General features: G+C 34.7%; 2 protein-coding genes across 2 annotated transcripts in view; both read right to left on the reverse strand.

Moving 5' to 3' along the window:
- Positions 1 to 20,789: 20,789 nt before the first annotated feature.
- On the reverse strand, positions 20,790 to 56,747 carry LOC137933427 (putative inorganic phosphate cotransporter). Its single transcript, XM_068777379.1, has 11 exons — positions 56,548 to 56,747; positions 39,198 to 39,322; positions 30,286 to 30,465; positions 28,465 to 28,603; positions 27,078 to 27,295; positions 25,025 to 25,174; positions 24,433 to 24,565; positions 22,510 to 22,634; positions 22,112 to 22,231; positions 21,287 to 21,428; positions 20,790 to 20,827 (listed from the first exon to the last, which is right to left on the reverse strand). The coding sequence occupies exons 1-11, from the start codon at positions 56,585 to 56,587 to the stop codon at positions 20,790 to 20,792; spliced, it is 1,410 nt and encodes a 469-aa protein (XP_068633480.1). The 5' UTR covers positions 56,588 to 56,747.
- An 11,880-nt stretch (positions 56,748 to 68,627) lies between these two features.
- Positions 68,628 to 72,089, reverse strand: part of LOC137933382 (putative inorganic phosphate cotransporter) — a 22,303-nt gene continuing 18,841 nt past the window's right edge. Inside the window, exons 9-10 of the mRNA XM_068777326.1 lie at positions 71,546 to 71,665; positions 68,628 to 68,819 (exon numbers count right to left, since the gene is read on the reverse strand). Coding sequence (XP_068633427.1) covers positions 68,634 to 68,819; positions 71,546 to 71,665 — 306 coding nt within the window. The 3' untranslated portion in view covers positions 68,628 to 68,633. The remainder of the gene's footprint in view (positions 68,820 to 71,545; positions 71,666 to 72,089) is intronic.

Below are 72,089 nucleotides of genomic sequence, written 5' to 3' on the forward strand. Positions count from 1 at the left end.
TACTGAGTATCATTATCCTTTTTGGAAGGTTACGTTAGGTTACGCCATTTGTATTAAGTTTTTTCAAGTTATTATTGCTTGTAGGTAGGTGTGCCTGGCTGTTCGAAGGCTTTAAAAATCCGTTTTTTATATAAAGCGGAAAGGCGAGTGAACACTCTAAGTTCCATTAGCATCGATTTATTGATTCTACGCTACGAGCGGTCATCGGATTTCAAACGCGTAAACGGTACAGCTGTTCATAAGGTCCAAGTTTCATCCTGGTGTAAGAATATGGACAAGTTTTCCTCATTATCATTTTTCAAGGCATTTATCTCCCCAAAGATATCTATGGGGTATATACCACAATCGCCATACTTGTGAGACAGGTTAGCGATCGCAGTGTGCTACTGTAGTAGGCAAAGGACGCTACTGTCCATCCTCTGGAATTTTGTTCGTGAGCTATCTTAAATAAATAATGCAAAAAGTGTGAATGATATAAGACTGTATCCCGGGAACCGAACCCGTACGATCGCAAGTCAGTTCTAGACTACCGCTGCTTAATCCAAGGATCACTGCTTCCCTAACTACTTCTTCTTCTTAAATTTCAATTTTCTGTCATCTAATTATGCTAAGAGAGGTACAAGACGAATTTATTAATTAAAGAAGTATTGATCTTCAATTGATGCAATTAAATTATTTAGTGAAATAAATTTTACTATCGTAGGCTTACATAAATGCGTGCACAGTTTTCCTTAACGTACTTTAATTTAAGGAAAAAAAGGGTACGGTATTACAGCACACTCTCGTGTAATGACTCTGATTTATCATGTAATAAATTTGCGAAGTTCATAAACTAAAGCCTCTTAAAATCTTTTTTTACGAGACCACCGTTTTTGGAGGACTGTCGTTCTCCCCGCCTCGTGTGGGGTAGAGACGTTACAAATTCGTGTAAAATGAGTTGTTCAATTTTATACTCTACATTCTCTTGCTTTCTTCACACTATCTTCTATTCATTTCTTTTACGCTTTACATGATCCCATTCTTTGATTGGAGATCTTTTTTCTATCATTTCCTTTTTTCCTTCATCTAGATTCCAAGATAACAGTTTTAATAAACACCTATTATCGTGTCGAGTATTTTTAAGTAATTGTAATGCTTTGGAATGAAACTCCCTAATATTGTATTAAAATATTATAAAAAACGTGTTTTTTAAATGCTTTTCTCAAATTATGACGCATTTGGATCCCTAAAAGCCTCAAGTTGAGGTTGATTATAATATTATAAGAGATATCAATCTAATTCTAGTTTGTGTTAAATTGCGTTCTTCTGATATTCTTCTTACGCCATTTACAGTGACCTCGTATAAACCATGGTCACTGCAAATGATGCTTTCTATATAATAAAATGACCAAATAAAAAAATAAATACGTTAGACAGGGTTCCTTACGAGAATAAAGAAAACGGGAATATAAATTAGATGATAGCTATAGATAAAACTTATAACATGGGATTTCATAAATATATATTTATGTTAGGGCAATAAAATGTATTATATATGCCTGTGATATCCTTCAACTTAAAATAAAGCGAGGATTCGAACTTGCCCTGACCTTAAAAGAGCTAAAACAAACTTGTATAGGTTTGTGTTGTTTTCACTTTCACAAATGTTTTTAATATAGTAGTAAGAACAATTTGTGTCCAACATGTAAAGTCACTTAAATTAATATTGTGAACCACATTGATATACAGGATGATTTGTTATAGTTGTTTAAGCTGTAAAGGGGTGAATGTAAACCATATTTATCTGCAAAAATCTTTAAAGTTTTCTCACCTATTTTTTTTATTACAACGCGACAGACTAATAATTTGTGGCAGTACAATGTATGTAATAAAAAAAATATTTTAAAATTTAGTAATCCGTGTTTGGGAAATTCTCTTACTATATTATCATTTAGTTATTTATTATTTACTATTGATTTTGTAATATGTATCATAAATATATTGACAGCGAATGAGCTAGATATTCATCCCTTTTTACACCTAAAGTCAATCAGGCTGTATACGTTTGACATAATTTCATATAAATCAGTCCTTAGTTATTGAAATAACAGACAGTGTATAAACATTAACGAAATTATAGGTAACGAGTCGACAATAAAGACTCGCGTCCGGGAGCGCGGTGATTTATTCAAATTTAGTAAAATTCTACGGCACGAGAGGAAATCTAATTTGACAAGCAGCGGGAACAATCGGCAAAACACAGTTACAATATTTTGTTGTACATATGTCATTTAATGTTAAATATGTTATTTCCATTCTAGATATTTTATTACCTCAGGAAAATCAGGAAAAATTAATAAAATAAAAATACACTGTTTGAGAATATATGTCCAAAAGGACATTTCCGATTGTCGCAGAAAGTGTAAGCAAAAAATAACGTGTACTTCACACTCGACTTCATCGAATTTGCAAATGTTAATAGGCAGCATGTACCCTTTTAAAACAGGATCCCTGATAAACAAGGAAGAAACCTACTTTGGATAAAAATAAAAAAATGTCAAACAACATTTCTGTTCTTTGAGTTAGTTTACTGTAAATGTCTTCTTTCTTATCTATTCTTCTTAAGGCTACTTCAAAGTTTATTAAACATACAATTAGGTATTTTTTTCCATCGGATAACAAGACACGCAGAATTAAGACATCCGTTGAAATCCCTTCCACCCGCGCTAAGCGTTTTGCTAACAGATTTATAGTGAAAACAGTCAAGTAGTAGAAGAACTCACCGGCGCCGTTGTTTCTAGGTAGCTATAACCTAGGAGGTTTCAAGACAAGATTTAATAGGTTTCATCTAGACAAGACAATTTCCCTTGTGTATATATAGATATGTGGGATGCTCAATAGAAAAACACTCGAATTTTCATTTGAAACTTTAATTAATACAGCCAATTAAAAACCCTTCTCCTAACCACACAACAATTGTCATCTGTCAATCTCAATCATTCCATCTTCCTATCCTAATGTTGCCTTTTTCTCCTAATGATACATGTATGTAGATACATATAATATAAAAAATATTAGCTTCATATTCTACATTTTTATAATCGTTTCTATATATTTATTATTTTTATTACGAAATTGTGATAAAGTTGTATTTATAGACACACTATGATGGTTCAGATATTCCTTGGTTTATTTAACATTTTGTGTTTAATTCCAATATTTTTGTTATTACAGCTGGTAGACCTAAATAAATATTATATGTTATATCCGGCATTGCTATTGTGATGTAACCTAATTAACCGATTGTGAACGCGATATTTTACGAGGATTTGCATAACAGGATAAATTAATAAATAAAAAAATTAATAAATTAAAAACGCTGACAATACAAAAGTTCTGTTGAGTTACAAAGAGGATCTGATTTCAATTTTCGAAACCTCTCACATTTTAAATCCTAAAAGTATAAATATTCTTCACGAGCAACTGCCCGATAGAGTTCATATTGTCAAAAGTGACAGGACTGTCGCAGACAAATATAAAAGTAAATAAAACCGCCATTTTGGCGGCTATCAACCGTTGCAGACTGACACGTACATGCCTTTTGTTTGATTCAATTCACGTCAAATATATCAAAGCTAAAGTTTTATGTTTGAATTTACACTGTAGTTTGAGTGGAGAGAGAGAAGTGTAGTTTTGTTTTGTATCTATCCATTCTCTATGTTCATTTGTAGTTACATGAATTGTTACAGACATTTTTGAGTTTTGCGTTTAACACCACACTTAGCGATTTATTATAATTAATTTTAATTTATATCTCATGGCTATCAGTGTGGTAATAGAAAAACCTGTTTTATTATGTTTTCTCATAAACCCTACTAGATGGCGCTTGGCGGTAAGCCTTTTAGACGTGGTACTGATTTACCGACGTTTTGCTCACTTTAAGTCCAATATATATGCGTGGTAATTGGTGCTCTAAAAAATAATTATGTATCACAAAATTGTGTTTTTGTTTTTTGGACCTTGAAGCTCAGCCTACCGTCATCTGCAATATTATTTTTAAGTGTTGTTAGGCAGTATAAATAACGATAAATTCCGTTAGAAACTAACTAAAAACTCGGCGATTTACCAATCCGTTGAAATAGTGGTATTTACAGTCACATAGACGGGCTAGATAACACCCAAGTGGCGTAGAACAATCAGAACTCTCTATTCCTACACCAATTCGCAAGCCCTGTGTCTGATGAAACTGTAACAGACCTGCAAGGTTAACAGTTTCGACATCTAACTGAAACCAGAGGGACTACATACCACATGTAGTGACATTAGCCGAGGCTTCACCGGGAGCCAAAGAGCTTTGCTATCTTGAAAGATATCTTAGACTAGGCGGCCCCTGTGCGCTGCCATCTTGACCCCGCGGAATCTGGACCCCTTGGACAGCAGTGAAAGTGCAGTTCCAAAAAGGCACAAGTGATAATTGTCACTTCGACCTTGGAAACGTTTAGATATTTCAAGACGATGTATCTCTGTCAGGAAAACCTAAAAAAGGTTCTATATGTGATATAAGTAGTGTCAGAGTTGACTTCTCTCTTTTTAAAAACACACCCAATGCTATTTCTCGAACAGAAAGATGAATTACCGGAGAAAACATTACAAGTGTAAGAAGTATTCCAATTTCAAAATTGAAATACGAACACCGAAACATTTAATCCGCTTTTTGGGAGCGCGTGACGTCATCAATCATGCCGCCCGGCAAGCGGACACGTGAGGATATTAATTTCATTGTATTTTTGCGAGAGAAACCCCCGGATAATGCTGGCTTGAAATATTACGAGCAACATCACCTAAATATTAATGACGGAGCCGCGCAGCTCCGACTGGGATTAATGGAGGTCGCGCCCGAGGAGATTGCGAGCTTCCGCGCGGACCAGTGCACCAGAGCACCGAGCGGGGAATGGTGGAGAAACTGTATTAATGTATTAATATTTCTCGACTTCAATCATTCAGAAGAAACGGATCATTTGACAAAGATCGTGTTTATATAAAGCAAAACATAATCAAATGGTAATTTATTAGTTTTACCTTAGGTCGTATCTTGACTTAATGAAACTTCAAATCTAAATTGTTTAAATCAAGGTACTTCGCAAAGAGAGAGAGTCTTAACGAACGTAGCACCGTAGCATATATGTGTGATCTACAATGAATTTTAAGTAAGGTGAATTGACGTTTCCACCTTGTAAAAATTTAGACTGTAATTAAAGACAGTAGAATTTGGATAGCATATAATCTAACCTAATTTATTTAGGCCAGAAACTGCCAGCGACTGCCAGTAATTGAAATTTAATTATTTTTTGGTACCTACACATATGTACATAACAATAATTACGGTTGATTCTTGCTAACAGCAGCTGTTAAAATAACTGTGTCGCGGCTAATAACGCCTACCTTCCGAAAAGAATAAGAAATGAGAAGCGTAGAGAAATAAAAATGTATGAGAATGTTATATCTGAGTGTGTTTGTTAATGATGTGTTGATTTTATGTCTTTCTTTCTCCCTCAAGGATATCTATGGTCCTTCCATAGATGTCATTGGGGGAGATGGATAAATAAAGTTAATCATAGATATAGTCAAGGTTGTGTATAGTGCCAATCTTTGAGGGATGCCATTTCCTTGCTATGGGCGTCTATCGACTGACAATATTGTAATTTGAACGTTTCAGCCAAAAGACCTCCGCTGAAAGGCACAGGTATCCAATAACCAAAGTTGTTCTCCGATATTAGGAAAACAAAGTGAAGGATTTCTCCATAGGAATTCCCCTGACAATATAGTCGTCTCAAACAAGACGGTATCGCGCATACATTGAATCAACGAATTTGCAAACCAAATTTTCTGATTGCATAGTTTCATAAAACTCGGCTGACGATTCGTCAATCCCTTTTTGCGATTAATACACCTCAATTATTTTTGTGGACTCTTGTTAAATAGTGTCTCTTTTTCTTTTTAGCCGATAGACGCTCACTGCGAGGCATGAGTCTGCATCAATGATCGCCACGACGACCAGGCCTGCGCTGCCCGCATTTACATTAACTACGTCGTGGGCCCGCCCAGTGCAGTAGTCTACTGCCCGCCCACGCCACGTTTACCGGCTCGTGGTCACCTTTCGAGAACCTTTCCTCCGCCAGCCGGTTTCGGCTGTACGAGCGATACGAATCTCCTCATTTCTGATTTGATCTCGCAGCGAAACTCCGAGCACGCGCTCTCCATTTTCCTCTGGGTGACCTTGAGCGTTCTTATGAGACCCGGCTTAAGCGATCACGTATCGGATCCGTATGTCATCACCGCCAACATACATTAGTCAAAGAACCTCGTCTTCAAACATTGGTATATTTTGGACGAGAAGAAATTTCGTAGCTTCTCGAACGCTGTCCATCTAAGTTGTATATCCCGTCAATGAATGGTACACCTTAGGTTTACTGTATGTCTATCCACTTGATTGCAGACTTCTTTATTCTAATAGTTTATTAACATCATCATCATTTCAGCAATAGAACGCCCAAAGCTTCAAAAAGGGTCAGTTGAAAGCGGCTTGCATTCTGCGTCTGCCAACGACCTTAACAAAGTGGTTTGTCCACTTCGTGGGTGCAAGTCTTATACCTCGTCTGCCGGTCCTTGGTATCTACTCAAAAACTTATTTCCCAGGGGCTACATACAGAGGATATTTTTATATAATTTAGTAATATAGTTATTTACATCTTTAATATAAAACATTGAGTGATATTTATACAAATTCCTTTTCAAAAAACTAAAGGACTGAATAAAAAGCTAAACTTCGCTCGGTGCTCGAACAAAAGAGGGTCTGTTTATGTTGAGGGGTATTGTTACATAATTGGACCCTTAAGTGTAACACGTGGAGACAATAGCACGAATGCGGAGCAAACCTTGTTAATATCAGGCCGGGGATTCTTGTATTTTATGAGTTAAAAGCAGTATAATCTCTTTACTACCGTCATTTATTTGACTGGTTTTGTTGCAATAATAATAATTCAGAAAAAGGAAACGAACAACTCGGTTTACCAATATTTTTACAATTGTGTAAATTATACACAGACAGAAGAACTTTGATCTAAAGGTAATCGATGTTCGAACTTTAAATAGATTTATAAATCCTGTAAAAAATATCTGATGTAGACCATAGTTTTCGGGATTTAAAACCATAATCATATGAATTGTATAAAAATATATCTTTATAATCTGTGGCTAGAACACGTGATTCGATTGTACAATATTTGAACAGTAAATTCATAAAATGGATATGCTTTCTTTGGTAATTACAAATGGCGGATATTTATTTAAACTTTAAACTGATTTATATTACGAGCTACCTCGATGACATGTTTATACAAATTCTCACGTTGATTAATTTACGAATAATATTTAAATTTCCCGTATCCTGTAGGCATGTGTACATTGAACAGGATGATTCGAAATAGACGGGAACGCTTTAAATTTGTGAATGCATATCACATATGTCAACTAAAAGCTTTTTAAACGGTTTTATTTAGTTCGACCCGTACGGAATTTATTTGTTTGGGTCAAAATTAGAAATTGAAATTTAAGCACCTTCCCCTTGTCAGATTGATTTGAAATTTAGTACACACATTTAATTTAGATGACAATACAATATAATAAAATCAATAACATTATAAATCTAAGATGGCCGCCGATTCAAAATGGCGGATTACATATTTTTTCCTTAACCCCCTCAATATGGGTATCAAATGAAAGGGCTACACTAGTAAAACACGATGATTATGTCAAAATTTAAAATTCAAGATGGACGCCGTTCCAATATGGCGGACTAGGTACATATTTTTCCGCAACCACCACAATATGGGTATCAAAAAACCGTTTAACTTAAAAGTTTTTAGATGTATGTATAATCTTTTACACCTATTTTCAATAAATCTGCATAGTCATTATTTAAAAAAAAACTTGTTTATATACTTAATAATACTATAGTAAGAAATGTGAATAAAATCAATCTAGATAAGGTTGAAACTGAATTAAGATAAAAGATTAAATTCATTTATTTGATGTACAAACTTTTAACAGAATTTAATTCTTTTATATAAAAATCTTATTTAATTTTTCACTCCACACCGCTTCGCCATATGTTATAGTTGTGTAGAAGAAGCAGGAAGAAACTCCACAACAACACATGTTGTAATAAAGTTTAAAACAGATTTATCCATACACATTATATCAAATATATCCTAAATGTAATGAATATAACCAGGCGACATCACTGAAATCTTATTTTTTAAATATTAGTTTATTTTTCAACAACGTTTTCCGTAAATTAATTTTTAATATGCTTCTTGAATTTTGTTAATGGTAGTCCAAAAATATTTTGCGGCGTTTTATTTAAAAAATCTGATATAGTTTATTATAAATTAATTAGACATTTTTCGCAGCCGAAACTTTTCACAGTTCCTTGTGACATGTATATACGCTACAGATGTTCCCTATTTTTTAAATTTATTATAATTGTTGTAAATGTACATGATATTATCATAAATATATTGTGAGGCTATTGCAAGAATGTTGACAATTTTCTTTAGGAGCACGGATGGTTCTCTTTTGTAAAACAAATATATATGTAAGAAAAGGACCAATATTTAGCCACTTCCGTACATGCAGTGGTAGTCGTGCAACAAAGTGCACCGCCCACCAGCCCGCTGATAAATGCGTATGCGGCAAACAATGCGATCACACAACCGCCACTGCCAAATTACTCAACACGTGTTTTACCCCTTCACGGGGCATCTTCAGGAGATATGTTACACAGATTAGTGCCAAACACAGAGTCCCTATACACACACAATACTGTGTTTGGCACTAATCGGTGCGAAAGTGGCGAAATATAGTCCTTTTCTTACTTAGGATGGACTTCCGCAAGGTAACGTCTGATTCCATTAAATAAACAAATATATATTAATGATTTCCACTAGGTGAAACGACGACACAGGTTACTGGATGCGTGCGCTAGACTGGTTTGTCTGATTACCAGGCCTTTGCCTTGCAGTGGTCGTCTGTAGGCTTCTTTAATAAATCATAACACTCCCTTAGTGTGTTCACCGCTTTAAGAAACGCAAGGAATTATTTCAAAGCGCTGAGCAAGACGTCGTTACAGATAAGAGCATCGCTTACTCTCGCGACTCAGCTTACTCGGAAAACAAATAACGAAACAAACTTTTGTGTATAGACGCGCCGAATTATATAACCGTGTAAATACACTGGGGAAGTCTAAAATGTTAATAACATATTAATTCGTTTACATTCATAATTATTTATGTTTATTTATTCATTCATTATGTTACCCAACTTTGTTCATTTATTTTGACCACTTTCAAATGTCACTAGAAGAATACCAGAACAGTCCAATTTGATAGAAACTAGAATCAGATTGAACTGCGCGATATTAATCTTCAACTTAATTTAAAGCAGAGTTCCCCAAACTTGTTCGTGTCGTAGACCCCTTGCCATGTTTTTCCGTGTTGGGTAGACCCCCTACTTACTTGATATTGATTTCCTGTAAATTTCTAACTGTAGTGAAGTTTAGTGTATGTTCAAAATGTATTGCGACCACATAGCGAATACCAACATCCTACAACTTACACAATTTTATAAACATATATAATAAACTTTTTGCTTCATTGGTACGTTTATAAATAATGTAAATGTTTTGATATTATAAGATAGTATGATGTAAGTAAATAGGTACTATCAGTGTATGTGTTGAGATCCACTATCGTGGACCCCCATTTTCATTTCATGGACCCCCAAATTTTTTTTCGATCACGTAGACCCCTTGCAGGTTCTCATAGACCCCTAGGGGTCGATATAGACCACTTTGGGAATCACTGGTTTAAAGCTGCTACTAAAGTGGAAGCCTATGTTTAACAGAAGGCGTCTATGAATCAATATGATGATGGCAGTGATGAGTAATCTTTATTGAACATCTAGAATACCTCGGCCATGAACACTATTAACGATGATTATCTTATCATCATGTCTCACCACAAATGTTCTCAATAGATCAATAACCAACGAATCCAGCACATCATCAACCCTACTAACCTTTCTATACAAGTGCCCGCGCCGCTGTCGCGAGCAAAAGATATACAGTAGCAATGTGTCTCAATAAATATCACAAACTGCCTCCACAAACAATTTGGGAGTTTAATTCGGAGACGGGCGCCCTCCCCCTCCTCGTTCCTCGCCCCCTCTGTCATCCACTCACACTTTTATACGAGGTACGTGTCATTGAATAATATTTGCTTTATGTCTGCGAGACATACACGCGCGCCCCGCGCCCTCTTTCAAGACGTCTTAAAAATGTTTGCCGTTTTTAGGCGTGCAGCATTTATGGTTTATAGCTCTGATATGTTAAACTTTTTAAACGGTATATTCATCATCTGTCAGTTCTTTTGCAGGAAGCTGTTTGTATAGATTAAACAAGAAGTTACATCTTATAGTCCAAGATAAAAATTTGTTTATATTCTTACAATGATAATTTGTATGAGTTATAAAAATATACTAGAAGAATCTATTTAGATAGAGTAAAGCTATAATCAAATTAAGTTTTCCAACAATGGCATCTTTTTGTTTTAAGACATAATGGTTCCAAATACGTTCTGATTCGAGAATAGTTCACAACAAACTCGAGTTTTGTATCACTTTATAATTATTTTTAACAAAGTGTTGGTGTGTGTAAATCAATTGATCCCCAAGCTTTATTTACTAATTTTTGTTTAATAAACTTTTTATCTTTCATTACTGGAGGTATATTTTAAGATCGTACATGATTGCAAAATAATTACCAACTTTATGAAGCCTAGAGAAAGGTGATATTTATTTCTAGTGCTGTCGTCTACATATGATATGGACCATGTTGTGATATAATTTTTTTTTTCACTAAACTTGTGCCGCAAAAATGTTATCGATATATAAAATATTACACATACAAGTAACCTGTACTATATATATATATATATATATATATATATATATATAAATACAGTATAGGTGGATAGACATATAAATTTAATGTTTATTTATGTCTATGTACGAGGGCGTACATGGAAGATAAAATAAATCATAAATATTAATATGGGCGTTTAATTTGTTTCACGTGTCACATACCTGGCAGCGACGCCGCGCAAACAGCTCTGATTAATATCTGTTTCAATCCAAATAAATGAATGTACGAACTTTTATGTGCGCACGCGAATATTACTCTAATAACTCAGGGCTGTCCAACACTAACTCTCAATGATATAGCAATTCGTCTGTCTAATCTATGAACACACTGCAAGCATACAGACGATACATGTTATCATTTATTTAAAATCCATTTTGAATATTTAATGGAATCAGGCGTTACCTCGCGGAAGTCCACCCTAAGTAAGAAAAAGACCAATATTTAGCCACTTCCGCACATGGAGTGATTTGGCGGTGGCGGTTGTGTGATTCGCATTGTTTGCCGCATACGCATTTATCAGCGGGCTGGCGGGCGGTGCACTTTATTGCACGATTACCACTGCTTGTGCGGAAGTGGGTAAATATTAGTCCTTTTCTTACTATCCATTTTGAAGTTTTGTTTTCAATATTTCATTACACGATGCTATCTATTCTTAAGAATCTTTAGTAAGATATATTTGTCAAAAAATTTAAATACTTTCATTATTCTTTCAAAGCAATTGTATCCTTTTCGCATTTTTTCTAACGCCTATTCCAGACCTTGAAATAGTTAGAACAGTTTCTAAGACCTTTTTCGATTCGGCTTTTATTTCCTCACTCGTATCAAACCTGCGTCCTTACAATGGCCTTTTGAGTGTGCTGAATAGGCAGAAGGCGCGCGGAGCCAAATTGCGAAATGTTATTGTTGTTGTATGTTGCATTGGTAACGCCTCTTCTTTCATTAAAGTAACTGTCTTCATACATTTTTTGAACTAGACTTACACTGATGTAGAAGTGAAATTTTGCAGACTTTGCAGATTCCAGGATGCGATTCGCCTAAACTTAACAGGTTGTAAAGCTTGACTGCTCCCGCAGGAGCAGCGGCTTTGTTGCAGTATCGGGATTTATCTATGCCGTCGAACTATTTATATTCCTATTAAACACACAAAACATTCGTATAGCATCAGTACTAAAACTCAATATAAAATATAAAAATCGTACAATCCGACAATGTGATAAAAATATATGTCTGACTTACAATATTACATTTTTAACAATCTCTGGATTCGTTATTGAAATACAGATATTAGGAATCTATTTTTATTTTAGAAAAACACAAATTATTATAAAACATAAATTTGCTTTGACAACTAAAACCAACTGACTTAACAAAACGTCATGTCAAAAAACCAAAGAGGCCAGGCGCCCACAAATCAAACTATTTTAAATTGTCGTCACTGTGTTGAAATTGGATAGTAAATAAATTGTTGCTTGCTCAAAAAATATTTCTTTAGAAAAATTTATAGAGAAGCGCACAACGAATAATAAATTATCTCTTATCATAAACATTTCATCAGTCTGATTGATTAGTCAGCTACGAAATTATACGATTCGAAATATATATTACTTTAGATGAAATATTGCAAAGAAGTGATGGTAATCGATCAAAAACAAAAAACTGGCCGACTGCTGAGGGAACAAGGTGCGCTTGGGACTCTCGTATATTTTGAGAGATGCCGTTACAGAGAAGCAGAAATTTATTATAATTTCTGTGAAAATAGCCTCTTCTGGAATTATTCTCATGAGGTAAAAAGTAATCAAGATAAAGAATTTATAGCTTTCACATAAAAACTTTATAGTTCATGGATCGCTCCGTGAACTCATGTCAGATTAAACTATAAAAGCCTTGGGGCTAGTAGCATTAATACCTTTGAACAGTACAGTACAAAACGTTCCATATTTGGTTCACAATACTATTTAGTAATAAATTAATTTTTTCATCATTCGAATTCAAAGTTCGAACGCCGATTTAAATTCGGACGTCATCAGTAAAATAGTCGTTGCCATTGTTTAGGATAAATTTGTAAATGGTACACAATTATAAGCATCTGTATATGGAATATACCATTTTGAGGTTAGGTTTTAATTGTCCTCGACATTAAAAAGGAACAGATACGTGCAGGGGTGGTTTTTCAACGTCTCCTGCATAACGTACATAAATCCAAAATGTATGATCATGTGAATATATGATTAAACAATATCTCGCAAAGAAGATTGTTGCTAAGCATCTCTAATGTCGCATTCCCGTACTACGGTCGACGTACGAACAGAATAAAATGTGATACTAACACTCTATAGAGATAAATCCTTTACGGAGATCTATTATAAGTTGAGGTTGTGCAAAATTTTATATCGTGAAAAAATCAGAGAGCATAGACGAACACCTCTTCGTCTATTTAAATCAAAAATCCTCCAGAAAGGAACCTCATTAAGCCGGCAAATAGGTCGCGCAAACTAAGTTACGTAGTCGACCTTAGTATTTACGACTTATATCTCGGTCGAAGCCTCCCGGTGCAATTACTCGGCCGGCTCTCACCCGGTGCAATCAGGCGCTGCCTGAGGGCCCGCGCCGTGGAGACCTCTCAATCAACTAACGGAGTTTTCACGCTACGGAACTGCAAAACGCTGAGCTGATCTGATTTTATAGAATATGCCTGATAGCTACATAACTGCATGTCTTTAAGAGTTAAAGTTTAATTTTCTTTTGATGTGGATATATATATATATATATATACAGTAATACCCCGCTTTACGCGACTCCGTTATACGCGGTTTCACTATAACGCGAATTGCAAATTTCGCGCTCAAATGCCTCGAATTACGCGTAAAGAGTGCGTATAAATATAATGTAGTCATCAACTTCTCTATGATGTCTTGACCATCTGTCAAACAATTAAAAACAGTGTTGGGTGTTATGAACGTATTTTACAAGAACGTAAACATACGTTACCCAAAAGACAATAGATGTATTTTTCCGTAAAAAATAAGAGTATGTATTTTTGGAACGTATCCCTTGCGTAAAGCGGGGTATTACTGTATATATATATATATATATATATATATATATATATATATATATATATATATATATATATATATATATATATATATATATATATTATCTTTTTGCCATTTACAAATCTTGTAGGCTGTAAAAAGCTTAACCGCTTTTACGTAGCTCGGAGCATCCGTCAAGAACCTTGGGCAATTACATCACATGCAATAATATCTGATTGGGATTTTATTTGAGAATCCTATTTTCTTAGTCGTATGCTGTAGATAGAACAGGGGTTATTGGTGTCGATGCACTATTCTTTCGGAAATGTTCAACAACCTTCACCTTACCGAGGAATATGCAGATTTACATTCAAGATCAATTCCATATGCATTTGATCATTTTGAAGTCATATTTCTTATATATGACTTATCTTATATGTCATATTTCTTATATATGACTTATATTCTTATATTTCTTATATAGTGAGAATAATTAAAAGGAGTTTTGTATTGTGTTTGTGTTGTAGATAATAAACTTAATCTCATCTTCTCTGTCGATAAATTTGTAAATACTCACATGTAGTTGAAACACAGTAGTGTAGAACTAAACACAAAGACAGATTTAATCACTGAACGTGAGCTTTAGAATGAAAAGTCGAATGTGGAAATAGGAGTTTTAATCGTTACTTATTCAAATTAAAGTAAACTTTCAAAAATATCAATTAGCGATAGACTTGCATAGGTAGATCAACGACACGGTGAAGGTCAAGGGAAGTTGCTGGAGGCGAACAGTGCAAGACCGGTCACCCTGACAAGCTTTGGTATTCCTTGAAACAATGCCCAGATAGGTCAAGTTGGATTTAATAATGCTGTACTCATGTTAGGTTTATATGCATCACTAAATCAATTTCAAGCCCATTTATCCCGGACTTGTTTCAGTAGATATTAGGGTCCAATCTAGCAGACCTGCAATCAACTTCTTTTATCCACTTCTTAGCTGTATCCTCTTGATAGAGCATTCATGATTGTTGATGCATAGTTCTTCTCAAGGTATCACCCATCTTTTTCTACCTCACCGAGGTACTAGGCAAGCACAGATTCAACAGCATTTAAACGAGGATCATCACATCAACTTTATCTTATATATTATACATTTTTATCATTAACATTGATGAAATTAAAAGAAAAAATACGAGAATCTTGTTGACTGCCCACAAATGACTAATATTTCAAATTTTCCAAGTCGTTCAAAGCACTTGACCCGAAAGTTAAAGTGGTACTTACGTTAATTTATTACTAAAATATTCCTTCTGACGAAATTTGCGATCCCATTTAAAACTTAAGAGATATCGGTTACCGTTGAGCATTAAGTACTTATTCAGACTTAAATATGTTTTATATTTATAGAATAACCACGCCTAATATCTTTATTGTAGAACATTTATTATAACTGTTTAAGAAGCTAAGGAGACTGGCGTGAATTTGTATTTATTTAACCTCTCTTAACATTTATTTTTATGATGCTAATATTTGCTTTGGAGAGGTATTTTATGATAAAGTTGTTTTAATAGCCAAGTACCGAAATCATTGACTAAATCATTGACTACTGTTGTATCTAAATCAAGAGTCATTGAGTCTTGACATTCATATGTATACCAACGACATCATCAAGGTTCCGGGAAATCATTGTACGCGAGCAGCGCAAGATGGGTGATCGTGGACATCTTTGGGGACTTTGGAGGACTATATATGATATGACGATGATGATAGTATTTATGTGAAATTTGTAGTGATATGCAGTGCAGAGGCTGTCACTGTTGTTTGTTAAACAATAGACACTCTGGAGTTATATAACAGTGTCTATCAAGCTGTAATAACATCAAGTCATGAACTTGACGATACATAAATATACTTGCATATTTCTGCTTAATTTTGAGGATTGTGATCGTCTTAGCCGATCTTTACTGTAGTAGTAAGTCTAGTGAAAAACTTATCGGACTATATTAGGCTGTATCGTCAAGGTCAGACTATTCACAGGGAAATTAGTGAGTAAAAGTAGAAAGTGATGGCAGATTCGAATTTTCAGCTTTCTATTGGAAATATAGTCGAAATACTCGAGCACTGGTATATTACAGATAGTACATAATTTATAATTGTTTTAAGTTACACATTTACGAGCTGTTTAGCTAATATCTGTCGAAAATCTCAGGTAATTATAAAGAGGGATTGGTTATAGATGTAAAACCTTTTAAGGGGTGAATGTATAGCTCATTTGTTAGGGTTTCAGCTATTATACATATTTTTAAACATCCTATATAAAGAAATTACTTTGCAATATGTAGTATTATTTTTTATTGGAATACGGAGGACATTAGTTTTAGATTTTTAATTTTTTTTCGGAGAGGTCTTTGCCTGGCAGTGTGCGTCCACTGGCTGAAAAGAAGAAGATGAATGCCAGTCCCGAATATTATTTGACAGCAATTGAGCTGTACATTCACCAGTTTCGAGATTTTACACGTACCAATAACTTCATACAGATATCTGTTCGCATAAAGAACGCTTACATATGTTGCTAAGACTTATTCCTTCGAAATAGATTATTATTGTTTACTTATCCGCTAAAATATTGGATACATAACCGATACGTCAAACATTAGTGTGAGTATTGTCCATTTAATTTGGTCGCGCATGTGTGAGCAATATCTTCGCTTATTGCGTACAGACACGCGATCAATTTAGGTTGATCTGCTCTGCTCACGTCTGGTCAGTGTTTATACAAAAATGTGATGAGAAATATTATTCTACAAGTTCTATAATTCCATCTCGCAGGATGTATCGATATATCACAGATAATATATATAATATAAAGGATATAATTTTTGTTTTTTATTAATCGTTACGACTGAGATATCAGAAGTTGTTGACATATATTGCAATAGAACAAATTAATTAATGTGAGGTCACTTAGAATTAATTAATACGAATTACACAAGTAAATTGCGTAATTGATAAATACCGATGAAGGAAGTAAAAATACAAATCTGCAGCGTCAAACGTGAACATCGGCGTAAACTGTCAAACGCACGAAGTTCATGTCGAACTGTCAAATATGTTAAATTTCAATATTTATTATTTATTGTAAAATTAAACAAATTTAAAATACACTTGAACGTCTTAACATTTACCTATTTATTAATCAATCAAAATCGTATACCAAGTAAGGTAACTATTATAAAATAATTAAACAAAATGCATAAAGTCATTCTCGTGTTATAATATTCATTTTTTTTTTCAATTTGTTTACTGGTGAATTAAGTACAAGCGTAGGTCGGGAAAAAGTCCCTTTGCATTTAATACCAAAATTAGGGATAAATTTTTAAAGTTTTATTTACGCCTTATTATATTATATAGGTGCCATTTTGTTCGACGATTCTTTTTGCCATATTGTAGATAGTGACATGATGCCGTTCATGTAAACATTTTGAAACGTTTTGATCATAAGAATGACTCAAATTTTGGAATTCGTTTTTGTTCATTTTTATTCAAAGAGACGAATTAAACTTTGACAAAAGCCAAATAATTCGGGATAAAGTTTTAGAGCAATTTCGTGCTTCTACGAACACTGCGTTTAGTCTGTAAACGTGACAATTTTTCACAGTTCGGGAAGCGTTTTGTTTTTTTTTTTTTATAAAACTCGTCACTGACAAACTGTACGGAGTTTTTTTGTCAGATCCAACATTTCCGAACCGAAAAGTTATATAAAACTTTTTGGATAACCTTTTTCATTTTAGTTTTTCATTTTAAAAATGTAATGTGATTAAAATCTATAGTGATTACCGCAGCTCTTGCTAAATCAAAGGTTTTATATTTTACTTAATATATAGGAACAGCATAAAATATAATATAACAACATCCCAGCATGAAGAAAAACGTTACAGTAAACCTTTATATCTTAGATCTGAAACTTAAATTCGAACGTTGTTCTGTATCTGTAAGTGTTAGATCCTGTAAGACTGGCTTTGTTCTACTAAGCATTATACATGCACTGACATCAGCAAACAATACACTTAAACCAAAATTAAGAGGTATTTTCCTGTTATACGAGTACTTTTATGCATTCTCTTTTGAATCTATAATTGTACATAATTTAGTTGTATGTACTTTAAACCTTGATTAGAAAAGTTAAATCGGCCCTTGCAATACAGTGAACACAGTTGTGAGAAACGGGTCCCTATCGTGTTCATTAGGTATGAGTTGTGTTGTGTTTTGTGCAGCGATAGCCTGGCGGTAGAGGACTGGTACTTGCGATTGTAGTAGAAGTACATAACTTACACTTTGTGCATGTGTGTTATGGAATTTCTATTGCCCTTAAACAAGTTTTCAATGAATGGGCAGGGTCCTGTGCGTAAAATCAGACCAAATTGTGGTCGCCAGCCCGACTGCCAAGCGTGACGACTATGGTACACCCCTCGGGGATGCCTATATCTTGCTGTGGATGTCTATGGACTGAAACGACTAGTGTTATGTTATAGAAAATAACAATCGTATATTTCAAGAGAGCGAAGGTAAAAGTAATATTAATCAGTACAATACACTAGAGCAGGGCTTCTTAAACTTTTGTCATTCACGACCCCATTTATGATTGCGAGATTCTTGACGACCCCATACAAGTATAAAAAATAAACATTTTTTGATGATTTATTTATTAGGTAAAAATATACATATATATATATATATACATATATATATATATATATATATATATATACATATATATATATATATATATGTATATATATATATATATATATAAAATATATACTTTTAGAATTAGTTTTTAAACATACAAAAATCTATATTTAAAAATTGCACAAAAAATTATTAAATTGTAAAAATATTAGTTTAAAACCTTCAACTAATGCGCGTATCTAGACGCTGCAAGTCCACTGTATTCCGTCAACTCTAGTGATGTTATAAAATGGTATATATAAATATTTGACATTAAAATCTCTCGACCCCCAGGATTTTGCTACACGACCCCATTTGGGGTCGCGACCCATAGTTTAAGAAGCCCTGCACTAGAGTATTAAACGTCAAGTGTGACGCTAGTTCATATTGAAGTAAACCTAGAGCGACAGGTGTACGATGTGGAAGCAATATTTTTTTATTCGGCAAATATTCTCTGAACACAAATACATTTTATATCAATAACTTTATTGTGCTACATATTGTCACGTCATGCGTTGGACGGGCATTTTTGGCACGTTATTTAGCGCCCGAATTTTTTCTATCTATTCATTTCACATCAAAGGGCGTACGAGATATTACTTTTTGTATCTAGTTATGAAGCAAGACGGTACGTTGAGTATGGTATTAAATCTTGGAATACATACTTTTGCTATGAAAATTTATTTAATAGCTTTAAGTTTATTTCCTATAATTTGTATGGACATACCGTACGTTTTATCTAGATAATGATTCAAGTTCTTGAATTGAAATATTCTAATTATAATTATAAAATAAACTTTATAAAAGTGTTCACAAAAATTAACATCGCAAATTTGGACATGATTATTTTGGGACTTGCACGAAACCTCTTTGCGACTAGGTTCTTATAAATGATAATAAACAGATAACATAACAAAGCCTATCGGGTAGGACAAAAGACATTAAAAAACTATAGGTTAGTTCCGCTTTATAGGAAGCTGGTGAGTATATATATGTGATTCATTTAACACATACATATTAAAGTCCTTTAAATTTAACATATCTATTTTTACACAAGAAAAAGGGTGCCATGCTCGCAGAGGGGGCGTCACGTAACAGTCTAAGGAGTCTCCTTGCATTGCATTGGTATTCAGCTGCACCGCCTTCACTCCTTTCCTTACCTAACCAAGAAATAAATGATTCCACTGCTGCTTTGGAAGACCGTTCCAGAAATGAAATCATATTCGCTTTTATCTGGTCTAAACCTTTCAGCAGGTTATCGACAGATTTCGCGGTCATACATATCACTATATAACGTAGAAAATACTGCGTTGCACTCTAAAAGTGCATGTTAATCACTATAAATCTCACAGTACTGAAATATCATCATCATCGTTATCATCGTCATCATCACGTCATCTGATAGATGCATCACTGCAAGGTATAGGCTTCAGCGATTTCCCGCGACCTTCACTATGTCATCGGTCCAGTTAATATGAGTTTCCCTATGCCGGGTCCACCGGCCGGGTCGCCATTAGAGAACCTTTCGACCACAACCGCTGTCAGTTACGATATACCTCGCTTACTGCTACTTTAGACAAACATTTATTCGGTGACTTTGGTTCTTCTGCGGACTTCTCATTTCTGTTTCTATCTTGTAAAGAAATTTCCAACACAGCCACTTCAGCTGTTGAACAGAAATAAGTTCATGGGAAATCTCAGCGGAAAACCCTGCAAAAGGTTAAACATAAATGAAAGTATTATATTAAAAAGGCATTACATGTAGTTAGCTTATACCAGAAATTTATTCCCTCAGGAGAAAAAAAGTGTCGTTTCTTCAAGGTAGTGCTAAACTTTGTAACCCGATGATCGAAACGTTCGTGTGATACTTCAGTCCACGCGCTACTCCCCGGTGAGGCTTTAAACAACTTGTAAACGCTGAGGTTCTTCAATAAAAGGCTTTTATGAGCAAATACTTCTATTAATTACAATCAGGTACAAGAATGACGGACACGTGGAACTAATATTTAAATAATCTTCTCCGCTTTCTTTTCCGACTCATTGTCTGAAAGAAAAATAGTATCAATAAAACGCCGTGTACAATATCGTGATACATTATTACCTAAATATAATCTATTAAACAGACTCGTACATAAACAAAGGCATCCACGCCGTGGTATTCACACAAAATTATAATGAAATGTATATAAGAGATTAGAAGGCCCAAATACTCGAAGTAGGTATTAAATAGAAATATTTTGCAAATTAAAAGTGAGTTAAGAAGAAATTTTACAAAATAAAAACCGCAAAGAGGAGTGCGGGCCACGTTAGTCTGAATAGTATGTGTATATTTAAAAAATTCTAGAAGAAACGCTATTTTTTAATAATACAGATCGTGTTGAAAAGAAGTACCATACCAATGCGCTGTTCAAATTATTTATTTTTTTGTTACAAATTAATTAATTTTTATTACAAATTAATATATTCTGACAGGCGCTGACCTTTTTGGAGAAGGTATACGTACTTTTGGGGATATCCTCCGTGTCGTCACGGGGCTCGTTCCATTCTTGTCTCTCGCTGGTTCCGAAGAAGATGAAGAAGAGGTTGCAGGCGATGTAGATGGCCGACGACACGTAAAACACTTTACGCCACTCGTCGGGGTCCGTCTGCGAGGGGTATAGTGTTCTTACATCTAATATTACAAGCAAGTTTATAAGAGTGTATATTTTCATAAACACACTCACACACACATGCCAGTTCAATTTTATTTTTACTCTTTTTCAGTTTAAATTTTTTTATGTTTTTTCCTTTTCAGTAATTTCTTTTGTTCATCACGCCGTCGAAGTCTGGTGATGGACAAGGGCCTCACCTTAGATAGTACCGAAAGCGGCATATACCTAGCGTTTTTCAACAACCATAACGCATATATCTGTCCACTTTGTTGTTGGACGTCTTAGACAGTGCATGCTGATCCCTGGCCTCCACTTAAACTTAAGGCTCCAGGTATTTGCTTAATTTTGATATTAAATTTGATCTCTAGCGGCCATCTTTTCTACGCTTTATGTGGCTTGCCTGTCTTTTGGCCTTGCTAATCGCTTGGATTTCTTGGTTACTTTTGTTCGTCTACCGATTTCATTATTACTATGCCAATCTCATAGAGAAATCCCAAGCGAAGCCTGTCATTAGACCCGCGTCGACATCTACTCGTATATTATAAGAATTTACAAAATGTTTTTATCCGAAAGTTGGATTTGGTGTCCATAATCTTTGTAAGGTTTATGTCAATCAAGTTCTGGATGTAATACGAAGGATATTTTAATGCTGTCCTGAGATGTGGTGGGGTACTCACCTCATCGTTGAGGATGGCGCCGGCTGCGAGCGGAGCGATGATGGAGATGCCGTTGGCGATGCAGTTGGTGATGCCCATCAGCGTGCCGCCGAAGTTCGGAGCCATGTCGATGTGCACCAGCTGAACATCAAGGGAAACTTTATTGTCCATACTAAACCTCTCAACTAGTCCTATATTTGCAAGTATTCGTCCAACCTCAACAATCCATTTTTAATAATCAGTTGTTAAATAATATGCTTTATAATATCCAACCTCCAATAATAACGCGCTTTAACGAATCAGTATACCTAAGAAACCAGCTCAAACAAGTTGAACTCGGTAAATCCGGTTCACTTAATTATCTTCTATAGTATAGTAAGTGTTTATTTCTATTGTAATTTTGTGTCAAAACAACCTACCAGGTATCCAGTGTAATGGCCCGCGTTGAGGCCAACGACGATGGTGAGCAACGCCACCGCTAGAGTGACGTCACCAGCAGGTACGTAGGACAGCCCCACCAGCGCCAACGCCGGACCAAAGTGACCTGCCGACCACGAAACCCACATTTATAGACTCACGTCGGACATGAAGATCTTAACTGAGATCATCTACGATATAATGTCTGTGTATGTGTATGTCAAAAGAAGAATGACAGTAGAACCCTATCAGTTGAAAATTAGAATTTAGCTCTTATTTTTGTTTTCAAGCTATATTTAAGTCCAATATTCTATTATTAGAACGCAGCTACAAAAGATACTCATATTAAATACGATACGATTGACTCTAGCCATTTAATGTAATAATTTTCTCGTCCAAGTCTGAAGATGAAGGTGTTTAATCAATCTGTGTTGCCTGTGATGATATACGAATCCGAGACGTGGTTCCTTACGGCCTGAAAACAAGGCTCAAGGTCCATCAAGAGCAATCGAGAGGGCTATGTTGGGAGTTTCGCTGCGAGATCGAATCACTAAATTGTCAATAACACCTTGGTATTGAAACCGCTATATTCTTCCGAATGTTCAAGATACCTGCCTCTGGGGGGAGGACAGGGTTGTGTGAGGTTCCTACTCACTAAAACCCTCCCTGGTGATCACCCTCTGCGCGATGTGGGGGACTACGCTATTTTATACAACCCTTCCCTGGGTATGCATGGTTCACGCTACCCCCAAAACCTTTGTGGTGCTATTAAAATGGTTCGTGACTGCATCGATCCATCGTCTGTTTCAACCTGATTTAACCTTTATCTATAAAATATTCCTTATGAAATCGAATTATCCAAAACAAATATTAACTCTGAAAGGATTTATAAATATTAAATAACCTATTTTAAATTCAGAAACATTAAAAGCAGTAACTTTATTGAAACATAATTTAGATCGAAATTGTCTAGACCTTGTAAATAGCGCAGAAGTGTACACTAATCTAAATATTTAATGTTTGCGAGTCGATGTTGGCTCGGCGAGGGCGCTCCGTGCGAAATCGACATCCGCTCAGCTTAATGTTATTCATGGAGGCTCTAGAAGCTTGTCCAGTCGCATTATTATGCGTCAGTTTAAGACAATTATACATTCTACTAGTTGTCTTAAAACAACACTGGATAACTAGCTATAGGCAATCGTTATAGACAAAAGCGAACTATCACTAGTGTAAGTAAAGGCTTCGTAAGACATTTGCCAAGCGACAACCACATGACAAAATTTTTAAACAAGGTACATAAATAGACCAAAATAATTCTATTAACTTCCCGGGAAACAAAACTGACTTACAAAAGTTCGCTTCACCGTTGGATTGAACTATTTTTTTTTGTTAATTTGAGGTAACTAGACGTATATTTATATTTTGTTATTATAAATAAATTATGATTTAAATCACAACCGCAAAATCAAGGCAGAAAACTCAAGAATATCCCGAGAGCAATATGGCCATGCTTAGTCTTCGTTGTGAGATTGAACCAAAAATGAGTAGATCCGCAGAAGAATCAAGGTTAGCTACGTAGCTTTAAGAATTGCCTGTGTGAAGTGGCAGTTGGTAAGGCACATGGGTCATACAACTGGTGGCAGTTGGAGCCGAAACGCTCTTGGAGGACGACGAGTCACTAGCTGGACTGACGACATTGTTAAGGTGGCGGGAAGCCGTTACGAGCAGGAAGCGCAAGACCAGTGGTTCCTCGGCTGATGAGATGGCATATCACTGCTGAGACCCAGACTTCAGATCTCCACTTACCACATACGTTATTGGACTAAATAATGATTGTAAAAAAGTCAAAAAGTTATGTATCATGTGAACAAACTATTAATAATTCATTATTCAAAACATTTTATTTAACGTGGACACAACTTTACCAAGGGAGTTGGAGAGTTTTCTGCAAGCTGTGATGCTCATCCAGTTCTTCTTGAGGATATAGTCCGATAGGAAACCCAGGGGGAAGCTGAAGAGATACATGGCCAGGTAAGGCAGGGCTGACATTACGCCGTTCTGAAAAGCACATTCGGATCAATAAACTTTGTCTTCGAGTAAATTTTTAACGAATCTTGAACTTGTTTTAATTTTTCCATTCATATTATCTTCAAATCAAGATATTGATTATTAACAATGATTATAGTAAGTATAATATAAAAAAATCATATTTTACTTCATTATCTCAGGTCGCAGAACCTTCGTAGTTTAAGATAAAGGTTGTAATTGACTTTGATTTCATTATATATTATAAGTAAATATGATTCAAAAAGTTATTTAAAACACATTATTAAATTAACATGGATGAAGAATTTAATGTAATATTCATATCCTTACATGCTAATTGCGATAGCTTGCTGACTTTTTCATGTCTGTTTAGGATTGAAGTTAACGGGGGTCTGTATTTTCTTTAGTAAGTTAGTGACAAGACGTTTTGAATAGAAAATTACGTAAGAATAATGAAAGCGAAGTACTCACAGCCTTGATGTCAACTCCGAGCACTTGGCTCATGTAGGAAGGTATTTCCGTCATCAGAGTCCAGAAGCCCCAGTTCTGTCCGCAGTGCACGATGATAAGAGAAATGAACGGAAGAGACGTCCAAATCTTCTTCCAAGGAGTTCGTAATTTCTGGAACAAAGTATTGACGACTCTAATACCGTCTTGTTTTCCAAAATATAACAATACAGTATCATTACGTGTTGCATTCACGTGAGAACCACCATACGTTATAGACGTAAATTATTGTTGCGCTTTCAAATTCAAAATAGAACGTCTTTTGGAGTTCGGACGCTAGCACTCATTGCCACAATAGCCGCTGCCATTGTGCTCGGGTCTATAAATATATATATATATATATTATATATATATATATATATATATATCTTTGTATATATGTAAATATACCACATTTAGATCCCCTTTTATCGTCATCGAAGAAGGAATATTCTCATCTAACCGTCTCATATATTGCGTACTAAACAGTCCGACAAAAAGGATTCGTGCAACTTGTGTAAGGGTCCGTTATGCCAGGGCTCATCGACTCTATAACCTTTTATTCGTCAATGTGGCTAAAAAGTGTCTTTCATATTGCTTCCCGAGAGTCTTCATGAGATTGATGGATTGATAATATGCGGCGCAAATAAAATTTTGTCTAAATTACATGTGCGACTCATGTAAATAACAGCGCGATTTAAGATACAACTAGCGCCATCTAGTATCAAATAAAGATACTTTACGTAGCGATGATTTTCTGTGTCAATTGATCGGCCCAATCACGAGATTTACGCCACTGGATTACTTTTTAGAGATTATGTTAAAGGTAAAAACCAATTTTAATTATTGCAATTCTACACTACTACATTCAAAATCTGTGATGTGATTTAGTCAATAAGCCATGTTGCTAAAAACTGGTGCAAGTGTTGTTGTTCTTTCTATAAAAAAAAAAAAACTTAATATAATTAGAAGTATGTAATTATAATGCTTTATTTGGGATCCGTCCTCCATATTACAAAATAAAATTAAAAATAATTTAATACGCTGTAACTCATGACGACTCGATTAAAATTAAAAAAAAACTTAATAGTTTTTTCGTTAAAACCGTTTCGTTTTAACTGCAGCCTCTAAGAATATTTTAGAACTCCACTGGCGTTCAAGACCTTGTTGTCTAAACATGTAGTTGTAAACTTCTTTTATGCTTCCATATTAATTTTACGTGTAGAATATTTGACAAAACATGCTAGATATCACACCTTTCCCGTTGATTTCCAATAGGACCGATAGGAAACCGCCTTCATTCAATGTCTCCCGACGACCGATATGACAGGCAGACATTCTACGCTGCGTTTGCTTATCCGCGATTATCTTTCCTGACCCCCGAGGATTCAGTGGTCGTCTGTTCTTGTCGCTAAGTTGTCTACCTACTACCACTTCCAGTTGGAAATCCGCTGGCATATGTCGCTTCGTGCAGCACTTCACAAGGTTCTAGTGTCTAGGCTCCTAAGCAGAAGTACAAAAGTCCGTTTCTACATAACCGTAGTAAGACCAATATTGATGTATGGCTGTGAAGCTTGGACGCTAACTTTGAAAGAAGAACAAAAACTGCTAGTGACGGAACGCCAAATCATGCGGAAGATCTTGGGACCAGCGAGAAATCAAGACGGATCTTGGAGGCTCCGAAAGAATGCCGAAATTGAGACTTTAGTAGCACAGCCAAATATCATTGGCGAATATAAAGCTCAACGAATCCGCTGGCTTGGTCTCTTGGAGCGAATGGGATCGGATCGGAGCGTGAAGGTAGCGTACCTGGAAAAACCGAGGGGTCGAAGACCAGTGGGTAGACCCGGGTATCGCTGGATTGATCGCGTTGAGGCAGACTAGCGCGAATTGAATGTCAACCAATGGCAGACGATGGCGCAAGATAGAGGAAAGTGGAAGTCTCTCGCTTCGGAGGCCAAGACCCACTTTGGGTCACTGAGCCAGCGGAGCAAGCATGACGCTTCGTGTTAATTTTCTCCTTAAATAAATAATGTACCTTTTGTTCTCCAATTTGACCTAAGGATGTTTGCACGTAGAGTCTTTCTTCGTTGCTGATCATCCTGGAGGTCTGCGGCGAGTCGGCACCAAGGAACACGTAGGCCACAGTCCAGATGGCCCCGAGCGCGCCGTTCGTGTAGAATATGGCCGGCCAACCCCAGTACTCGGCTATGTAGCCGGACACCATCAGCTGAATGGCTGTTCCGAACTGCGCGCCTGCAACAATTAAAAATTATCTAGATGTCGTTCTTAATAAATAAGACGTTTATATACAGGTTGATTGGTTATAGAGGTAAAAGCTTTAGGTTTCGAATTCGAGTGCCGGTCTGGAGTTAAAATCAGGGAGGAGTCAATAGCCTCCCTGATAGGCGGATACTAGGGAAAAATCCCTCTCATACTGCAAGGAAATAATTAAAAAAGTGATACAAAAACAAAATAAAAGAAAATATGAAAAATTTTAAATAGACAATAAGAAAAAATGTGATAAAATCTAACTCAAAATGTGATATAAAATGTGATAAAAATGTAAACGAAAAGAAATAAAGATAAAATGTAACATGTAATGAGGGAGGAATGTAGGGTCACAGAGTAAAAGGGAAAGATAGCAGAAATGTGGCATGAAAGAATAGATTGAAAGAATATGTAAAAACAAAAGGAGAGAATGGAAATAATAAATAACTATTTGAAAAAATAAATTGCCCGTAAAGTCAGGGACTTTCCTCCCACCAAAGATAGGGGTACGAGAGGCCCCCAATAGCGGGGGCCATAAAAAAAAGCTTTAGGTTTGAATTTATAGTTCATTTCCTGTCAACTGATGTACAGTACACTCTATACAAAAATCAAAAACTTTATGATATTTTAGCAAAAAATGCTTTTTAAAACTTCAAATATATTTATAATTCTTATTTATTTCATTTTATTTAGGGAGGTTCTTAAAATTAAAAACGAATATTTTTAAAAATTCTACGGAGAGCAAGTCGCGAGCACAGCTAGTTGACTTTGTAATTACTAAAGTTTAAATATCGTTTCTGTGAAGGACAGTGTTAATGTTTTATGAAAAACAGTGTAATTATTGTCATCTGTTGTAAGATGTTAGTACTGAAATAAAATCATTTCAGAATAATGCATCTTGTAATTCTTAACAATTTCGTTTGATTGTGGAATGCATTACAGCTAAATATAAGACATACTAAGTCACAACATATTTTAAAGAAATGGTTTACGAATATTTACTTGACCAATTATTATTTAAACATTTTTCTTTCATTCTCTGTTTTTTTTCACTTTGAGAGGAAAGTGCGGTACAAGTTTGATCTTTTTATTTATAATTGTATTTTTAGTTATGTACTATGCAGTATTTATTATATGTACATAAAAATACTTACCGGCGTAAATTATAGTACCAAGGCGGCTTTTCTCTTCTAGAGGGACCCATTTCCCGATAAGATTGTGAATAGAAGGAAAGAGGAACCCTTGGGATAAACCCTGGATGACGCGACATCCACAGACCAGCTGCCATCCGCCCTGCAAACATATTTTCCTTTTATCATCATTTACAACAGGGACGTCAAACTCGCGGCCCGCACTCGACATAGAAAATTCTTAAAAACAGTTTTTATTTTTTTATTTTAAGTATACTTTAATAAACATAAAGTTAAATTATCGTTCACACATGTACATTTAAAAAGATTCACACAATTTTTAAACAAAGTATGTTATAATTTTAAATGCTGGATTTTTTTCTAATTATTATTTATATTTTATTCTTACTTTGCGCCGAATATATTGATAGGCAGCAAGACTATATATATATATACTTTGTTTAAAAATTGTGTGAATCTTTTTAAATCTACATGTGTAAACGATAATTTAACTTTATGTTTATTACAGTGTACTTAAAATTTAAAAAAAAATGTTTTTAACAATTTTCTTTTTTATGCAGTCAATCTAAAGTTAAACACAGTTTATTTGGCCCAAGTTAGCATTTTAGTTCAGCACCTCTGATTGACAGTAATCACCTGTGTTCGTCGATAGCGGTACAGGCAGTTAATTGCCTCGCGCTGATGCGGCGTCGTGGTCAGACGTACAAAAGGGCATCGTTCAGTTGTGTCGGCAGTTAACAAAGAATCAACGAAGAACCGACTAATGCTTAATGATTACTGTTTGAGCGTGTGGACTGTATAAACGGATTGAATGAATTCAAATGATGCCGGTAATAATAAAACTATTGTTACAAAACTAGGTAACAGTAAAATAATACGTAACAATAGACTGACAGAACAAGTGAAATGAAACAAGCCAAAACTCCATCGCGACATAAACTGTCAATATAAAAAGACAAGTAATAAATACATTTAAAAAACCTTTAAGTTAAACGGTTTTTTGATACCTATATTGTGGTGGTTGTGGAAAAATAAGTACCTAGTCATATTGGAACGGCGTCCAATTTGCGTCTTGAATTTTAAATTTTGTCATAATCATCGTGTTTTACTAGTGTAGCCCTTTCATTTGATACCCATATTGAGGAGGTTAAGGAAAAATATATAATCCGCCATTTTGTATCGGCGGCCATCTTAGATTTATAATGTTATTGATTTTATTATATTGTATTGTCATCTAAATTTAATGTGTGTACCAAATTTCAGATCAATCTGACAACGGGAAGGTGCTTAAATTTCAATTTCTAATATTGACCCAAATGAACAAATTTCGTACGGGTCGAACTAAATAAAACGGTTTAAAAATATAAAGAAGTTTTACATGACCCAGTGAGTCGCCAACAACAACAAAAATGTATGATTTTCTGAGTACATTACAACATCCGTCAACAAAACACGTAAAATTTCTAAAATTTATCTATCTTAAAATTGAATCAATGTAATCAAACAATTAATTATCAATTTATTACATTATTTGCAATCATTCAAGTCAAGAGATGAATTCCAAATAAATTATTTTTGATGGAAGCTAGAATCAAATCGGGCTCCCCTATGATGACATCCTCCAACTTAAAACTATTGGTTTTACCCTAATTCCCCTAATTCAGTGGTCGTTACAGTGCGGTCCTAAAGCTGTATGTGGCTCTTTGGCTACTTAAGTTCGACTCTGGCAGAAATATCGGAAGACTCAATAGTAAATTCACACACACAAATACACATCTACACACACACAAAAATATATACATGTATACATTAAGTATCACTTACGTATTTAGATCCAATAGGTATCAGCAGTGACACGGCAGAGTTGATGCCGACACAGATGGTCACCAAGATCATTCCTCCGAACCTCGCAGCCAGCTCTCCTCCTGGGATCTGCAGCACCACGTAGCCCCAGAAGAACGACGACAGTATCACTGACTGCGTTTGGATGTTCCAGTCGAAGTACTGTAAAATAATACATTAGGTTATGTAAAAGTCACAACAAATCCGTAACCTATCTCATATTGTTACATACGATTAACTTGTATCAACTTTTATTAATAGATTACTTGTATATGGGAAAAATGCCAAAAAACTGCAATTTAATAGAAAAATAAATGAAATTTTACTATAATGGCAATCTTCAAATTAAAGTTACAAAGGTTACAAATACACCGATGTGATAAAAGCCTACAATAAACTCACACAAGGTTTTTTATGCGATCACTTTCATGAATATCTCTGAAACAGTAATTTATTTTAAAGGTTTAATATTGTAACTAGGTTTCACATCGATTCAGCTGTAGAATGTTCAGCGCTGGACCTGGCTATTCCTCATGGAATTCAAATAATACTCGGAAATGCTCGCTTTGGTAACATCGGCTGTAAGAACCATGTCAGTATTTTGATCTGAGAGGTCAAGAATCTCTTGAAACAGACGCTTTATAAACTGATCATTTAACGCTACTTTTGTTAGTGTTTCTATTACAGATGTATCAAAAAAATCCCAATGATATAATCTACAGGGTGATTGATTAAAGTTATAAAAGCCTTAAAAGGGATGAATGTATGACTCATTTATTAGTAATACGCTAAAGTATATAGGATCTATAAATGAATAGTCGAAATCGGCTAAAAGATCTTGGTTATTAGAGTCTAGCGTCCATTATGATTTTTTAATGGTTGTAATTGTGAATATTTATAACGCTCACGTTTGATTTAACATGACGAAACATGAATAAAACTCCGACTATAAATAAAAGATGAAAAAAAAATTCAAAGCTTCATACATGTAAGTTTATTGTACAAGCATAGATAATTGAAAAAAAAAGAATTATTATAAAAAAAGCATTAAAGGGGGTGAATATAAAACTAATTTATTAGCAAGGTTGGAGTATGTAAGTGAAAAAGTATTAATGAGTTAGTCCACGTACGAAAAGGAAAGAAAGAAAGAATGTAAACGTAATCAATAACGAAAACTTCTCAAGAAGGCAGCGGCGGCGGTTCTGTAGAGAATTCCGCTCCCTCACTCAATTTAGCGAACTCGATAATGTTGTAAATAAACATCTTAATAAGGGAATCCCTTGAACACCAAATACCCCTAAAAGCCCTCTGTAAATCCCCGGGGACTCCCCGCGGGACATGAATTGAGTATCGTAAACCGGATATAATAATTTATTACAAACAAACTCGACGCCGTCGCTGAACTTTGCTACTCGACAATGTAGTCCTTGTAATCCTTGTCGGGCGAATTTGAGCAAATAAATTGCTTGTATTAACGTACATCCGAGTTTATTAAGTATCGACTTTGACAAAATACGTTATGAGGATGGATGTATAACGCATTTTTAAACACAAAGTGTGAAGAAAGGTTTTGCACAAATTGTCAATCATCCTGTATTCGCTTCATCACCGGATCCTTGCCAGTGTCGGCTTATGGAGTAGCTACGAACCTCCCAACCAATCATCTTGTATAAAGTGATAGGTCGAAAAAAAGAGAGTAAACAAAAATGGATACTATTTTATCGTTACGTAATTAATTATTTATGTTACCATTTATTTCTCATGTATCATACCTTAATTTGAGCTATACATTCACGCCTTTATTGCTGGCACAACTATAACCTATTAATAAAGAAAAGGACCAATATTTAGCCACTTCCGCACATGCAGTGGTAGTCGTGCCGCTGATAAATGCGTATGCGGCAAACAATGCGAATCACACAACCGCCACCGCCAAATTACTCAACACGTGTTTCATCCCTCCACGGGGCATCTTCAGGAGTTATGTTACACCGATTAGTGCCAAACACAGAGTCTCTGTGCATGTGCGGAACTGGCTAAATATTGGTCCTTTTCTTACTTAGGATGGACTTCCGCGAGGTAACGCCTGATTCCATTAAATATAACCTATTATCCTGTATACACCATTTCATTTGACTCACAGTAACTAAACGAGCGGATGTGAAAGTTTTACTTCTTGTTTATATTAGCCATTTATTTAACAATTCGTAACAGGTGTGCGTTAAGAGGAGAACCTAATTAGATTAAAAAAACTGGAATTAAAATTCAAATTCGAAAATTATTCAATATACGGCGGATTACATCACTTGTTGATGTATAGTTGAGTCTGCCTCTCAGACTTGAGGAAGAAGATATGAAAGAAACGTAGCATTTCATAATTTACTAAATGACTTTAAAAGAACTTACTAGAGTTTAAAATGCGTCTCGTAAGACTGAATTTTTGATCGCTTTCATAAATGTCTTTAATAATACTGTGATCAAAAACTAAAGTGAATGTGTTTATAAAATGCAAATTCTTAATTTATTCTTCCAAATCAATTTCATCTCCTAAATAATACCCGTGCGATAGAACGCACTTTTGCAAACGTTTTATTCCAATCTTTTTCCAGTATAACTTTCAAGACCTTCAATTTTTATCTCCTCAATCGTGTTACGGCATCCCCGCATTTTAGTTTGCTAAATAGTCAAAAGTCGCACGGGATCAAATCATGTGAATACAGTGGTTGCGGAACAATATAAGACGACTTTTCGCAAATAAGTCGCAAAGAACCAATGCAGTATGACATCGACCAATCGAAAAAAAAATGTTCAAAATGATTTGGGCTAAGACAAATGATGTACCAATTTTTGACCAACAGACGCTTGGGATATGTTATAGACAGTCTTGCCAACCTAGGAAAATAGATATTTACCTGCCTTCCTAATGCCCGAAAATTTTAAATGACAATTTTAGCTTTCTTTTTCATAGCAGTAGTAAATTAATTACAACATATTTTTTTAACAATATGGATAGATTTCTTTACTAGTTTTCATTAGATGAACTTTTTAAAATTTATGCGATATTATTAAGATATTGCCAAGGATCGAAGTAAAAGACAATTACCGTCGAGGTTATTCAAATTTAACCCGTACAACATCGGCACCGCGCAATCTATTTCGTCAAGACCTAAGGCTAAACGATTTTGCTAATGGCGTCTGGCCTTCATTATGATTTATGAAAGTTATTATTGAGAATATACATGATGATCACGGTTGGGTTAACATGAATAAACATGGTTAAGATATTTAACATACAAATTTATTGTAAAAGCATGAACAATTGTCTGAAAAAGGTTTATTAATTTTTTGAAGCCTAGAAGAAGGTATACGAAGGAAGATGATGTAGTTAAGGTTGGGGAATATCGTTAGCTAGGGACAGCGTAGCATCGATCATCATGGCATCCTTTGGAAGTTTATGCCTTGAAGTGAGCATATATCGGCTGAAAAGAAAGAAAGAAAGAGGAAGTTACGCAAGCTTGTGTTCATTTGTAGTCCTAACTTTGTGTATATTATTATTTTTCCTATATTTATTATACACATATATGAATATATATAAAAATCTTTCTCTATATAACTTATAATGTTACCTTTGTGTTACAAAAGAATTTGAAATTGGTTGTAATACGGCAGCTATCAGATAAAAAATACCGTAACAAGTTAATTAGTATAATGGGTGTTTCATTACAGGTGTAAAATATTTAAATCGGCAGGGGTCGTTTGCGAGCACAACGCACTAATTACTTTAATAATAACATCGAACACCGCGAAAGAATCGAGGTCATGTACTGAATAATGTCATTTTTACACATACATACACTATACTGTTCGATGAAATACAATAAAAAAAGATCGTTAATTATTATTTTAAAAGTCTTGTATGATTTTAAGCTTTTTTATTTGTTTTAATTGGACATAGTTCAGTTTAATTACTCAATTTGTAATTAAATTACTTCGTTTTGTTTAACTCTTACTTCTATCGTATTTTTTATTTCCTTTCCATTGTAATTAATGCACAAAATGTGAATTATATAAGGTTGTAATCCAAAAATAAAAACCGCTACTTTCGGTTTCAAATAACTGTCTCTACCGCGGGGTTACCACAGCTCAATTTTAATACATAGTAATCCTAATTTCGATCACGCTGTTTCATACAATATTTTTACGTTGTTTATTATTTAAGAAACCATTGATTTTAAGATATGATGAACCTTAGATAAATTGATAGAAATTAAGTTATACATTAACCCTTTTAAAGTTTTTACACCCGTAAGCAATAAAATAAAATCACCCTGTAGATGAAGTCATTACTCTTACATCACGGGCACGCGACGGTGGGCACGAGCTAATGTTTGCTATCGATATCAAATCAGGCTCGCGCGCGCCGCGACAACCGATAGCGAGTTATCGCGAAAGTAAATTGCCCTATCAGACCAACTGGAAATAACACAACACTTATGAATCACAAATGTTATTCCACTTTCTACCTTAAAGTTGAATTTATAGAGTTGATATTCCCCTGTTGATATTATCAATCGATAATTGTAAGATGGTTTTAGATTATGTAAAGTATGACAAACTTCTCAACGTCAATCTGAATGTTTGACATGTCTTGTGACCGCGGTTTTCCTGTATTCGTGTGCACGCGTGCGTGCTTCGAAATCCTCTTTAATCATTATCATCATTCGCTACTGGATATAGGCCTTCCCTTTCTATTTATAATTATGTATTACACTGTATAAGTACATATGACTAAATGTATGATATATATATATGCGTGTATATTTTGTCTATATGTGCACGTTCACCACCTGTTATTAATCCCCCTACTGTTTCCATACTATGGTTGTCTGTAAAAAATTGCCTAGTGTGATAAGACAACTTATTCTACGATTTTCTTTACTATTATGCAACTATGAATATATATTCTAGCGAGTAAAATAAAGAGTATTACATAAAAAATTGTAAGTAAATTTTTGGTGTAGTACATCTCAATTTCTCTTAAATTAGGCTGAGATAAGGTGACTAGTATCAAAATATTCTTTATTCAAATTGCCTGTTACAAGCACTTTCAAATCGTCGATAAAAATAAAATGTCGACATTTTCAGTACTACAGTATCTCATACAGAAATTATATTGTTATATAAACGACAAGGTTTTTTAATAAACACCTTTATGTCATAATTCATATTCGCTAAACCAATAAAGAATAAAAAGTTGTTACATGCAGATGAAAGCAGCTGTAATATATTTCATTGAGAAGATGAGAGATTGAATAATATCTAACAATTTTATACAGGAACAAAAGGTCAGTATTTTCGAACCTTTTTTGCGCCATGCCCCACTTTAAAAAACCTTTCTACAACTCTTACGCCCCCCTATATAACATACATAATTTCTATATTAAAGCGAAAGGGTTAAACTCGTATAGAGTCTACGTTCAAATTGCCGCCTTAACAATCAAATCGCCCCCCGTTGTTACCAGGCTGGGAAACACTGGTATTGGCTTGCAATTTGATAACTCTACTTTAGTTTACTCTTCCCTTGTTATATTTGCAGTTATTGAATATTATTTTGGGCTTGATCTATATATCATAAGCTCAAGGTATTTTAAAGTGTTGTAACTTAATGTTTGGTCATAAATTTAATTACGATTATTATGGGTATTTAACAAGACCATATTGTTAGGGTAGTCAACATACCCTGGATTCAGGCCGCTTCCTATTTATTCTATTGGAAATCTAAGGAGAAAGTGCTTGTTTCAATTGTGAATAAAATGACCATGATGATGGTTTCCAAAATATAAGTACTCTCGAAGCCTCTGCTGATGCTCTCGGGAAATTGTGGTTTATCAAATATTATTTCAACTGTAATTATGACCTTCCACTAGGTGGATTGACAATATAGTTAAGGTTGTGGGAAGTCGCTGAATGTAGGCAACGGAAGTCCAGAAAGGAGCTCCGCAGAGGAACCAAAATCACGAACATAGCTCGAAGAATTGCCTGTCTCAAGTGGCCGGGGCACCTCACTCGTGCAATTGGGGACTATTGGTGCCGGAAGACTAAAAGTACCGGTAGACTTGGCGTGGATCACGACTAGTTGGACTGACGACATGGTTGGTCCACCTAGTCTGATAAGTTGCGAGAAGTCGTCGGATGTTGGCAATGCAAGTTCGGTCATCAGGCACCCTTTGGAGGAAACTCAAACGTTACGACATTTACCGACCGATGTAAAGACAATGTCTTCAATAATCACGTCACGGGTTTTACTTAAAACGTCACAGCTGAACAATGTTAAATTTGATAACATTGTAAGCTCTCCACTGCAATCATAAGATATTTACACACTTGCTAATAGATAATCAAGTACCAATTGGAGTGTTTTTGTTGTTCGACGAGTCCTTGAGATTTGAACGGGAAAAATTTCAAGAGAAAATTGATAAGGTTAGAACGGTGGCATCTTTTATGAAATCACTGATATGGGACAATTCAACAAGGGTAATAACTCTGAAGGATTAAGATTTATATCACTTTTATCAGAAGTTACGTAGCTATTCATGTCCCTTTACCATATCAGCCGTTAAGCGCCTACTGTAAGGTATAGGCCTCCCCCAAATATTGCCATGATCACCGGTTTCGCGCTGCCTGCATCCGGCTCCTGGTGGCCACTTGAGAACCTTTTGACTTCAACGACTGTAGGTTGTATTAGCAACGTGGCCTTCCTCCTGCCACTTCATACAATTTTCTTTTAGCTATGTCGATGACCTTGGTTTTGTAAACTACAACCACCATGTGCAGCGGTACCATATCGGAAATAAAAACAGCCTTTATTTCCACTAATAAGTAGTAGTCGCCACTTAGGTGTAGGCCTCTCATAAATCCTTCATTCCATCACGTTCCTGTGCCTCACGCATTCCTAAGCGTCCTCGTCTCTGGTTACAGGTTTTATTCTACTTTTTACTCGGTCATCATCTTCTTCTTTTGTTTTACCAAGGCATCCACTCCGCTAGGCATTTTGATCAGCAGGTGTTTTTCATCCTACAGGCGTGTCTACTATATTAGTTTATTTCCTGGTGTTGGTTGATTGTTGACCATGTCAGTTAGTTTTAGGCCGAGCATGCTTCTTTTCATCTTACGTTGGCAGATGGCTACTCTATCTTCATCTTGTTTTCTCAATGACCACTTCTGACATGCATATGTTAGGCAAGGCGCAAAATTGAATCCTAAACTAGAAATATCAAAATAAAAAAACGATAGATCGATAGCTAGTTTTTCCATCGTTTAGATATCTGAGAGTCCCAGTTGAAAATTCTCAAATATTCTCTCAGCTCCTTAACAAATCATTTGTTGTACATGCTAGACTATAAAATATGTTACCGGTATCGATAACAACAATCTCTTTAGACGTTTATTAGAAAACTTGTAATATTTGTCATTTTTTATTTTCCTTTTTCCTTGTCTGTTATATGTTTGAACTATTTTTGCTTTTACAATATTCAGTCTATATGTGTTCAATGTGTTTATTTAATGCTAGCTGACGTGGCACATGGTTTCTTTACTATGAATATTTATTTAGAAATTGAACAAATAAAAATAGTTATTTCACAAACACAGTGTTGCAGCAAACATATCACTGCTGGCGTCAGAATTCAAATCGGATTAGAATTCCAATTCGAACGCCGATTTGAATTTCAACGCGAAAGAAATAATTTTACACAAAAGTATTGACACCGTAGTGGCTAGCCATACGGAGCGTGAACGCTGCATGTATATTTCAATGTGATTTTTTTATATTTCTTCTATTTTTTGGTTAGTAAATAAATCATTTTTAATATTTTCTAACAGGCGATATATAATTGGCCATATGCAAAACATTGATTTTCGATTTAATTGACATTGCAAATGCAATATATAATGGTAATTAAATTTATATTTCCAAGAAACTTTTGAAAAGAACTAGATGTGGTATATGTGTTTTATTATTAAACGTATTATTCATTATTACTTAAAATTGCGTTAGTACACCATTAGCGTTTATAAATTAACTCTTATTTTTATTTGCATGAGCCACCACCACGAGTCGTCGCGTGGTCGTGGTCGCGGCGTGGGCAGGTGCCCACTAGGTGGACGGACAACATAGTCCAGGTCGCGGGAATCGCATGATGCGGGCAGTATGAGGTCCGTCATCGTGGCCTGTGCCTTGAAGTCAGTAGTGCGTCTATCTGCTGATATGATGATGAGGCTTCAAAATATTCCTTCAATTTAACTGTAACTTTAAGATGTTATTATACTGGTTATATTATTTGTTAATACTTTTACCTAGGATTTAAAATAAAATGTTAATAAATGAATGAACCTATTTGAATATGATCAGATAAAATCACGTTTCTCTTTTTAAATAGAAAGTCGGAATGTGTTTATAACAATATTTAAATAATTAGCTTCATATTATACAAAAAAAAAATAGTTACCTTTAGATATATACATAAATATCGAACAATATAATTTTTGAACTTTTTTCCTGGTTGACACATCTTTAAGAAGCGTGTCGATTTTAAACCAATTGTGACGTCATACAGTTCACACCGTGTAACTATTTTTAGAGCGGCACTGCTGACTTAATCTGTCTATGTAGATGGGTTTGCCCTTAGATCTTTTCCAAAGTCGTCGCTATTCGAAATTTTAGATCGATGTTCTTACCATGACGAGTTGTTATTCCATCTATAGACCTTCCTTTGAGATCACAGGAGAAGCAACACTGGCAGTGTTCTAAGAAGTCTAGACTCACAGAGATACAGTAGAAAGAAATTAAAAAATGAGCATAGAATGGTAGGGTCTGGCTAAAAATATTCACTTACGTCCTCCTTAGTGCTGTCGGTCATAGCAACGACCGCCATGCTCATGTTGACTCGCATGGCGAACGCGAACACCAGCGCGAAGAACAGCATCACGCATTGAACGTGACGTATCCCCAGCAGCGACTCTGAGAAATAAAACACTTGTCTAGATCAGGGCTTCTTAAACTATGGGTCGCGACCCCAAATGGGGTCGCGTAGCAAAATTCTGGGTTCGAGAGATTTTAACGTCAAATATTTATATATACCATTTTATAACATCACTAGAGTTGGCGGAATACAGTGGACTTGCAGCGTTTAGACACGCGCATTTGTTAAAGGTTATAAACTAATATAAACACAATTTAAAAAATTTTTGAGCATTTTTAATCATAGATTTTTGTATGTTTTAAAACGAATTCTAAAATTATATATTTTTATATATATGTATATTGTTACCTAATAAATAAATCATCAAAAAATATTAATTTATTTTTCTTTTATGTGTATATGGGTCGTCAAGAAACTAGCAATCATAAATGGGGTCGTGAATGACAAAAGTTTAAGAAGCCCTGCTCTAGAGGTATCACTAACAATGAAATGTTTTACTGCATAAATATTTACCGGGTCTTTTACACCTATTACCAATCACCTTGTATATTTATAGTCTCAAATTAATTTTAGTAAAACTATTGTGTTATATTTTGATATAATGGCACGAGCGAGCGATGGCCGCAGACACGTGCTCGTGATCAAAAGTGTCATTAGCATCAAAAATGTGGTCACCGCCACTTACGCGGTGACAAAGTTTATAATAAATCCTAACAGGTTTCAGTAATGACGTAAGCGAAACATCATAACACATATGAGATCTATTGAAATTCATTAAAAATTCTCACGCACTTTTATACGGATACTGCTAATAACCATTATATAAACACAAGTGTATAATTAATATATGTTAATTTTGAGAGCGCTGACTCTAGAACTCATTTGAATATGTATTTTTAATTGACATTTAAATATATAAAAACTTGTAAGGCAAATATTAAGTTTTTAATCGCTTAGCTTACTTTTCAGTGCGCTGACAATAATTCGATAACAACTATAATCTGTTTGAGCTCTTTATAATGGATATTTTCAATTTAAAACTCCGATGGTTTCAAACGCAGTTCGATGAGAAGAGCCCACATTAAACTTTGACCTTTGTCTTTTTAATAAGACATGGGTCGGGCAGGACCCGTCAAAAAGCATAGGTAAATTATACGAAAATAAAACATTTATTTTAAATGAAAAAAGGGAGTAATCAAAATAAAAGATATGAAAATAAAACAATAAAAGAAGTAAAAAAGCATAATATTTAAACTGTCAGGTAGACTTAGAACTAAGAGATCATAAGATTAGTAATATAAATTTGAAGTACTTATTAAAATATGTACTAAAACCTTGTATGTAAGAAAAGGACCAATATTTAGCCACTTCCGCACATGCAGTGGTAGTCGCCCAACAAATGCAACACAGAGTTTGGCACTAATCGGTGTGATGCCCCGTGGAGGGGTGAAACAAGTGTTGAGAGATTTAACGGTAGCAGTTGTGTAATTCGCATTGTTTGCCGAATACGCATTTATCAGCGGGCTGGCGGGCGGTGCACTTTGTTGCACGACTACTGCTGCATGTGCGGAAGTGGCTAAATATTGGTCCTTTTCTTACTTAGGATGGACTTCTGCAAGGTAACGCCTGATTCCATTAAAAACCTTGTATCTCTGAAGAAAAGCTGAAATAATTTTCAAAATAAAAAGAACACGGACACACATTGTCTGTGGAAATTATTTTAAATAAAAAAATAGACTCCCTATAATTTTTAAAAAACGTATTTGAAGCAATAGTTAGGAAATTCACTTGTTTATTTACATTTTGGCTCTTAATTCATCGCAATGAGGATACGGTAGATAAAGTTTGAAAATTCGACAACCAAACGTCAAGCCGCGTTTCTAATCTCGGTTTATATTGTTGGTGGTTTTAATTAATTAAATCATTCCATTATTCGCTTCGAACCGACAAAACAACTGTTTAACTACTGTATTCATTTTATTATATAATAACAGTATTATAAAACTTTACACAATTGCCTACAATTGTTCAGATTCATACAATTTGTCAAAAGCTATAATCAGAAGTTAGCAAATACAAGGTGACATAGTAGGTCATTGTTTCGAAATTAGGTGCCGTATAGAACCAACGCGGAATGCTTTCTTTAGGCTTACTTCACTTCTATTCATTAAAACAGCTAAAAATCTATCTGGGAATGCGCCCAGCACGCTGTTAAGTTTTTTTTGTTTCCCCGTACGGCGTAAAGAATCTTTGAGAGAGCCTTATTTTTCAGTGGACGTCTATCAGTTGATACGATAATGACATTATGATGATATTCGTGGTGAAGATAGGATAGAAACATTATGTTAGTAGAGTGAAAGGATCAAGATCAGGAAATCGCCTAGCTTTGTCATAGACATATCGTCGGAGAGATTAAAATAGCACTTTGACCACTCTACAGCCTTCTTGGTCACAATCAATTCGACAAAAGCACGTGACTAAGAAGACATAAAAAAGAATACTCTTTATGTGTGAGGCGACAAGATGAGATTGTAAAAACACCACAGCTAGATTAACTTGAGACTGAAAAGCTTGGAGGGCCAATTCTATACCGCTTTAAGCGCTGCGCGTCGCTTGAAGACGTTATAATCGTAAAACGAGATTTTCATTTGAGATCCGCGCTTTTTGCCCCGGGCCCAGGGATCTTTTGTTTTGGTTCCTATAAAAAAGGTAATTTATTTTTAAAACCGTTACACTGGTGAAATGACATTTTTAGAATGTTTGATACGTGAAATGAATTTATAATTGCAATAAAAAAATAAACAATGTAGTTAGTGCTGTTTAAAGGCACGGTCAACTATTTATTTTCCATCGTCTTCAGATTCAGTACAAAATAGTCGATTATTTTAAAATTATATATGGTAAAGGCTCGGAATACTGATCTGCTGAGATGAGCGGGCCAAAAACTAAAGAATTGCCCTTTATAAATGAATTTCAACAACGTTTGGTGTGTATAAAGTCAAATCAGAAATCGAATGATTTACTTTTATTTATCTAATAATGTACTTTTAATTTTTGATTTATTGTTGACAAAAAGAAGGTGTAAAATATCTGGTGTAAATTTAATAAATATACGTATACTCAGACATATGAAGGATTTATTAACTCCAACGGAAGAATAGCAGATTGGGTGTCTTATACAAGCTCTGTAATTCAGTTCTGTCATGTAGGTTCCTTTTAACTTCAATGTGAGTGATCAAGCCAGAGTTACTGGACCTCCGCGACTGCATTGGAAACCAGTTCGGGGAGACATGGGTCCCAGTTCCCAGACTATGAGGTCACTCTGACTTTATGACTTGGTATGCAATAGTTTGTTACCTTCTTAAAAGGAAAAAAGAATTGATAGTAGGATGATTTTAAATAATAATACATCTATTTTAAGGTTATGGTTTTCTCATAGTAATAAGTAACTAAAACCGACTAAAATAGGTTTGGATTTGGAAATCCGTTACTGAACCAAACGCCAAGTTGAAAATGCAAAAACGGGATAATTATAAATTAACTATTAATAGTTTAATGAGTCCAAAGTTAAATTAGCTCCCAAAAAGCTGGGCATTCTGGGTAAGGTCCGTTATTATTTTACCAGGACAACTCCTGAGTCTGTATGAGCACAAGTCCGGCTATGTGTAGAACAGTCTAACCATCTGTGGTCACCGCATAGCTTCAGAACTTGGAGCTTCAGCAAAAATTGGTGGCTTATCGATGTTCTTTAGACTGAATTTTGTTGTGTGCATCGGAGTTACATCAATCTATTCCTTTCTCCTTTCTTCTATCGAACAACAAGACGAATTTACGACATGCCTAGACGGTTTATATCCCTTCAACCCGCAAAAGTAATATTAAAACTTAATATTACTTTTCATTAGTAAATGCTAAAAGATGCCCGGAGCGATCACACTTAAACAAGCAAAGAATAACTTTTCCTTTGTCGCTCACGTTACTTTATAAACTCTTAAAGACTGTTTACGAGCTTCGACCCCCTATTATCTATAGGAACCTTTTAGCCGGTCAGGAATTTTTTTTATTTCTTAACAATCTTTAAACAGAATCTGTCTTACAATGTTTTTTCCAGCAAATAAATTTTTATCTATTTCTTACATCTTACCGTATTTTTAACATTGATAGCTAATACTGTCTTCGTATTGTAAAACCTTTTTAAGCTGTCGAAGTTTTTGATAGTAAGTATTGAAAAAACGCAGCATAACTTTGCGTGCACTAACTACACTTTTCTCTGTCCTCTTTTCTCATCTCATTTCATTTGCCTTCTCAATTCATATATATCATCTCAATTCTAGCTCGTAGCCAGTACGAACAAAAGATACTTCGCTCTTCAAGCAATCGTCTACTTAGATGTCTCCGCATTGTACTGACTTTCCTCACTCTTGCTTCACAATAAGAAATATTCTTCTCTGGAACGCGCTCCTTCTCGATATTGCGGAAGCTGTTGCTTGACAAGCTGACGGAATCATCACTATAGTTGGATTTTATTATTTCTCATATTTATATAAATAGTATATGTAGATATTTAAATATATATCTTATATTATATTTATATACTCGTTTCATTATAGTAATATTAGAGGTGTTCTTTCTTATCATCGTTGTTATTTTCCTCTTCTTTTTTTTTTAAATGGCCCCCGTTATTGGGAGCCTCTCGTACACCCTATCTAGTTTGGGACAGGGACTTTATTTACACATAATTTTTTCAGAGTTATATCTTTATTCGACACTCACTTTTATACTTCTCAATTTCTTTTATTCTTTCCTTTTATCCTTTACAATATCTTGCGATTTTTGTTCTTTCATTCTTTCTTGCTTTCATCGCCTTCCTTTCCTCATCTTTTTACTCTTAGGTGGCTAGGCACATTTTTTTTTTCAATCTTTATCTTTATTTTTTGATATCACAGACTTGTTTAGATTTGAACTTTTTAACCTACCTTTCCTTCTCATTTAGATTTCTTTTCTGTATATTTCATTATATTTACCTATTTCACCTTCCTTTATTATCATCTCTGCACTACTCAAAAGGTTAACAGGTAAAAAATGCCTTTGCCATAAAGTTCACCGTTATACATACAATATATAAGAGGTGTTTAAATAAATAAATATATCAAAAGGAGCACTTTATTTATTAATGTTTTAGTAGTAAACAAACATTAAATAGTATATAAACTACGTTTCCATTTCGCACACATCAATATCAAATAATGTTATATATTTTCATTGCAGAGCTTTATAGTTCACGATATTTTGATAATTTTATCACGAAACGTCATTTGTATCTTCATTGAACTCAAATGTTTGACATCATCATGTGGAACGGGAGAAAAAGTAAAGTATTTAATGGAATCAGGCATTACCTTGCGGAAGTCCATCCTTAGTAAGAAAAGGACCAATATTTAGCCACTTCCGCACATGCAGTGGTAGTCGTGTAACAAAGTGCACTGCCCGCCAGCCCGATGATAAATGCATATGCGGCAAACAATGCGAATCATACAACCGCCGCCGCCAAATTACTCAACACGTGTTTCACCCCTCCACGGGGCATCTTCAGGAGTTATGTTACACCGATTAGTGCCAAACACCGAGTCAACACTACACACTTACACTCAACACTTTTACACTTACACAAAAAAGTAAAGTGTTGTTTTAAATATACTCCCATTATTTTCTTTACAAGGTTATTTTTCGTCATTATCATTTCAGTTGGAGGATGTCCATTGTTGGTCTTAGGTCTTGTCCATATATTTCCAATAGGACTGATTGGAATCGGCCGGCATTCAGCTCCTTGCGACGACCTTTACTAGATCGTCGTTTCACCTCATATATGGACATACTTTATAGCGCCTGTCGGTGCGTTATTTCTAGTCTAGAACGTTAAAAGTACAAAGGCGTTCTATTTTATTTGTTATGTGGCCTGCACACTACCCATAACTAACTAAAAAAAAAACTTCCACCAAATGTCTAATTGTTCTGGAATTTTAGCTTAGCAACACATTATGCGAATAATTTTTAACACTTCTTCTTATTTTCAGCCGATGTACTGCCCTTATCCAGCGACTTCTCGCGCGTTCCGAGCAGCCCCAACTGCCATCAGTTCCACGAGCAAAGTACCCGCTCACTGCCTTTTCGAACGAGCAATTCTTCGAGCTACGTCGGTTATCTTGGTTCTTCTACGGAACTCCTAACTTCTGATTCGATCTCGCAGCAAAACTCCTAAACTTTATTAACATTATAATTTATAGGTAAAGCATTACTAGCGATCATAGGTCTATGGTCCGTTCCTTGTCTATATAAATGGTAAAAGAATACTTTGCGATAAATGTAGTATTACTCAAGACTAAAAATAAGATGTGTCTATGATTTTTTTTTCTTTTTTTTTTTGCCTCTCGTACCCCCTATCTGGACAGGGACTTTTTGTTTTAATTTATTTAGTTTTTCACAATATTTTTTATTTTCTTACTCTTCATTTATACATCTTAACATCTTTCATTCGGTTTTCTTCCACATTTCTTGTTTCATTCTCTTTCGCTCTGTGACCTTTCATTCCTCTCTCGTTACACATTAACATTTTGTAATTTTATTTCTGTTTATTTACATTGTTTTTTCGCTTAACATTAATATCACATTATATCATATATCTCATTAACATTTCTTATTTTCTATTTACATTTGTATTAATTTTCTTTAACTTTTATTTTTGTTAATAACTTTTATAATTATTTCTTTGCAGAATGAGAGGAAGTCGTCTTTGGTCTCTTTTTCGCTTATCAGGGAGGCTATGGTTTCCTCCCTGATTTTTACGCCAGACCGGCACTCGAATTCGAGCCGGATATGTCTATGATTCCAGACCGCCAGAAACGAATCTCTGGTTGAATCCTAGCGATGGACACATTTAACAACAACCGCACCTGTCGCACTGAGGCAACATAAATTGAGCCATTGTTAATGACGTAATCAAATTTATACAACAGCAAGACCGATGTTTTGAGTCCGTTCGCAGCGAATAATAGAATAATTTAATGAATTAAAACCTCCAACAATAGCGACCGAGATTACAAACGGGACTTGGTATCCAACCATAAATTCCAAGAATAATAAACCAGATTTCGGATTCTTGCATAAATGAAAACATTGTCTTTAACTTACGTTTCTAAGAATAGTGATTAACATAAGAATAAAACCTACATATGCAAGGTTAATAATAGATATAAAGATAGATTAGTTACACCTTTTTCTAAGATCCGCGAGTGTCAATTTTGTAAGCAACTCGTGCCAGGGGTGGCCAACCAGCGGCTCGCGAGCTACATGCGGTTGTTTTACAGATATTTGTGGCTCATGATAAATGTACCAGAGTTAAATTTCCATTTTTGTGCCATTTTAAATTAAAAAAAAAACTTTGCCTTGAAATTTAAACACTTATTATTAATTATTCAGAAGTTCTCTCGCGGATTATTTATGTAATTATAAAGATAAGTAAAATAAATTGTTTTTTTTTTTATGTTTATAGCAATTAACAAGTTTTGTACTTTTATTTGAATGATGTTAATATGATTTCTCTATTTTAATATAGTATTGCATAACTTTTAAAAAAATTACTCATTTTGAAAAATGGCTCGAACTATATAGGTGTTTGGCCACCACTGGTATTTGCTTTCAGAAAATAACTCACTTGAAATATCTTAGATTTATCATTAAAATAATAAGTTACGCAGTAAGTAAAAAATCCTGTTACACATGATCTAAATATCGTAAAAGGGACAGTTGCGAAAGTGATCACAGAAATAATTTAACCGGAACTAGAATTTGTAGTAAGCTATTTCGAAATCAGACGTGCTAGTAATTCTAGTAGATTAATTTAAAGATTTCGTTAAAGAGATGACATTTAGATTCGAGTTTATATTGAATAGGCATTTATTACAATGGCCACATCATATGGTCACCATATCTTATATTATTTCTAGGCTTAAAGAAATAAGTAATTGTTTTTTGTGTAACCACAACACATTTCGTTCACATCCGTGTAATATTTGAATTATCATGAAATAAATTTAAGATTTTTTTTAAACTAAATTATATTTATACATTTATTTTTGCAAGTTATTATTAGTAGTTTGTCATTAATATTTATATGTTGACAGTCTAGCTATTGTTCTACAAAGTGACATAACATTACAATGATTTATACTTTTAAAACACTCGCCTTGGCCTTGCAAAAACTCTTTCTGATATCAGCAGCATTTATTAAAGTTAAATATTATTAAAGGTTTGACCTTAATATATATTAAGATTGGAATTGAAACGCGTTGGTCATTTAAATATAATAACACAAAGAAATAATTGTGCTTTACTTCCGTGTGACTGTGAGAGTCTATACGAAACTTAATTAAAATTTTTTATGAAGCCTTTGAAACGTGAAGGCACGGTGTTCTTACAGCTAGACAATCTACTCTCTTTCCAGAGACCTGCCCTATTATAAATTTTAATAATTTTGTAGAAATTTGGTGTAATATACGTAAGTAAGTCTCATGTATGGACCTATACGTTAATGTATATATATTTTCAATATTTTTTACAATTTTTCATATAAAGTGTTGTGTCAGGCTAATAACTTCTGGCAGTATAAAGTCTGCAGAGGCAGAAAGAGTAAAAAATAATTAATTTTAATATGTCAATTTTGAATAGGTTTTACCATATATTAATTGATAACAAAGGAACTATACATTCGGCGTATTAAAACTTTTATATCTATTATGAACCAACCTGATACGTGATATATACGAATACAACAGAAATAATATTATGCAATATTTATAAATGAATAATACAATTTATATTACATAATCATTGTTTCAACTATGGAAGAATAATATGAAAAAAGATTTATTCACATCGCATTTACAGGTATGAATGCAGCCGCCATTGTCACAGGCTCATCGGTAGAATGATGCGCAGCGAGAAAAATATTTGTTATGCCCATGAAAACATGAGACGTGTTATTGAATACGCTCTGCTCTGTGGCATTGTATGTAATGGACGTTCATATTGTTTTAAGGTAATTTGACTCGATGTTATCCTTATTGCATCTTTTCATAAAACTTGATGATTCTTGCAGTTGTAGAGCAGCTAGTTATAGAGGATGATTGGTTATAGATGTAAAAGCTTTAAAGGAGTGAATATAAAACAGCATATAGTCAGCAAAAAGCATTAAAAATTCACTCTTGTTGACGATCACCCTATATAAAGTGGTGACTATGAAATAAGTTATATTTTTTTTCTAGTATTAGTATTTTGTGTCAGTGCAATGTCTAGAAGCACAGATAATAAACAATAGTTAATAATCCAAATTTAAACAGATGACCGCCTTTTTTACTATATTAACATTATGTTAATTATTAATTTCGAATTAATTGATTTTGTATAGAGTGTATCTTAGATTAATCTCTTCGAAGCTTGTACAAACTCTACATATGATGTGATTTGTAAAAATTATGTCTAAGTTTGTTGTAGGTTCTTCTCATAAGTATTTGAAATATTCATAACTTTTTTTTAAGTTATAAATCCCATTATAGGGAAATTTACTTTAATTCTAGTTTCTATCATATAGTAAGCTTTTGGCATTTTGAGGTACAGAAACATCATAGAAACATCCAGCACCACCCCCACTCCCCAACGCGCCTACCTACTTCCCGTGTCCTCAACTATGTAGTCCGTCTACCTAGTGGAGAAGAAGATAATGATACAAATGAATAAATAAATGTATTTTTGATATACAATAGGTATAGCGATAAGGATAAAACAAATACATGACCCAATTAAACCGATCGATACAATAATCATATAACGTACTGTGTACATATAGTAATATGCACCTCCATGAGTTGCAAGCATTTTCCTTGATAAACATATAAACAGAAAACACATAACTGGTTCGAATGCTCACACGGCCGGCGCATGTGCTGTGAGTAAATATCCAATATTAAGCAGAGCAAATCATTTTCATGTTTAATATTAAAATGTTCGACTTATAATACTATAGTGTACTTAGTCTTGTTACATTTTTTATTATACATAACATTTATTAGTGTTACACTATGATTGTTCATTACATTAATAATCATTAAAAATATATAAAGCTTATTCGATGTTTTCTCCGTTGACTGCAATACAATCTTTTAAGTACAGAGGCCAGTAATTAATAGCAGTATGCGCTCTTGCTTCGAGAAAATTCTTCACCGCTATTGTTTTAGGGATTCCAAATTATTATGGCATTCAGAGCAAGGCATCTCTCTAAAACTGACCAAATATCCTATTGCAATAGATTAAGATTAGGACTGGATGATGACCAGAGCTGGATTGAGGTTAATGATTTACCGCAGAATCTCGCTGAAAGGACCTTGATTTTTGAACATGGTATTGTTAAGGGTCTTAACTACCTTTTCAAGAATTGGTATCTTGAAACATTTGTGTCGATGTGATCTTTTTCATAAAAATACGACTCCTCCAATGGTACCGAAAACTACCACCGAAACGGTTTTAGTAGGTAGGAATCCTAAATGACACTGTATTTCCCCCAGAGGCCAGAGTATCTTGTGCGCCTAGATAATTTCCCCCCGATAAAGAGGAGCATATCCGTTCCGCGTTTACAGGCTCATAGTCACCATTTCCACTCTTCGGACCAATTGTTGAAATTTGTCATATGCGATCAAAAAACTTCGAGAAGTCAGAGATATAAGCTAAGTAATATTAGTTTAAATTTGTTATTTCCATAGAATAATTATTGTAGAATTCTTTTATCTGATAATGTTTCTAAAGTTGATACGATTACTTTGCTACAGAAGGTAACAGCTTGTTCAATCTTTCATGCCGCAATAATATTCTTTTTTTAGTGCTTGATGACATAGTCGCTGAAAGTCACAGGATGCAGGCAACGCAAGACTGATCAACGTGGTGATCTTTCGGGGGGCCTTGCAGTGAACGTCCATCGGCTGACATGATGATAATGATGATGAAATCTTGTATTGAAACTCTCAGGGAAAGGGGTGAAGAGAGAAAATTTTAGCCCACTATAAAAATATATTACTACTACACTATAGGCTTGGAAATAGACACCATAGAGGTATCTGGCATTGGCTGCAGAAAAAATAACCTCTGTATATTTTATACTCTGTTCACATGGAACGTGGAAATTTAAACTAGGAATCCTCTCCATCAACCTCTATGGCCAAATTGATGATACGTCTGATTTAAAAAGAGATTTTACTAACTGCGTACTCCTAACTAAAACACCATGATATGTTCACAGGTGTGTGCAGCCGCATCTATATAATATCCTATACATATGGAGGCCGACCACTTAAAACAGATGATTTTTAAGTTTTATTACGACTAGTAATTAAAGCAACTTATTAGAAAAAATGTAATAAAATTTTTGCACAAAATTAAAACAATAACTACATTAATAATTTCAATTTTAAATTTAATCGTGTAAATAAAAATATGTCTATAAAAAGAACTTAAAATTATATTATGAGAATCGCTTTAAAATTTTATCGTGTATTTTAATTATCAGAATTACTGTTATACTTTTCAGATTAAGTTGATTTATGTTTATCACATTTAATATAAAATCACACACAAACACTTAAACACGCACGCACTCACACACATATTTAAAGTGATAAACATCAAAAGCAAGTGCATTTTACGTTTTTTTTTCTCTTACATAGATACTGGCTTGAGTTGTAAGTTTGTGCTATCTTATTTTTTTTTTCATAAAACTTTCCTCAAAGATCATCAAGTAACCTGTAGTACTATCACTCAGTAACTGAGCAGCGGACTCGCTGAACACGGCCATCCGACCGTCAGAACAAAAGAAGTCTCCCTGTTCACTAATGATCTCCCCTGGACTTGCAGCTCTGGTAAAACGCAGGACCTCATGAAACAACTTGAACAGGAGTAGATATGAACATTTGGCGGTGACTCTTACGATAGGCCAGCCCTATGCCCTGTTGATTTTTTTTATGGCCCCCGTTATTGGGAGCCTCTCGTACCCCCTATCTGCTGTGGGCCAGGGATTTTTTGTATAAATTTATTTACTTTTTCACAGATATTTTTTATTTTCTTTCTCTTTTTTCATACTTCATATTATATTTCGTTCATTTCTTTCTTTCCACAATTCCACTATCTTTCCCTTTCGCTCTGTATCGCCTTTCATTCATTCCTCATTACTGTTACATTTTCTTATATTCTATTATTATTATTACTCTTTCATTTTTGTTATTTTATTTCTTTATAGGAATATTACATATTGATTTGTTTTACATTTTTTTGATTTTTGTTTTTAACATTTTTATTGGCTTTTATTTGTGCCCTGTAGATTAGAGAGGGAGAGGAAAGACAGTCTTGCTTTTCTTCAGGGCATTGGGCGACCCTTTGTCACGATTCGTACGCGCATGTCGTTTGCTGAAACAGCAAGAAATGAAGGGGAAGCTGAACTCAAAGTGATTAGCGTGGACGCTATGGGGTGCCATATGGAGATAGACTATTTGGGATGAGTAGAGGAGGCAACCAAACACGAAAGATATAAGAGAACCGGAGTTAAGACCTTAGGCCTCTTAGAGGCGCAGTGTTAAAGGCTCAAGCTAGGAAATAGTTTAAAAGACTATTTAAACGTTGTGACCTGTAAAAATGAGACCAAAAATATTTGGTAATATTAAATGTAACTATAAAATCAAAGACATTGACGCTGTCTGTGAAACATCTACAAAAAATACTGAGCGTGGTGAAAAATTAAAACAAATCTATATATTTAAGCATATGTTTTATAAATATAATGTTATAAACTCACTTATGACATTGTTTTATTATTGTATCGTGTTTAGTGACTGCCATTAGTTGAATTAAATATCAAATAGCATTTGGTTAATAACGCCGTCCATCTTCGAAGCAATCAGCGCTGGTCGCAGGCTATATTGCTTTTTAATCCATCCAGTAATGAGCTACGTAACGGCACTTTCCTACCAATGAAGTCTTATTTGAAATCTCATACTTGTGAAGGTTAAATGGAAATAATTGTTTCAATTTTACTTCATTTTTGTACTTTCATTCTAAAGTCGTAATTGCATGCAAAAATTTGAACTTATTCTAGCCATAAATATTGTTATAATTTAGAATAAACAAAATGTTACTTTTTAATTAAAAATCTGTCATTTTTATATAATTGTTCATTGTGTTTTCTTATGTTCGTGCTAAAATATTGTAAAATATTTTGTGATATTATAATGGAGTGGGCTTGTAAAAAGAACCAAATCGTTGTGATAACATTATATAAAGTAAGTATGGTGCCGTGTAATATACATTTACAAGTTTTTAAAACCTCCATGCGCTTGAGTTTAATAAAAAGTTAGTGTAAAAATGAAATTAAAAGTTGATTTTTGTGGAAAGTGATGGTTGCTTCTCAATATACATTTAATACCATATTATTTATGAGTCTTAACTTAAAACTCTATTTGAAAAATTGTAATAGACACTTTCGTTTCTTAGTTTTAAATGTAAAGTTAAAAAGTTTTATTTAAAAAATCTTATTACAGCATTTAAGATTTTTAATTGATGAATATGTGTTGAGCTTGGTTTATAGACCCACTTGCATGTTTGGTATTACATTGTACACATTTAAATTTGTTAGCAATCATTGAACTTCTAGCCGGATCTTCTCGGTAGAGCGGCGTTCCGTGCCGGCGGTAACTATTTACTTATCATGTTAAAATAATCGACGATTCAAACTCGCTTATAAATGGCTACTTGAGTAAACATATTCTGAATTTTAATTAACGCCCAATGTTTGACAATTAGCCGTGGACATGTGTTAAAATTAATAGTGTTTTTCTAATATGGTTTTATTTCTTTTCCTTCTGCTAATAGAAACCTTCATAAGGGAAGGAAAAAAATTACAATATAGCTAAAGATAAAAACTACTATTTTAAACATTAATTTGTCTTTTATATTACTATGTCCACTATTATATCACCGAAATATTAGTTGAGATATATCGAACGATCGTTTAACTTCCTCATGCGCCTCTTTTTTGATTGACGTCAAATGTTACAGCTAGAGACAGGTATTTAATTAATTCTGTGGTGCGGTGAAATGTTAAAAGAGTTTTGCGCTTATCAAAACACTTACTTCTACTTAAAATTTTATTACCAATAAATTTTACTTCAGATTTGCATAAAACTGCTGCCGTTACTGAAAAGAAATCCCTTAAGGATTATTAATAAAATCTACACGTAAATAAAAGTAACAACATTAGGAGTAACAGTCCTATGTTGTTTTTATGGTTTCTAACATCCACTGATGGATCTGGACCTCCCCCATTGATTTACAAAAGGTCCAGTCGCAACCAGCCTGCGTACATTGTCTTCCAACGACTTTAACAAAATCGTTTGTCCATCTAAATAATATTGCACTGGTCCGAATGAATGTGGTGGTGGAATACTGCCGCCATAATATAGCTTTGAGATGGCTTGGCTAGATACCAGATCGAGGCTCTTAATTCGGGAGAACGACGTGTTATTTGACTAATAGGTGATAATGAGAGCTTCTTAAAAAATCTTAGCGTTGAACACCAGCGAGTAGTAATAATTTACAGGATTTTGTAGGAAATACTCTGCGGAACTTCACGGACCTTATCCTACCAACCTTGTCTCTGTATGGAACGAGTAGGGCGTCGGCCTACTACCACTCTTAGACTGGAATTTCCTTAGAGGCCGAACGTTTCGTCACGTTTTAGATCTGCACAGCTCGAGTATGAAACGATCTGCTGAATTTCTTATTTCCTGAGAATCATATCCAAGGTCCCTTCAGGTTCAGAGTAAATAGATACCAGCTGAGTCTTAGTGCTTCATCTTCCACCACAATGCGCTTACGATCAGACGAGTTGGTGCCCAAACGCGGACAATAATGCTTTATAAAAGGTTATTTAATTACCAAAATTCTTCTATGTATATCAAATTCAATGTAATTTGAATCTATCCGATTATTACTTTCGATGGATGTAGTACATAACAATGCATGTATAATATAAATTTTATATCATTATAAAACTTATATTTCCTATATAGTTTTATGAAATATTAAAAAGATATTCGTTCAAGTTGAACGCCTCGAACAAGACGACTCTTAAAATATAAACCCACGCGATGTCTACACTAACAGCAATAATATTTCCTTGTCAGTTTTTTCCTTAAATTTTTCTCATGTATTTATTATCGCTGTTACTTTTATTTAAGAATATATTTATTTTAAAGTCATAAATTTGAATAGGCAAAATACCAAAAAAATATTGTTGTGATTTTACGTTAAACGATCTGTAAAAAAGATCACAACCTGTTACAATTGGTTTATGTAATAAAGACAATGTTTAGTTTTAAAAATATTGTAATCAAATATAAAAGTATTGCGAGTAGTTGTAACTCTACGGCAACGACTGAGACTTGCTATCATAAGTCGCGGGTTCTATTTCCGAGATACACTTTTAAATAATTCACACTTTGTGCAATAATTATATAGGATTGTCACAGCTAACAAATAAGTTTTCAAAGTATGGGCAGCAGCTTCCTGTGCGTACCATAATACTAGACTAAGATTGCTAACATGCCGGCCAGGCGTGGCGATTAATGTATATCTCCCCATAGTTATCTTTGGGGAAGACATGCTTTACAGGGAGCGTATATGAGCTGAAACGTCGAAATATAAAATAAATCATGTAACCAAAGATTATACCTATCATTGTCAGTGACAAGAAGACAGTATTATAAAATTAGTAAAATAATTTTGGTACGATTTTCAGGAGAATTTTTTTTCCATTTTTAATTAAATAGATATCAATGTTATGAATTAAGTTGTTCTATTATTGGCTTTTATCTCTATTCTGTGTACGTGTAACTTGCGTGTAAAAGGTTGTTGTGGTTATGTAATTGTATATCGTTTACTTATGTTATAGACTCTTCAATAATTGTAAACAGCTATACATACGTTTTATCAATAATATAATAATACAAATAGATTTGTAAGATAAATTAACATTTCAAATTAACGAAAATATGAATGATGAACACATAAATTAGTGACTAAAGGTTCTCGAGTGTCATGATCATCAGCTGATGAACGCGGTGTGTTAGGCCCTCTACTAGCTGAACACACGACATAGACAAGATTGCAGGAACTCATTCGATGTTGTCCACAGAACATCCAAAATTATTTAAAATCAAAGTTTGGCAGGTTGTTAATACAAAGGAATAAAAATAAGCTGGATACGCTTAGTTTTTGTTTTCAAAAATTAAATAAATCGTTTATTATACATTTGCAAGGTATGCAAATGTATAATAAAATTTCACAATCAATTTCACATCAGGCATTGGAGAAATTTAAAACCAATAATAAAAACATATTGAAATAAATATAGTATTCTATACTGGTGTTAATGCGTAGAACTAATTGTTGTTGATATCTCACTCAGGAAGTTAATTATTGTCGCGGAATCTTTATAAAACTATATTTGTAAAAAGCAACTGTTGAGTTTCTCGTCGGCTTTCAGGAGAACTGCCTTCTAAAGCGGTAATAGCTTTCTGTAGGAGCAACAATGCCGACATTTTATGTTTATTGACGATCCGAAAATGCTTGTTACAGCCTATTCGAATAAAGAATATTTTGATTTTTGATTTTTATGTGGGCAGTGTAAGACTGGTTGACATGGCTACCTTCGGGGCAGGCAGGCCTATGACTTCTAGTGGGCGCCTACCTTTCATGATGAAATTAATAAAAAAATCAATTATAAACAAATGAATATATATTTAAGAATTATTACAAACTAAAAAATTATTGCAGAAATCAAATCGATTATTATAAATAGAATACATAATTGACCTTAGTTTAAGATATCTAAGACCTCAAACATAGAGACCTATAAGTAACAATGGTTCAACGCATTATGTCAATGTCACAATTGTTTTTTGCACAGTTTAACTACACAATTAAGATTTCTTAAATGTTATCTAAGTATATTTTTTCTAACACAAAACATTTTTTTAAATACAAACGAGTTATAGATTATATCAAGATTAGCATGGAAAAAATATCGCCTGTTTATTTTAACGTGAGAACATTGGGTTAAGGTTTTCATTAGAACGAATGGTTTTATCTTGAAAGTGTTTGTTGTACTTACTTGGTTTTTTTGCTTCTATTACGCCGCCTTCTTCCGACATCTTGCTCTAATATATACACTTCACGGGTAATTGAAATTTAATTATATATTTTTTTATTCCAAACTCACACCGACACAGTAACGTTTTGATAAATATTTGTCACTTTGTTTTTGGTTGGTTTTAAATCACTTTTTGTTCATTTTTATATATACATTACAATATTTTTACCTGGTTTTATATATATTTAAAGAGCGGTTTGTTTATTAAACAAATTACTTTGTTTTTGCGTTCGATTTAGTGCGATATGCGCACACGTCGGCCAGTCCGCGGGCGCGGCGAATGCGGCCATTCACAGTGTGCGACCGACACCTAATGACGTCGTATTATCAATGCCGAGGTGTTCGATTTTCAATTTTTTTTTACATGTTTTATCGATTCGCTGTTTTAAATTACTTCTCGTATTCATTTATTCGCATCATAACCTACATAGGAATATTTACAGCGACCACTCATCTCACTGGAAAAATGAATAGACCAATTTGTTCGAAACTGGAATTAGATCAGTGGTAAGAATTGAGACTTACAACTGCAGATCGCAGGTTTGATCCTCGGAATAAAATCTTATATAATTCACACAGTGTGCATTAATCGTATAGGATTGCCACTGTTTACATTCATTTTTCCAGAGCATGGACAGCAGCGTCCTTTGCATACTACAATACTACACGGCAACCCCCCTGCCAAGCATGGCGAGTACAATATATCCCCCATAGAAATCTTTGGGGAAATGTCTATGCTTTGCAATGAGCGTCTATGGCTTGAAGTAATGACGACAATCAGGTTTCAAGGGCTCCACGCCTTGATCTAAGTCGACAAAAAAGTCAGTGGAGTTCTTTTTGTGTGGTTACTTTTATAACATTCATAATAAACATAGAACCAATGACATCCCATTTAATAGGTCACACAGACAATAGGAAAATTGTAAAAAAAAAAATAATATGAATAGGTACTAACGCTTCACTCATTCGCCAACATTCCGGCTCCCTAGTGGAACACTAAACACCAGTGGCAACTAGCTGGAGTTCGGTTACTAGCGGTAGGAACTTACGGACTAGCGACGCGGACCAGTCCATCATCTGGCAGCTCAGTTTCTTGCCTGCTCAGCAAGAGATATATGCTAAATAATAGCCACCCCAGCCGCATGTAGTTTAACTAGATCCCTTAACAGGAATCGGGAAGTGAATGTGCCGACAATTCCGTTTCCCTATTAATGATAATATGGAAGCCAGCTTACCTGGCATCTGTAGGATTGAATCGTTAGTGCGTTCTTGGTGACAAACGGGAAGTGAGTGTGATACACAACGCCATCACCTGATTGAAGACTTAAGGAGTGCGTACGCGCACGAAGTATTAACTTTAAAGAGTGCTGCTGTCAGAGATGGTAGAGACAAGACTTACCATAAACAAGTGCTGCTGTCAGAGATGGTAGAGACAAGACTTACCATAAACAAGTCCCGGCCCTCGAGTAGGTGTACTGTACCCTTTGATATAACCAAGCGGTTGTGAACTTTGGGAACAGTATAATCAAAAAATTAGGAACGGGTCAGAGAGAGACATAACCTATTAAGAAGCTAAAGATCCCCTTTTTTATGGCCCCGTTATTGGGGGCCTCTCGTACCCTCTATCTATTGTGGGACAGGGACTTTACGGGCAAATTTAATTGTTCACATAATTTTTTATTATTTACTTTCTATTCTTTCATACTTCACATTGTCTTTCGGTCTATTCTTTCATGCCACAATTCTGCTGTCTTTCCCTTTTGCTCTGTTTCATCTTTCATTCATTCCTCTTTTCTTTTTACATTTTCATAATTACATTGTTATTTTATATCACATTTTTATTACTTAAATCCAGATAAAGATCCCTTTAGCAGGGCGATCAGGACAACGACACCTCCATTTACGTTAATTTCACCCCTGTTTCATCTTGTCATCATGGGGTTAGCGTTGGTAGGTACTTGGAGAGCCACCTTTACCAAAAACGATCAGACTGAGAGATTGCCTCGATTACCAGGTAATAATCTAAAACCTTGACTGGTCATGGAGCCACTGATGCCGGGCTGAGGATAAAATGAAAGGGTGGCAATGCTTCTGGGGCGTATAGTGGGTTTGGTTCTATAGGTTCAATCAGTCGCCAACAGTACTTCACTTTGCACAAATTGGTATCTCAAATCTTGCTTACTATTGGAAACCATTATTGTGGCCACCAAAAAAAACCTGTTTTTTTTTTATTTTTATACCGTGTACACGTAATTTTCCATTGATTCTTTCTTTTAGCTTTGCTACATTGGTACTACTTATTTGTAATTTTTTTATTTTACTTTAGAAATTCTTTATAAAACCTTCGCTTATTTGGAAATGCTAATTATCTCAATTAATTTGTATCAACTGACAACCGGCTTACCAAACAAATGGAGATACTCACGTATATTTACAATTATAATGTTGTTTGAGTTTTCTGCCAGTAAATTTAAATTATTTTGACTTTTTTCGTGTGTTTCTTTATTTTGAAGAAGAAAGTCTCTTACATACAGTTATTATAATTTCAAAGGAAGTTAAAGATATTTGCTACAGAATTTCTTCTGTAATTTATTTTGTATTTAAAAAAGTTTACCACTAGTTTTCCTTAATATTTCAAGAGCGTCTTTTAACGGTAATGTGTTGAGATATAAATCAAGGACAGTAAAAGAGAGAACGGATGGTCATAGCGTGTTGTACTAAATAAAAATTTTACGGATTCCTTAGAATCAGTGCTGTACCATCTGCATTCTTCAGGAATATATATGCAAAAGAAAGACGAAACAAATTAAAATCCCTTGAACTTGCATTTAGCGTTTCACCACTACTTTTATGACTCAAATAGCTATGGAGAGGAACAACTTACCGGCCAAATTATTTCTAGCCAACTACAACTTAGGAGTCTTCAATATTAAGAGGTAATGTTTCTTATAAGCAAACATAAAGCATCGCAGACCTCGTCATCATTTAACATCAGGCGATACAGAGGTCAGATGCTTTGCCTACAAACAATAATAAATACATTTAAAAAACTTTTAAGTTAAACGGTTTTTTGATACCCATATTTTGGTGGTTGTGGAAAAAAAAGTACCTAATCCGCCATATTGGAACGGCGTCCATCTTGAATTTTAAATTTTGACATAATCATCATGTTTTACTAGTGTAGCCCTTTCATTTGATACCCATATTAAGAGGGTTAAGGAAAAATATGTAATCCGCCATTTTGTATCGGCGGCCATCTTAGATTTATAATGTTATTGATTTTATCATATTGTATTGTCATCTAAATTAAATGTGTGTACTAAATTTCAGATCAATCTGACAACGGGAAGATGTTTAAATTTCAATATCTAATTTTGAGCCAAATAAATAAACAAATAATTTCCGTACGAGTCGAACTAAATAAAACCGTTTCAAAAAGAGTAAATAGCACCATTCCTATATAGTGTAACACTCGTGTTTTGCGTAGTAGTGTTAGAATCGGACGATGCTGTTCGACGTCTTGAATTTAACTTTGAATCGTCTAACCGCATTGGTTCAGTTAGTACTTTATCATGTAACGTAACACTGAACAATCAAAAGTCAGTGCATTCAAAAGCAGCTATCGCATACCCCGATCCAGTGGACCCTCGATTTTCACGCCGAATGGAATTCGCCCGCACCAAAATTGATTGCAAACGAATCGGCAAATATTTGACGATTGAGTTTAGATTTAATAAACCGACTTTTAAATTTGTTGTTGCTGTTGATTTTGCGTGCAATACAGTTTTAATTTTTTAATGTTTACGTGCTCAAATTCTGCGCTTGAGTCAACATTCCTCTTTATTACTGATTTACAGAAAAATATTTAATAAATTTGGCTACATTTCATATACTTTTAGAGTGTGCCTAAGTACAAATTATATAACATTCAATCCACGAATTTGTACTGAGAGTTAAAAAATTGACCTATAAGTTTATTTACTTATTTGTTTTCTCCTTGTTAAACATCAAAAAGAATAATGTACAAAGTGCTACCTTTTTACAAATGCAATGTCTGCCATACAATGTTTCTTACTAAATGTCTGGTATGTCATCTCTGTTATATTGTGGGTTATTAGACTAACATATTCGCTCTATTTTAAACCTTTTTCAACTCTTAGTAAAACTCTAGAACTCTCTGCTGGGGCAACGAAGGATTATACTGGACTTTTACCGGCTAAAACTACTCAGTTTTGTTTGGACGCCTATCAAAGTTAAGGCAATATTTTAGCACACTACCACAGCCGAATGAACATCGAGGTAGAGCCTTGATAAAATATTATTTTATTAAACTAATATCAAATCTTAACTTCGGATCATTAACTGAGTCTAAAATATACTTCAGGCGATGGACGCCCACTGCAAGGCCTCCACCAAACATGACCAGTCTTTCCGCGACCCTACCTACGTCGCATCTGACGGCCAGTGGTCGACCTTTCGGCCCCAACGACTATCGGGGCATAGACAGGCGATATACCCCGCCCTCTGCGACTTCAGAGGAATAATGCTTAAAGCTATGTCAGTGTTGGTTCTTCCGTGGATCTCTTTATTTATGATTTGACTTCGCAGCGAAACTCCGGGCATAGCACTCTTCATTGCTCTCTGGGTAGCCCTGAGCCTCGTTATGAGAGCCGTATTTATTTTATATCTGGTGTTTTGATAAAACACCCGTATGTTAAGTCACAAATAAAAGTTGAAATTGGACCCGCAACTGAAGCGCCAGATGTGAAGAAACTTCGAGAACGTTTCATAAATAGATTTTATACCTTGAAAAGTATTTCCACTTCGCTTGGCTGCCGGCGCGGGCGAAAAATCCTCTCAGCGTCGACGCAAACACTTCAATAAACAAAGTTTAATGGAGAACACTATCTTTTCATTCCCGCCGAGATGACTTGTTACTTAGTTTTATGTTTACAAAGGAGCACCGTGCACACTGACGGCTTTGGATGCCTTTTAAAAGGAAGAAGCAATTAGGAAAGTTCCGAGCTTGTTTTGCAGATGCAACCGTTTTGTTATAGTATTGCATACGAAAAATAAATAATAAAGTCACTTTGGATGGTTTTATGCAGGTTTTAATTTAATAGTTAATGTATAACACATTTCTGTCAATTAATGGATGGTATTATGCCGGAGGCAAGCAGCGCAAGAGATTATGACGGTGTGTTAAAATAATTGTGCGGGCATTGCCTCATTGCCCCGGCAGACGTAATAATAATGAATTTTATTTATAAATAAATAGTTTCAGAAATAATTAATGACGACATAATAATAAAGTAATTAAAAGCATTTTTATAATTCTAATTACTATAATTCATGTAGACTTTGTAGTACTAGAAGTCATGGGACTATCGTATTCCAGTACAAAAAATAAATATCATATTTTACAGCATTTTCACGTTATATAGATTGATTGAAAATTGGTGAAAAAGCTTTGAAGTTTTTTAATGACAAATGCGTTATACATTTAATGCTCCTACAGCTATAACCAATTACCCAGTATGTTAATATGATTGAGTGTCGTGAACCAAGGTGCTCATAGGCTTTTGCGCTCAGGCGTTGAATGGAGCGTCCGCCCAACTGACTGTCATTGAAGGTCTCGCCATCCAGTGTCATAAATAATTAAGTAATGTATGGAAGAGAATTTGCAAATTACGAAAGATAAAACATATTAAGGGCAGAATATAAGCATAAAAGGTAAAGGAAGAAAGGAGTATGGAAATAAAATAATAAAAAACCTGAAAAATTCAATTACCGGAAATGTAACATCCCGGTCTCACGCGTGGCAGGAGTAACAAGAAGTTTTCATCATCTCATGGGCTAAAAAACTATAGAAATTATTCCACAATTTTTATAATTTTTAAAGAAAATACTTATGTTTAAAATCTGTATAGCGAAGCAATTTCTATAATTTATATAGTACATCCAAAATATAGACTGAGTAGTTTGTTAAGGTGAAGACTTTTAAGAAGAAGACGCTGCATACGGGTCGCTTTCATTCGGTTCTATTGGAGTTCTTTGCACGAGCTCCTTGTTCAGCCGTGGGCATCCTAAATGGTTATACTACTACTACTCAGCTGGCTCAGTGACCCAAAGTGGGTCTTGGCCTCCGAAGCGAGAGACTTCCACTATCTTACGCCATCGTCTGCCATTGGTTGACATTCAATTCGCGCAAGTCTGCCTCAACGCGATCGTTCCAGCGATACCTGGGTCTACCCACTGGTCTTCGACCCCTCGGTTTTTCCAGGTACGCTACCTTCACGCTCCGATCCGATCCCATTCGCTCCAAGTGACCAAGCCAGCGGATTCGTCAAGATCCGCTTCCGCTGCTAACGAATTGATGACCAAGTATTCGCTTACCAAGTATACATGTCGTCAGCTAAATTAATCATCTCGAATATTTATAATTATGCTTTTATCTAAAGAATCTTTATTCCGTCGGCCGCCTTTTGTCGTGCCCGCCGGAAGCGGCTTCCATAAATAACCTCAATTCGGAAACTTTTTTAATTTAAATCAATTCCACTTTGTAAAAGGCGGCGGAAGTTTTGTTCTTGCAAACCCTAAATCGAGTTGCCCGATCTTTACGTTGTAAAGTTTTATAACATGTTGTTTAGCCAATTGCCTTTGTGAACACCAATTTTTTTTTTATCTGTAGTGAGCTTATTGTTAAGGGCGCGGGAAGTCACTGGGTACTGGCAGCGCAAGACTGATCATCGTAGTGACATATGGACCAGTTCCATGGCTCTCAGCAGGCCACCACCAGCTGAGATAATAGTGACGATAGCATATTCATTTATTTAACCTTCCTGTACCCGCGCTAAATAGTGTAACACGTATTTAATGGATTCAGGCGTTACATTGCGGAAGTCCATCCTAAATAAGAAAGGACCAATATCTCTCGGTGTTTAGCACTAATCTGTGTAACAACTCCTGAAGATGCCCCGTGGAGGGGTGAAACACGTGTTGAGTGAATTTACGGTGGCGGTTGTGTAGTTGGCATTGTCTGTCGCATGCGCATTTACGAGCGGGCTGGCGGGCGGTGCACTTTCATGCACGACAACCACTGCATGTGCGGAGGTGGCTAGATATTGGTCCTTTCTTATTTAGTGTAACACGTGTACCCGCGCTGGTCTTCGGCATCGGCCGAACGACGCTGAGTTCATCCAAATGTGGCCCCCACTCAAGGTCACACGTCACGTCAATTTCAAGTTCGTATCAAATTAGGCAAGTACTAAAAGTTCATTAAACTAGCATTATTCGTTCTTTATTTTAAATCGAAAAATCATTCTGTCGGTCTCTCAGTATCTATCAGCGCGGGTATAGGAAGGTTAAATTATTCTCTATTTTGGATACGTAATATTAAGAATAATTTAGTGATTTATTGGGTATGTCTTGAGAATTAGTATTCTATCACTGTCAAAGTCAATGAAATTTGTTGTGTACGATATCAACTTATTAGTACCAATGTACCGCGCTAACTATTTTGTCGGTTCCATGATGCAGATTAATTTCCAGTATCAACAGTGATTATTTAATTGTTCCACGTTGAACATTTATGACTGTGATAATGGGGTTGACGTGTCCTTGTAAAGCAGAGTTCCCTAAGTTTTTTTGTGTCTTAAACCCCTTGCCATGTTTTTCCGTGTTGGGTAGACCCCCTGCTTACCTGATATTGATTTCCTGTAAATTTTTAACTGTAGTGAAGTTTAGTGGTAAAAACTTGAAGTAAAAACACATTTTAATTTATACATTTATTAATTGAATTTAAATTAAAACTACTCAAAATAAAATTTTGTATCTGTTATGTAAAATATACGTAACATAAAATAAACTATAAATAGAATAACATAAGCAATAAGTCAATATTTTTAGTGAGAAGGATGAACCTGATGCTTTAATAATAAATTATCAACATTTGGCGTCAATTCAATCTGTTTCTATATTATAAGATAGTATGATGTAAGTAAATAGGTACTATCAGTGTATGTGTTGAGATCCACTATCGTGGACCCCCATTTTCATTTCATAGACCCCCAAATTTTTTTTCGCTGACGCAGACCCGGTTGTTAGAGACCCCTAGGGGTCGATAAATACCACTTTAGGAATCACTGTTGTATAGTAAAACTTTAAATTAAAAAATAAAGTTAAAGAAAAAGTAAAGGGGAGTCCCACCAACGTTATTATAGCGGTATATGTTATTGCAAAAGTTTACCGCCAGATGTCGTAGCTAGACATAAAAGCTCTTAGCTAATACCTGATCTCTAGAACAAGGCACCGTGGGCTGTCTCAAGTAGCACTGCAGCTGAGCAATTTCCTCAGCTAATGAAGTACTAAGAAAACTTGACGCCGTCATCTCAGTACACATCGAAACGTTATATGTTAAACAAACACAAACTACATCGACTTTAACTGTCGAACCTTTCAAATTACTTCGCGACTCTACACATTCACAAATAGCTATTCTTTGAATATAGTTTTCGTCTTTAAAAATTAAATAAATCGTCTATGGTATGTATATACAATAAAGTTTCACAACAATTTCAGATCTGCCACTGGAGAAAATAAAAACAATAATAAAACCAATATAAAAAAGTAAATTGTTCCATCCAAGAATACTACACTGATGTTAATGCGAGGAATTAAATGTTGATATTCAGTCAGGAAGCTAAACATTGTCAAGCACTCTTTGTAGAACTATATTTAAGTAAGAAAAGGACCAATATTCAGCCACCTCCACAAATGCAGTGGTAGTCGTGCAATGAAATGCACCTCCCGCCAGCTCGCTGATAAATGTGTATGCGGCAAACAATGCGAATCACACAACCGCCACACAAACACAGAGTCTTTGTGTTTGGCACTAATCGGTGTAACATAACTCCTGAAGATGCCCCGTGGAGGGGTGAAACACGTGTTGAGTAGTTTGGCGGTGGCGGTTGTGTGATTCGCATTGTTTGCCGCATACGTATTTATCAGCGGGCTGGCGGGCGGTGCATTTCATTGCACGGCTACCACTGCATGTGCGGAAGTGGCTAAATATTGGTCCCTTTCTTACTTAGGATGGACTTCCGCCAGGTAACGCCTGATTCCATTAAAAAAAAGTATTATATTTGTTAATAGCAACTGTTGAGTTTCTCGCCGGCTCTCAGCAGAACTGCCTTCCGAGACGATGGTAGCTTCCTATAGGAACAACATTGCGGATATTTTATATTGATTGTCGATTCGAAAGTACTTGTAATAGCCTATTCGTATAAAGAATATTTTGATTTTGATTATTATTACTCAAATCTTTACGTATAACTTTATCTCTTATTATAACAGTTCTAAAGTGGAGACCAAAGAGGTTGACAGAGACTGCATACAGGCCGCTGCCAACTTGTCCTATTGGAGATCTAACGAAGATGCCTCTGCTTAGCATTGAACTTCCTATTACTGAAAATATGATGATTACAATTTTTCATGAAGTAAACGCAAATGGAAACGATCATTTTACTGTGTATGAAACAAATTTAAATTATCAATGATTTTATGCGTAACTAATGATCAGATACAGATCAGTGGTAGAAGACTAAAACTTGCAATCGTAGATCACGGGCCCGATTCCTGGTATACAAACTTATAATAAATACTTATTTATTTATTTACTTTATTGGAGATAAACAATAACAAAAAGTAGTAAGAAAGTACAAACTAGAAGCATAGACATATACAATTAGTTACAATTGCTACCTTATAACTATCTCACTGAAAACATTTAATGATTTATGGTCAAACAATGACAGAACAAGTAAAAACATTAATAAACATTAATAATTAATTAACACTATACGTATTAAATATATAGGAGCTCATAAACAAGTGTCCAGAGGATGGACAGCAGCGTCCTCTGTGTACAATAATACTATATTATTGTCGTCAAACTGCCTGTCATGCGCGGCGATTATGGTACTTCTGCTTATAGGTAAAAGGGAGGCCTATATTTAGAAGTGGGCGCCTAAGCGCTGAAATGACGAATGATCACATAATCCGACTATACTACTAATAATTTAGTAGATAAAGAAATGTGTTTTGACAATTGTTTTCCCTATATATTTTAAATATTAAATAAACCTCAAAACTCGGTCAATCATTTATATACTGTCTCCAGTGTGATACGAAAATCAAAAACACCTTGACAAATTTAAGAATTAATTAATTTCTTATTGCTAGAGGTTTCAAGGTATTGATATTGTTACAGTGCTGTTCTCTTTTAACTATTTATTTGATTATTGTATCACGTATTTGCGAAGCGAGTCTAACTTGTTATGTATCCAATGTAACTTCTTAAACTTTATGATTTTTAACAATGTAAAATGGGATGATATAATTTGTTTAGTTTCGGAAAGCGTTTGGGAGCGTTCCAAATTTTCTCTACTATTTGAAATAGTTAAATTATTTTGGATGGATGACAAAATTTAAGTTCAGAATTTTAGAGCCAAGTTAAACACGAAGGTACGTTACGAACTAACTTAAGCAATAGAGAGAAGAGCTTGGTTAGCAAAATTAATCTATTGTTAACCATTACTATCTATTCGTTCCATACTTATTATTTATGCTTTTGTTATTTTTTTTTAAAGTCAAAAATATATATTTGTTAGTTTCGTTAGCAAATTGATTTCTAACATGATTCTTGATTAGGAATCTTCCTAGTTTTAGACACGCGTACTCACTTTTTAATTTTCATAATTATCAAAATTTTAATTATTTTATATTACTTGTAATTGTCAGCTTATTTTCAACTCACCATAAATAATAAGTTGACAATTATAAGCAAAAATAGCACCATTAAAAGCATGGAGGCATTAGAAAATATATGGCAACACATTAAGAAATTCATCAAGATGGCGGCCAATGACAAGGGTTAATTAGGGCAGCCCGGAGGGCTAGCAGAGGATTACTTTTCTGGCACACTTTGGAGAACGATGCGAATATATTTAATATAATAATGTTATCAAAAAGTAAGGTGAATTAGTTCATAAAATGTCACTTCTTGATTTATTCATCCAAATTAATTTCACCTCCTTCATAGTAATCGCCCTCCAATAAAACACACTTTTTCCAGGGTACAACCTTCAATAGCTTCTTCAATTCGATTTTTATCTTTTCAATCGTAGCGAAACGGCATACCCGCATTGGCTTTTTGAGTTTTTTTTTTATCCAAAAGTCGCATGGAGCCATATCAGTTTTTTTGGATAAAAAAGTCGCGAACAACCAATGTTGCATGACATCGACCAGTCGAGACATGGAACGCTTGAGACACAAAACATCTTTCGAAATGGTCGGAGTGTAATGATATTCCACCTTTTGACAAATGTTCCAGACAGTCCAAACCTACGAAAAAAATACCTGTCTTCTTAATGCCTGGGAATTTTAAATGGTAATTTCTCCTTACTTTTTGATCGTAAAGTATATTGAAGAATTAATATTTTATGGTTTATAATTGAATTATATCTATAAAACAATGTGTTAACCTGCGCATTATATGCGCGCGTGAGACAGAGCTAAGAACTGCAAATCATGACACGAAGAGCCTACAAACACACTAACTACAAAATAAAATGAAATATCACAAATTAAAATCGAAATGTAATTTAAAAAAAAATCTAAATTAACGATTTCATTTGTAATCCAGTCATTATAAAAAGTTAATTAACAAATCAACACCTTACAAACTATTTTTATATGAGAACAACAACAAACTATTGAAATATATAAACATTTGTAATAGTCGACACAAGATGGCGCACGGAGCACTTTAACTTTGCATAACGATAATAGATGGCGTTGTTGGTCGATTCCCTCGCAGGGTAAATTATTGGAAGTAAATTTACAACGAGAAGAATGAATGTAGACCCGACATACATAATTGTAAATTTGGCGTTCAACATTTTTTTATAAGTGTAATAAATAGACAGAAATAATGAGAATTCTTTTAATATCTTCTTTAAGGGATACTTGTAGATATCAAGTGTAGACTACAGGTTGTTTTTCTCTAGCTTAAGCAAAGCGCCTTTCTCTTGACAATCGAGTGTCGCCTTCTGCTCTGGTCCCTCGTTCCAGTCTGCCTTTTCAGCAGTTCCAAGGATCACGTACAGTAGATTAGTGAAGAAGTAAAATCCTGCCGCCACGAAGAACACCTTTCTCCAAAGATATTCACTACTCTGTAATACAGAAAGCTTTATTGTAGGACTGCCATTGCTCACAAACAAGTTTCTAGAGCATGGACAGCAGCATCCTCTGCGTAATTGCGTAATACCACACTGTGATCGTCAACTCGCCTGTTTGGCGTGGCAATTATGGTATATCTCCCATAGGTATCTTTAAAAGAGGCTTAGGCCTTACAGTGGATGTCTACAGGTAGAAACTACGGTATGCACGTCCAACATCTCAGTCGCAGTGTTTGTCACCATGGGTACTGCAATTAACTAAAAACGACGGAAATTAAAAAAAAATGTATAAGAAAACTACTTAACTTTTGGTTTAACTATAAAATATCGAATATCTTTTTAGTAAAGGTTTTCTAATCTAAAGTTGAAATAATAAAGAATTACTATAGATATTCAGAGGCGTGAAAAAAAAAACTTTATGAAAATAACGAAAGAATTATGTAATGTACATCTCTTATCATATGTTGATTTGTATCGGAGCAGGAGGTATGATAAGGCAGAACCCTTCAACGTAATGTTTCAGATTAATATGATAACATATCTGTTTTCATGATTTAAAATGACAGGCGTATTGATACGATTTTGATCATAAAACGACAGTGATTGACAGTTGAAGGACGTGTGGTCGAATTTCTCGCGAGGACTACTCTAAGATATATAGTACTTAATATCCTATATACTCCTGATCCTCAATGAACAGGCATTACGAGAAAGATATGTAATGTCTCGTTCGTTCTAGAAGAACGAGGAACGACAGTTGTAGGCGTATTAAATCATGTCACAAAATTGTTAACGGTATAGTGTAGTTTTTCCCAACCTTAGGCCCACGCCCCAAGGGGGGCAATATAATTATTAAAGGGGGTAATTAGATAGTGGATTCGACACATGTTTAACACTATCGCTCGTTTATAAAAATATATATGTTACATACAAAGGCGTAAGAACTTTAGAAAGGCTATGGTGGGGCATAACACAAGGGATTGAAAATTACTGGTCTAAAAAATTCCCCTGAACTTCTTTCAGATGGGTAAATAAAGGTTCCTCGATGGTTAGCTGGTTAGGGAATAGAAAATGTTTTTTAGCATTTTATTAAACTAATGTGAGTCGACAGTCTTTTGTTTGTAGATTTTGATCGTATAGTAACAAGGTAAAATAAAAATTTGTTATGTTCTTTGGTTCTCAGAGTCATAGACTAAGTTTTAATTTAGATGTAGGCTCATCGATACTCAAAATTATTAATGCAAGTTTAGTTCACTTTATTTGGAGTTAGAAATTTTTTTATTAAGTTATTTAATCTTTAAGTAAGATTTGTGTATACTTCGTATTGTGAATCAGTTAAAAAATCTGGTATAATACATCCACTGTTGAACATAGAATTCTAATAAGCCCTGTAGAGTCCTAGTTTAGAATCCAGGTTCTTTCAACGAGCATAATAAGATCGCCTGTACAACTTAACGGACATTATCCACTACGCCTGTTAGTTTGTGCTGCATCGCCCGTCTGTTCTTCGTGCCATGTGACCTGCACACTGCTACTTCAACTTGCCAATCTGCTGGGTCATGCTTTCGTTCGTATATAGATCCCCTCATTTGGCCTCTACATGGCCGGTTGAGTGAATGAGTTTACCAATGTTGCGAAGAAGAAGATTAAGAAAGCAGAAAAACCTAAAGACTATTTTCTTGTGCTTTTTGTTGTAAGTCATCACAAGTAAGAAAAGGACCAATATTTAGCCACTTCCGCACATGCAGTGTAGAGTCAACAAACTCTATGTTTGGCACTAATCGGTGTAACATAGCTCCTGAAGATGCCCCGTGGAGGGGTGAAACACGTGTTGAGAGATTTGGTGGTGGCGGTTGTGTGATTCGCATTGTTTGCCGCATGCACATTTATCAGCGGGCTGGCGGACGGTGCATTTCATTGCACGACTACCACTGCATGTGCGGAAGTGGCTAAATATTGGTCCTTTTCTTACTTAGGATGGACTTCCGCGAAGTAACGCTTGATTCCATTAAACACGTAAGTCATCACATGAACAGTGGTAGCTTAACGGTTAAGATATTTTCCTACATAAAATTTACACTTTGTACATTAATTATATAGGATTGTCATTGGCCACATGTGTCAATACACGACGTCACGATTCTACCGTGCGCCATATAAACTAGTTTTAAGTAAGAGTGATGGGTTTTGGGGGTCAAAGTTTTAAAGGGGTGTAATGTATCGCACATAAGTCGGCAAATAGTTTCTACAACTATTTTAATTCATTCTGTGTAAAGCGATCAATTTAAAATTGTGATAATTTTAGTAATAGGATATCTACTGTAAAATCTGTTACATTTTTTTCTATTTGATAGCGACTAGTCAATAACTTCTGGCAACATGAAGTTTGTGGTAAGCAATAATTAATTTTAAAATAATTCGAAGTTTTTAACAATTTAAAATTATATCTAAAACTTTTGACTTTTACAAAAGATTCATCAAACATTAATCGACAGCAAATACATTTCTACATATATATTACATACAATAATCAAACAAATATATTATATACAATACATTAACCTTCTTTTAGGCTTTTACCCCTATAACCAAACATCCTGTACAATTTGTCATCGATATATTTGTAAATGGTTACTTTATAATCAATGTTTTGACAACATATAACCTTAAAGGTAAGTTGAACTACGACAATTTCTGTACAAAACATTTGTTTTACTCACGACATCGGTTAATATATAGCCTGCCACGAGCGGCGCCAGCGAGCCGCACAGGTTCGACGCGAAGTTACTCACGCTCATCATGGTGCCTGAGAAGTTGGGCGAGATGTCGATGTGGTTCACCTGGAAATATAATGCTGGTTCTATTCAATACTATCTATTTTTATAATCGACAACTACAGATATGTCCGCCCGAAAGGTTGTCTGGCGTTGAAATCAGGGAGGAGACAATAGCCTCCCTGATAGGCGGCGATGACAAACAGGCGTTCATATCCCTTTGTAAAGAGATCGCCAAAAGGGCGATAGAAAGAAATAAAACAAACAGAGTATGAAAAGTTAAATAGATTAAAAACGTAAATAAAAACAAAACTGTGATAGAAATAATTATAGAATAAGTAATAATGTGTAAAAAAATGTAAAATAAAAATATAAATCAAAAAATGTAAAAAGAAAATGGGAAGAATGATAGACGAACAGAGCAAAAGGGTAAGAACGAAGAAATGTGGTATAAAAGAATGGAATGAAAGATCATGTGAAGAATGGAAGA

The sequence above is a fragment of the Battus philenor genome, unplaced genomic scaffold (genome assembly GCF_028537555.1).
Source record: "Battus philenor isolate CCGP_79_NKW_IND1 unplaced genomic scaffold, ilBatPhil1.0.hap1 SCAF_13, whole genome shotgun sequence".
Lineage (NCBI taxonomy): Eukaryota > Metazoa > Arthropoda > Insecta > Lepidoptera > Papilionidae > Battus > Battus philenor.

Coding starts and splice junctions, on each gene's coding strand:
- LOC137933427 (XM_068777379.1), bottom strand. CDS start 56,587: ATGTCGGAAGAAGGCGGCGTAATAGAAGCAAAAAAACCAA. Junction 39,323..56,547: donor AATAGAAGCAAAAAAACCAA/GTAAGTACAACA, acceptor TTTATTTCTCAG/AGTCGCTGCTGGGGATACGT. Junction 28,604..30,285: donor TACCTATTGGATCTAAATAC/GTAAGTGATACT, acceptor ATATGTTTGCAG/GGCGGATGGCAGCTGGTCTG.